The following is a 72,089-nucleotide window of genomic DNA, read 5'->3' on the forward strand; positions in this document are numbered from 1 at the left end:
GTCTTCTTTACTGGAAGCATGAAAGGGAGTGGGAGGGAAAGGGGTTAATTAGGTTTATGTTCTTCATCAAGTCCAAGGTCTCCTTGTCACTTCTTTGCTTCTCCTGGCTTGTACTTGGTCACCACCTCACCCCACTTGCTTGTAATTTCTCTGATCTGTGCCTTTCTTCAGTGGTTTGTCCTCCATGCCTCATACTCAGTAAATTCTCCTTGAAGCTTAGGCTATGGTCATTCGATACTACTTAGCAACCTACTTAACTGATCTCAGATGAAGTCCCAGCTAAGATTTTCACCAGACCCCCAGCCTTTCCAACATGATTGCTATTCCTTCATCAGCTTTCTTCTGACTTCTAGCAAATTGGTTCAAGGTCAAGAACTAAACCACAAGAACCTTGTTGACTCTGTGGTCTGCCTAGTCCAGAGGCAGGAAGATAACTGGCTCCCCAAGTTTTCAAGGTAAGGGCTCTGAGTAATGAGTTACGGTAAGTCCAGGTTACAGTCCTACCTGAAATCATAAATAAATGTTTTCTGTCTCTTATAAAATCAGTGAGGTGTATTCAATAAACATTAAAATAATTTTGTGGTTGCTCAGTCGTTTCAGTCATGCCCAACTCTTTGTGAGACCATTTGGGTTTTTCTTACTCAAATTGTTTCTTCCTGACTGCTTGCAGTATTTTCTCCTTGACCTGGAAACTCTGGAATTTGGCTATAATATTCCTAGGAGTTTTGTTTTGGGGATCTTTTTCAAGAGGTTATTGATGAATTCTTTCAATTTCTATTTTTCCCTCTGGTTCTAGAATATCAGGGGAATTTTCCTTGATAATTTCTTGAATGATGATTTCTTTATTTTCTTTTTTTTTTTTTTTAAAGCAATCAGGGTTAAGTAACTTGCTCAAGGTTACACAGCCAATTATTTCTGGGTGTGGTGCTGAGTATCTATCTGAGCCCAGATTTGATCCAGGTCATCCTGACACTGGAGCCGGTACTCTTACTCTCTGTGCTACTTGGCCACCCCTAAATGATGATTTCTAGGCTCTTTTTTTGATCATGACTTTCAAGTAGCCCAATAATTTTTAAATTATCTCTTTTGGATCTATTTTCCAGGTCAGTGGTCTTTCCAATGAGATATTTCACATTGCCTTCTATTTTTACATTTGTTTGGAATCTGTTTTATAGTATCTTAACTTCTCATAAAGTCATTAGCTCTAATCATTTGATCATCATCTGCTGTAATCTAATGTTGAAGGAATTATTCTCTTCTGTAAGTTTTAAAAATTCCTTTTCTATCTGGGCAATTTGGCTTTTTAAGGCATTCTCCTCATTGACTTTTGGGGCCTCTTTTGCCATTTGATTTAGTCTATTTTTAAGGTGTTATTTTTTTCAGTCAGGCTATTGACTCTCTTTTCATGATTTTCTTGCATCATTCTCATTTCTCTTCCCAATTTTCCCTGTACTTCTCTTACTTGATTTTCAAAATCCTTCTTGAGCTCTCCATGGCCCGTGACCAATTCATATTTTTCTTGGAAGTTTTTGATGCAGGAGTTTTGACTTTGTTGTCTTCTTCTGGTTCCATGTTTTGATCCTTTTTGTCCCCCCCAAAAAAAGTTTCTGTGGTCTGATTGTACTTCCTCTGTTTGCTCATCTTGCTAATCAATTACTTGATTTTTGAGCTCTTTGCCATGGTAGAACTATGCTTCTAGAGTAAAGACAGCTGTGTCCCAAATTGCTGGGGCTTTCAAAGTTGTTGTCAGAGCTGTCAGAGCTATGAGGTGGGTGCCCTCTCTACAGCCACCACATGCTCTGGCACACTGACATTCCTCATCCCAGAACCACCACTCAAGACTGTAACCCATATACAAGCAAGAGCTATTACCCTCTGAATGGTCCCTTGGTCCCCCTATGATCTGTAGTCCAGAAGCTCAGGAGACAGTCCAAGGCAACAGCTCTTGCCCTGGGGGGGGGAAGGGGCCAGACTGCTCTTATTTTACCCAGTTCCAAAAGGGTTCCCTACTGATCTTTGACTTTCTCTTTGGTGGTTATGGGTTGAGAAGTCTGTAAACCACCACAGCTGCCAGTGATTCACTTTCCTGAAGTCTCTTCAGCTCATTTTATAGATGAGAAACTGAGGCAAACAGGATTAAGTGACTTGCCCAGGGTCACACAGCTAGTGTCTGAGGCCATATTTGAACTCATGAAGAAGAATCTTCCTGACTCCAGGCTCAGCACCCTATCCACTGCACCACCTAGCTGCCCCCAAACTTATAATCCAATGGAATTATTTATACATATCCTTACTAGCATTTTATGCAATAGACAACTTAGTATGTTTCAAAGGCTGCTTCAGGGACCAGGTTTCTAAATGACATGCAGCACTTATTATATATGCATACCATGATTACAGAAGTATCACCATAATATACCAACATATAAAAATAATGGCAAAAAAAGCCAAAGTAGTAATAATAATATCAATAGGCCTACATAAAAACTAATAAGCATTCATTATAAGCATTACTTTATCTATGGAAAAGTTCATGTTTATTGCTATACATATAAACAATAAAACAAGACATACCTAACAGAAGGCTGTTGTTTTGCTATATGCCTAATATTATCATATACATCATAATAAACAGCAAAGTAAAAAAGTATAATCATAACTCTAAAACACATAGTATTTAACATGTACATAAATATAGCATATTTCTTGCCCTCTCAATGGGAAAAGGAGGGATTGGAGGGAGAGAATTTAGAAGTCAAAATTTTTAAAAATGAATGTAAAAAATAAATAAAACTTTAAAAATATATGCATCAATAAAGATATGTAGTTAAATGCAAGGTATACATTACAGAGGTAAACATTAGCATTGTCCTCTGACTACATGCATAACCACTTTTCTCATTTTCCCTGTAAGTTAGTTGGGTCACTAGTTAAATGGTTCTAGCTCTCTTGTGACCTGCTTTCCTTTCTGCCTCTTTTCTGTGTCAGTTGGTTAATGTTATGGCTTCCTCCTCATTATCATATACAGCTATCATAAATGGTGTAGCAGCAAGCACCCCAAGCACGTCCTCAGGGTTTGCTGCTACCACAGGTTCTTGGATCTGCTTTGTTAAAGGAAAGCAACTCAAAATGGGTTAACAAGCTTACTTTAATCAGTCAGACATATATCGTTTACCTTGTTCAGGAGAAAAGGTCAGCACCCTGAACCTCAAAGTATACAGGCATAATTATCAAGACAGAAACATCAAGTAGACAGATTTCCAAACTGTCCAACCATTACATCCATACCCAGTCAACATCTGGGTTTCCACATTCTGGGTTTTTCAAAGCCGGGGGACTCTCAACAACGGCCTCCCAGAATTCAGATCAAATCACAGAACACTTCTCAAAGTGAGTCCCAAAACAAAGCTACACATCAGGGCTTATATAGCCTTCTCCTGGCTCAGAGAATGTAACAACCTTATTGACCCACTGGCCAATCAAAAAGTATCTACTGAAAAACAAGCCTCCCTCCCCAGGCTTCTGGTGCACTTTAGCCTAGGGGCAGGGAAGATCTTTAAAATTTACATTTGCATTACAAATGGCCAAGGTAGTACCTAGGCAAAAAAGGACAGGCATGCCTCCTTTTGTTAGGCTTCACTTGATTACACTTCACAGATATTGCATTTTTAAGAAATTGAAGGTTTTTGGCAACCCTGCATCAAGCAAGCCTATTGGTTCCATTATTCCAACTGCATGTCTCTATGTCACATTTTGATTGTTCTTGCCATATTTCAAACTTTTTCATTATTATTATATCTATTATGGTTATCTGTTATCAGTGATCTTTGATGTTACTATTGTAATTATTTTGGGGTGTCATGAACTGTACCCATATAAGATAGGGAACTTAATTGATAAATGTTGTATGTGTTCTGACTATTTCACTGACCAGCCATCACAGTCTCTCCTTCCCTTTGGATCTCCCTATTCCCTGTGACACAGTGATAATGAAATTAGGCCAATTAATAAGCCTACTATGGCGTGTAAGTGTTCAAGTGAAAGGAAGTCAATCAATGCTGCAAACTTCATTGTTGTCTTTTTTTAAGACAATCCCAACCTTCAGCACCCACCACCCTGATCAGTCAGTAGCCATCAACATTGATACAAGACTCTCCACCAGCAAAAGATTGACTCTCTGAAGGCTTAGGTGATGGTTAGCATTTTTTAGCAATAAAAGATTCTTAATTAAGGTATATACTTTTAAAAGATATAATATTATTGTACATCTAATAGACTACAATATAGTGTAAACATAACTTTTATACGCATTGAGAAACCAAAAAAATTGCTTTATTGCAATATTTACTTTATTGCAGTGATCTGAAACCAAAACGTCAATATCTTCAAGGTATACCTGTACCTGAGAATGTGTGTCAAGGCACCTGTAATAGGTATGATAGACAACATTGGGTTGGAGCCTGTCACAGAATGATACAGAACCAATTCCAGGTTCAGGATTTCAGGATTGTTCAAGCAGGAGACAGAGAAGGGACCAGGGCCAAAACTTACTTTCAAGGGGTGGCTAGGTGGCGAAGTAATTAGAGCACCAGCCCTGGAGTCAGGAGGACCTGAGGCACCTGCCTCAGACACTTAACTAGATGTGTGACCTTGGACAAGTCACTTCACCCCAATTGCCCTACCTTCCCCCCTCCAAAAAGCAAATAAATAAATAAAAATTAAAAATGTATCTTAAAAGAAAAAACTTACATTCAAACTATTTTGTGAAAGTCAGAAACTGAGGCTGAGATATAAGTAAACAAAAGAAAATGTTGCTTATAATGAAGAAATACAATGGATTAAAAAGAGCACAAGAGACAAGTACATCCAGAAGAAGACAGTTAATTCCATAGCAACCTCAAGGAGAACTTCAGAGAAAAGAATGACCTAGCCATATGGGTTACAAAAATATCTTGGCAAAATGAAACAAGAGATACAAAACATAATGGAAGCTTAGAGAGATGCAGGATTCCTGGCTCAGTAAGAAGGCAGATGAAATTCAGTTTTACACTAATAATAACAACCCAAAGCATTTTTATGGTGCCCTGAAGGCTATCTATGGGCCAAAGACCTATTCTGTATCTGAACTACTCAGTACTGATGGAACCACATTGAATAGTGAGAAGGACATGATCCTGGAGGGATGGGCTGACCTCCTGTATAGCGCTCTTAATAGACCATCATCAACCAATGCTGAAGCCATTGACCGTTTACCTCAGGTTGAAGTCAAGGCCTCTTGAGCTGAATTTCCAGCTCAAAAGGTTTTGAACCAGAATTTGGCTCCCCTCCTGAGGTAAAGCCCCTGGTGCTGGTTCTCTTCCAGCAGGGATTTAGAAGGCAAGGGGTCCACTGCTCAAACAAAAACTAACTGAAATCTTCCAAATTATATGGCAAGAGGAGGTTATCAAGGAAACCTTCATTGTCCGTCTCTATAAAGGAAAAGGAAATAGGTCATTCTGTGACAATCATGAGAAGGTCTCTGTCTTAGTCATTGTTGGAAAGATTCTTGCCAGAGTCCTCCTTAATATGCTGATCTTCACCTGGAAGATGACTACTTACCCGAGAGCCAGTGTGCTTTCAGAAGGGGCTGAGGAACAGCTAGGTGTTTGCTGCCTAACAACTGCAGAGGAAATGTCAGAAACAGAAGAGGTCTGTATACAATGATCGTCAGTCTGACAAAGGCCTTTGATACAGTTGTGAAAACTTGTGGAAGATCATGGCAAAATGTTATTGCCTGGAGAAGTTCATCAGCATTGCACACTAGCTTCATGATAGTGTGCTTGCTCAGGTTTTGAATGACGGACGATGCTCTTGTATTTTCCCAATCACCAGTGGAGTGAAGCTGTGTGCTTGCTCCCATGCATTTTAGCATGATTTTTCCAGCAGTGTTATTGGATGCCTTCAACAAGGGTGAAAATCATATCAAGGTCAGCTACTGCACTAATGGTAAATTATTTAACTTGAAAATGCTATAAGCCAAGACTAAAGTGGAGGGTGAGCTGGTGCATGACAGTTTGTTCACAGGTGACTGTGCACTCGATGCAGCTTCTGAGGCTGAGATGCAACAGAGTATGGATCAATTCTTTGCCACTCGTGCTAATTTTGACCTGATAACTAGGACCAAGAAAAAAGAGGTTTAAGGGGCAGCCAGGTGGCTCAGCAAGTAAGAGCACCGGCTCCAGCATCGGGATGACCTGGATCAAATCTGGGCTCAGATACTCAGCACCACACCCAGAAATAACTGGCCGTGTAACCTTGAGCAAGTTACTTAACCCCGATTGCTTAAAAAAAAAAAGAAGAAGAAGAAGAAGAAGAAAAAAAAGAGGTTTTTCATCAGCCATCACCACACCATCCATATGTGGAACCATCAGTTAGAACGCATGGAGAAATTTTAAATGCTGTAGACAAGTTCACTTATTTTGGCAGTATACTTTCCAGGGATGTACACATAGATGATGAGGTTGACAAATGCATTGCCAGAGCTAACTTAGTGTTTGGGAGGCTGTAAAGCAAAGTATGGAAGAGAAAAGATATTAGGCTTTCTACCAGCCTGAAGGTCTACAGAGTCAAAGCCTATGAAACCTGGCCAGTGTACTAGCACCATGCTAGGAAACTGAATTGCTTCCATTGAATTGTTTTAGGAAGACTCTGAAGATTGTGTGGCAAAGTAAGGTACCAGACACTGAGGTCCTATCTCGAGGACAACTCTGTTGGGCTAGTCATGTTGTTTGAATGCCAAATGCATGTTTGCCTAAAAGGCTATTTCATGGAGAACTCACACAAGGCAAACACTCACATGGAGATCAGAAGAAAGGATGCAAAGACATTCTCAAGGTTTCTCTGAAGAATTTTGGAATCAGTTGTGAGATATGGGAGACACTGCACAGGGCTACCTAGTACAATGTGCCCACATCAAAAAGGTGCTACACTCCATGAGCAAAGCAGAATTGTGATAGCTCAAAAGAAACGTTAGATGCACAAATTGAGACCTCTCCACTCCAAATATTCACGTGGACTATCTGTGCCCAACCTGTGGTAGAGCCTTTCAAGCTCATCGTGGTCTGATCAGTCATAGTTAGACACATTGTACTTTGACATAATGATGTCATTTTGGTTCTCTTTGAGCATGAAGAACAACCTATCTGTCTCTCTATCTTTCTATCTGAGAAAGGCTAGAGGTTAGATTATTATAGGGCTAAAACAAATATGTCCATTAACACCATTTTTATTTGTAACAATTGTAGAAATGCTAACTATAGTCATAGGATAAAAAAAGAAGCTGAGTAAGTCAACAAACATTTAGTAAGCCTTTGCTATGGGCTAGGCCCTGAGCTAAGCACTGGGGATATAAATGTGGGCAGAAAGGAAGATAATCCCTGCCTTCAAGGAGGAAGGAAGGTGGAGATGAGTTAGCAGTGCAGCCTTGGGAGCAATGAAGAAATGATTGGTCTAGGGGTGGCTAGGTGGCGCAGTGAATAGGGCACTGGCCCTGGAGTCAGAAGGACCTGAGTTCAAATCCGACCTCAGACACTTAACACAAAAAACTTAGCCATGTGACCTTGGGCAAGTCACTTAGCCCCAATTGCCCTCCAAAAAGAAAAAAAAAAGAAATGATTGGCCTGGGTCTCCTCCTTAGATTGGAGGTTCTGGGAGGAGCTTATCAGAGAGAGAAACTGCAGGTACTAAAAACTGGCAAAGAAGGAACCAAAAGAAATACTTTTTTCAGATGATATATGATCATTTATCTAAAGAGTCAACTGCAAAATTAACTGAAGCAACAACGTCAGCAAAGTTGCAAGATATAAAATGAGCCCATGTAAAACATTAGCACTCCTATAGATTACCAACCAGACCCAGCAGGAAGAGATAGAAAGATAAATTCCATTTGAAATAACTAGTGTATGAAATACTGTCAGTCTACTTACCAGGACACACATAGGGACTTTATGAATATAAATAAAAAGACTTTTTATAAAAATAAAGACAGATGTAAACAGTTGGAGAAAAGTATTAATTGCTTGTGAGTACATTTTAGGAATATAATAGAAATGTTAATATGACTTAAATTACTTATTAAGTATCATGCCAATCAAACTAACAAAGGATTGTTTTATAGAGCAAGAAAGATGACAAAATTCATGTGGAGGAACAAAAAAATCAACAATCTCCAAAACAAAATTTTTTAAAAGTGTAAAGTGGCCTAGTTCCAGATCTCAAACTATACTTTTGTTGCTGTTTTTCAGTTATTTTCAGTCATGTCTGTGACCCCATTTTCTTTTTTGTTGTTGTTGGGTTTTTTTGCTTTTTGGAGGGGGGAGGGTAATTGGGGTTAAGTTACTTGACCAAGGTCACACAGCTAGTTTTGTGTTAAGTGTCTGAGGCCAGATTTGAACTCAGGTCCTCCTGACTACAGAGCCAGTGCTCTATTCACTGTGCCACCTAGCTGCCTCAACCCCATTTTCTTGGCAAAGAAATTGTAGGGGTTTATTTCCTTTTCCAGTTTATTTTACACATGAGGAAACAGAGGCAAACAGGATTAAGTGACTTGCCCAGGGTCACACAGCTAGTACATGTGAGGTTAGATATGAACTCATGAAAATGAGTCTTTCTGATTTCAAGCCCAGTGCTCTATCTACTATGCCACCCATCTGTCTTTCAAAATAGTAGGTGCTTAAAAATATTGAGTTGAATTGAATTCTATATTTTAGGATAAATGTATTAAGAGAGGTATAAAGCAAAAATGAAAGGGGTTAGACTAGGTAACCTCTGATGTCCCTTCCTGGTATGTTATTGTATAAAAGTATTTTGTTCTCTAAAGGGAAAAATGATTATGCCTAGGTGATCACTGTCTTTTTTTTTTTTTGAGTTGGACTTTAAAGAATGCCTATACATTAAACATTAGTGTGTGTGTGTGTGGGGGGGGGGAGGTTCTTTCTCATGGTTTCTCCTATTCATTATAATTCATCTATACAACACAACTAATGTGAAAATAGGAATGTATATAATATGAGAGCCTATATCAGATTGCATGCTGTCTTTAGGAGGGAGAAGTGGAGGGAGGGGGAGAAAGTTTAAAAATTATGGAAGTGAATATTGAAAACTAAAAATAAATTAATTTAATAAAAATAAATTAATTAAACATTAGGAAATAAGATTCCAGACTTAGGGAACAATATGAACAAAGACAAGGAATATGTAGAGAGAGATATAGAGTGTAGTCCAATTTGGATGGACCTTAAGAATGTTGTCTGTCCAGTTAAAGACAACTAGGTATCTCAGTGGATAGAGAGCTGGGTCTGAAGTCAATAAGAGCTGATTTCAAATCTGGCCTCAGACACTTACTGGCTGTGTGACCCTGGGTAAGTCATTTATTCTTTGTCTAAATCCACTAGAGAAAGAAATGGAAAACCACTCCAGTATATTTGTCAAGAAAATGCTATGAGGGCGACTAGGTGGCACAGTGAATAGAGCACTGGCCCTGGAGTCAGGAGGACCTGAGTTCAAATATGACCTCAGATACTTATCACTTACTAGCCGTGTGACTTTGGGCAAGTCACTTAACCCCAATTGCCCTGCCTTCCCCCCTTCAAAAAGAAAAAACCAAAACAAAACAAAAAAAAAACCATGCTATGGACAGTATGGTCCATAAAAATACCACAACTGAATGACAGAAGGAAAGTCTAGTTAAATGCTAGATTAGGCTAGAAAGACAGGGCAGTACCATAAAGCAGAGGTTCTTCAATGCCAATCAAAGAAGTCTGAAGCTTATCCAGTGGATAAGAGGAAACTACTGATGATTTTTGAGCAGAGGAGAGATACAACCAGATTCATTTATAAGATTATGGCACTCTCTCCTCAAAAAAGTAGATGCCTTGAAAAAAAAAAAGCATTCTAGTACCTCTTAGGGCTCATAAATTCTGGAAATATAAATGATACTCCTATTCTTTTTCAGATTTTTGTATTTACTTTCTGGTTATTTTGAGTTATAACCACTGCAATATTTTTCACATAGCTTCTGTATAGTAATTTCTTTTGTCCTTTGTAAAAGCAATTCTTACTTCTCCAATATCATATTAAATAGCCACATAAAGGCATATCCTAAAATATTTCTTTTATTTTAAATGACAGAAAATGCTGCTATTGAGTTTGATTCTCTCCAAACTTTTAAGCAAAAACTAAACAGTTTGGTTCTTTTGTTGAGTCTGCTCTGTACCTGAGATTTCATAGGTACAAGAAAACTCTTGTTATAGAAACACCTCATAGTGATACAGATCAGCAATTCATTTGTAATTTATAGTCTTTGAGAGTTGCCTGGGTCATTGGGAAGTTAAGTGACTTGCTTCATCCCTCTAATCTTCTCTAGCAGATTGCCCCCCACTATCTAATCTTCAATTCTCCCTATCTGACTCCTTCCCTTTTGCCTAGAAGCTTGCTTGTATCTTCCCTGTCCTTAAAAACCTTAGCTTGATCCTTGATCTGACCAAATCCAATAGTTGCTGTTGGACATTTCTCTTCTTGTTAAATTCTTCAGAAAACTGTTTATAAACTAGGTGCTTCCATTTCCTCTCTTCTAATTTTTAAACTTTCTGAAATCTGGCTTCTGATATGTTCCAAGTGAAACGGTGCTTTCCAAGGTTATTTATGATCTTTTAAACTGCTTTCCAACTCTACTGCCCAATCTCATCTTTCTTGGCATCTCTATAGCTTTTGATACTATTGATCACCATCTGCTCCTGGCTATCTACTCTAAGAATACTGTTCTCTTACAGTTTTCCTCCTATCTGTCTGATCAACTCTTTTTATTTTATTTTTTTAAAAGCAGTTGGGGTGGGGCGGCCAGGTAGCTCAGTGAGTAAGAGCACTGGCCCCAGAGTCGGGATAACCTGGAATCGAATCTGGGCTCAGACACTTAGCACCCACCCAGAAACACCTGCTTTAAAAAAAAAAAAGCAATTGGGGTTAAGTAACTTGCCCAAGGTTACACTGCCAGTTTTTTTGTGTGGGTGTTAAGTATCTGAAGCCAGAACTGATTCAGGTCCTCCCGACTCCGGGGCCGGGGCTCTTACTGTGCCACCTAGCCACCCCTGATCAATTCTTTTTAATCACCTGATCATACCCACAAACTATGCATCCCCCAAAGCCAAGTCCTGCCTTCTTCCTTACTGTCTATGTACTATTTTGATAATTCCATCAGATTGCATCAGTTCAATTATCCCCTCTATACAGCTCAGATCTATTTATCCAGCTCTAATCTCTCTTCTAAACTCCAGTACCAAATCACCAATGTCTTCTAGACCTCATGAACTGGGTGTCCCAGTGGTATATTGCAAATCCATCATGGCTATAACAGAAAATACCTTCCCCACACAAAATCTTCTGGTTTGAACTGTCCCATTGCTGTCTAGGGCATTACCATCCTCCCAGTCACCCAGGCTGATAATCTCAGAGTCATCCTCAACTCCTTAGTCTCATGCCACATATCCATTCTGTTGTCAGATCTTGCCATTTCTATCATCATAGCATCTATTCTATATATCTCATCCTCCATTCATATGGGCATCCTACTACTCCAGGTCTTCATCACCTTTCTCCCAGGCTATTTCAGTAGCCTTCTACATGGCCTCCTTCCTCAGGTTTCTCCCAACTCTAATCCATCTTCCACTGAGCTAACAAACAGATCAGATTATGTCAACCCCCCATCCCCACCCCACCCTAGTAAACTTCAGTGGTTCCCGATTACCTTCCAGGATCAAATAGAAAATCTCATTTAAAGTTCTGCATAGGGGTGGGTAGGTGGCACAGTGAATAGTGTACCGGCCCTGGAGTCAGGAGGACCTGAGTTCAAATCCGACCTCAGATACTTAACACAAAAGCTAGCTGCGTGGCCTTGGGCAAGTTGCTTAACCTCAATTGCCCTCCAAAAAAGCTAAATAAATAAATAAAGTTCTGCATAACCTTGTCCCTTCCTATATTCCCAATGTTTTTACAGATTATTCTGTATACACAGGCCTACTTGACTATTCCTCATACACAACACTCTTGTTTCCTGCAGTTTCAGTTGGGCTCTGGAATCTGCAAGTTAAGCTAATTACTCCCTCGTACCCATCCACTAAAAGTCAGGTAGGTGGTGCAGTGGATAGAATGCCCAACCTAGAGTTGCTAAGTGTCTGAGATCAGATTTAACTTTAACTTGTAACTGTAACCCTGGGAAAGTCACTTAACCTTTATTTGTCTCAGTCTCATCTGTAAAATGAGGATAATTATGGCACATACCTCCCAGGGTTATTGTGAGGATCAAATGAGATATTCGTAAAGCACTTAGCACAGTGCCCAGCACAAAGTAGGTGTTATATAAATAGTTAGCTATTATTATTATTCTATTGGTCTGATACAAGAAAGTTTATTAGTTCTCCCTCACTAGCTCCAAGGAAAAAGACCCTAGTTTGGGTGCTCATGGCCACAATCACGTTAAATCCTGAATTCCTCTCTGTCTTCTTCCCAGTGTTTCTACTCTGTTATCCTCTGTTATCTTTCTTTCAAATGTCATTTTCTGCACTTTCCAATAGGCCTTTGATTCTGTGTTCTATTGCCTTTTTTTTTTGTCTTTTTGGAGGGGAAAGGGCAGGGCATTTGGAGTTAAGTGACTTGCCCAAGGTCACATAGCTAGTGAGTGTTAAGTGTCGGAGGCCGCATTTGACCTTAGGTCCTCCTGACTCCAGGGCTGGTGCTCTAGTCACTGCGCCACTTAGCTGCCCCTGTGTTCTACTATTTTATTCTAACTCCATGCTAGGCTTTTGTCCTATGTGTACAGATAATCCTTAGACTCAGAGTGTCTTTTTCTGGACAGATGGATACATAAATCACTAGCTAGTATAAAATAAGGCAAAATTGAGTACTAACTACATGCAAAGCAGCTAGCTAACCATATGCATATACACACACTACCTATCTGTCTATCTATCAACACATATGGGGGGAGGAGAGAGAGGGAGAGAGAGAAAGCAAGTGCTAATCTGGATATAGAAACTAATTGAAGGGGACACATATATACACAGGCAAACATAAACACCTAAGATTTGTTGACTAAGAGAGTATAACTTTAAAGTGAGTGGTTTCGAGTGGATGAATAGGTCAGAGAACAAATTGCTGAGGTAAATGAACAGAATGAGAGGTAAGAAAATGGAAGCATATTATGTAGATAAATTTTTCAAGTAGTATGGCTAAAAAACAGAAGAGAAATGTAAGACAATATTCAGTAGAGTTGGTAGGATCTTATCAAGTGAGGTTTTTCTAAGGATGGGGAGACTTTAATGTGTTTGTAAACAGCAAGGACAGTACTAGTTCACTGGGAGAGACTAGAGATTGAAAAGAGGTGATAATAGTGAAAGCAATCTACTAAAAAATGAAGAGTGATGGGGATCAAGGATGTATATGGAAGGGATGACCTTGGTAAGAAGGACCTCTTCTTTGTCTAACCTTTGTATTGTATTTCTTTTTTTTGTAGTTTATTTTTTTAATTTTTTAGTTAAATCATTAATTTCCACAAGATTGAGTTACAAATTTTCTCCCCGTTTTTCCCCTACCCACCACCCCAAAACAGTGATCTCACTGAATATCCTCTCCCCTCTGCTCTCTCCTGTATCTTTCCCCATCCCCCTTCCAACTTTCCAGTTGGGCATGGTGGATCTCTATGCCCCAGTGCCTGTATATCTTATTTACCAGTTACATGTAAAATAATAATAATATATATGTATATATATATATATATATATATATATTAAACATTTGATTTTAAACCTTTGAATTCCAGATTCTTTCCCTACCTCCCATGTCACCTACCCTTACTGGGAAGATAAGCAATACAATATAAGTTGTACATGTGTAGCTATGCAAAACATTTCCATTGTGGATATATTGTGAAAGACTGACTATATTTCCCTCTATCCCATCCTCCCACACTTGTTCTATTCTCTACTTTGATCCCGTCCCTTTTCAAAAGTGGATGCTTCCAACTTCCCTCCCCCCAGCCTGCCCTCCCTTCCATCATCCCCCCTCTCTCATTCCTTCCCCCCCTACTCTCCTGTAGGGTGAGATGCCCTATTTAGTGTGTATGTCATTCCCTCCCTAAGCCAAATTCATTGAGAATAAGGTTGACTCATTCCCTTTTGCCTTCCCGTTCTTCCCTTCCGTTGTAACTGTTTTCCCTTGCCTCTTCTATCTGAGATAATTTACCCCATTTTGTTTCTCCCCATCTCCTCTCATTATATTCCTCTCTCACCTCTTAATTTCACCTTTTCAGTATCATCCCTTTTGTATTCAACTGGTTCTGCACCCTCTGTTTATGTATACCTGTACACATATATACACACATTCACATATGTATTCATACATCATATAACCTCCTATATAGACATATATATGTATATATATATATATATATATACATATATATATATATATTTCTATTCCCTTCAACTATTCTCATGCTGAAAAAAGTTTCATCAGTTACAATTATTGTTTTTCCATGTAGGAATGTTAATAGTTCAACTTTGATAAGTTCCTTATGATTTCTTTTCCCTGTTTACCTTCTCATGCTTCTCTTGCTTCTTGTATCTAAATGTCAAATTTTCTATTCAACTATGGTTTTTTCATCAAGAATGTCCTTGATTGAAAAGTCCTCTATTTCAATGAATGACCATATTTTCCCCTGAAACATGATACTCAGTTTTGCTGGGTAGGTGATTCTTGGTTTTAATCCCAGCTCCTTTGCCCTCCAGAATATCATATTCCAAGCCCTTCAATCCCTCAGTGTAGAAGCTGCCAGATCCTGGGTTATCCTGATTGTGTTTCCACAATATTCAAATTGTTTCTTCCTGCCTGCTTGTAATATTTTCTCCTTGATCTGGGAACTCCGGAACCTGGCTATAACATTCCTAGTTTTCTTTTTGGGATCTTTTTCAGGAGGTGATTGGTGGATTCTTTCAACCTCTATTTTGCCCTCTGGTTCTAAAACATCAGGGCAATTTTCCTTGAGAATTTCTTGGAGGATGATTTCTAGGTTCTTTTTTTGATCATAGTTTTCAGGTAATCCAATAATTTTTAAATTATCCTGGATCTATTTTCCAGGTCAGTGGTTTTTCCAATGAGATATTTCACATTGCCTTCTATATTTTCATTTGTTTGGATCCATTTAAGTTAGTCTATTTTTTAAGGTGTTATTTTCTGCAGTCAGGTTGTTGACTCTCTTTTCATTATTTTCTTGCTTCATTCTCATTTCTCTTCCCAATTTTTCCTTCACTTCTCTTATTTGGTTTTCACAATCCTTCTTGAGCTCCTCCATGGCCTGTAAGCAGCTTATTCTTTTCTTGGAAGCTTGTGGTGCAGGAGTTCTAACTTTGCTGTCTTCCTCCTGTTCCATGCCCCGATCCTTTTTGTCCCCAAAAAAGGAATCCAGAGTTGGACCACTGTGCTTTCCTTGCTTCCTTTGCTTGCTCATGTTGCCACTCAATTACTTGACTTTTGAGCTTTTTGCCACAGTAGAACTCTGCTACCAGAAAGGGGAGCTTTGTCCCAGATTGCTGGGGTTTTCTCAGCTGCTGGAGCTATTTGTTGGGTGCCCTCTCTGAAGCCTCCACAAGCTCTGGCACACTGGTCACACACTCCAGAACCTCCACCCCAGACAGTGATCCAGATCCAAGCAGGTTAAAGTAAGAGAAATTACCCCTCAGACTGGTTACTTGGCCCCCTACAATCTGCAGGCCAGGTGCTCTGAAGCAGCCATGGAATGGTGGCCACCATGCCTCAGCCGCTTCTCCCTCTGGGGGGTAAAGTCTGGACTGCTCTCCCAAACTCCAGGATCCCAAAGTCCACACTGCACTGATTTCTCACTTTGTCCTTAGCATCTATGGGTTGATAATTCTGGAAACCGCCACAGATGCTGGTGATCTGAAGTCCCTCCAGCTGGTGGCTGGCTGTGGCTTCCCTGAGGCTAAAACCTCTGCCTCATGCAGGGCTGGGCTCAGCTCCCAACACACTGCACTGGCCTCTTCCTGCCAGCCTGCCAGGCTGTCCTCAGAGGGATGTTAGCTTCTCTGTGTCATTTTGTGGGTTCTGTAGCTCCTTAAAGTTTTTACATGAATTAGAGTAGGTGGAAACAGTACCCCTGCGGAAGTCCTGTTTCTACTCTGCCATCTTGACTCCACCCCCTGACTCTGTATTGTATTTCTTGGAAACCATTTTCATTTAGCTCCTAGCACCACCCACTCCTGAGATAAGGGAGTGTACAACTTGCCCCCAATTCTCTTAGTAGACCTTTGAAATCCAGCATGTGACCTCTTCATCCAACCGAAATCACTCACTTTGAAGTTACCAACAATCTCTCAATTGCCAAATCTAATATTTTCTTTCCAGTCCTCATTCTTATTTTTGTTTCCTTTCTAAGATGACTACTTTCTCTTCTCTGGGTTCTTTTTCTCCTGGTTCTCCTGACTGCTCAGTCTCCTTTGTTGATTTTTCATCCATGCCATGTCATTAATAGTGGGTGCCCCCAAGCCTTGGTCCTGGGGCCTTCTTTTCTCTCTTTGATCTCCCACATGGTAGCCTTATCACCTTCCGTGATTCACTTACCATCTCTATGCAGATGACTGCCAAATCTAAATACACTTCCCTTGTTTCTCTTCTCAGCTATAGGTCCAGATCACAAACAGCCTGATGGATGTTTTCAGTTGGATGAACTCTAGCTATTTCAAACTCAGCATACCCAAGTAGAACTTGTCATCTTCTCCAGCAAACATACCTATCTTTTGAATTTCTTTATTACTGACAGGGGAAGGGGAAGGGAGGGGACACAGCATCCTTTGGGTCATCCAGATTCCTAAGAATAGTATCATCCTAACCTCATAACTCTCACTCACCTCATATATCCAAACAGTTGCTAAATGTTGTTTCTCTCCACAATCTCTTGTATACATCCCTTCCTCTCCATTCTCATAGCCACTAACCTAGTTCAAATCTTCATCACCTCTTGCCTTTTTAAAATTCATTTTCTCTGAAGAGAAAAAAAAATTAGCAAAATTGATTAAGACATCAAAAATATATGCAATGTACCACACTCATCGACCTCTCACCTTTGCAGAGGGGTAGAGTAGAAGCAGTTTGGTTTTTCTCTGGAAGCATGTTTTGTTTTGTTTTGTTTTTGTAATTTTACAATAATCACTTTTGATTGTTGTCATTCTGTTTCCATACTTGAAGTCATTGTGTATGGCTACATATTTATATTTTCAGTGGAAGTATAGTTTATTGCACTCTGCATCAGTGCATCTTTCCACACTTCTTTGTATTCATCATTTTTTCCAACACTGGTACTATCCCATTAAATTCATGGACTACAGTTTCTTTAGCCATTCCCTAATTAATGGGCATTGGCTTTATTTTTAATTCTTTGCAATCACAAAAAGTGCTTCTGAAAATATATTGGTGTATGTGATGATTTCCCTTTTATTAATGGTTTCCTTGGGGTCTGCCTAGTAGTGGAACCTCTGGGTCAAAAGGCACAGACATTTTAGACTATTTGTATAATTGCTTTACAACATAGCTGAACTGATTCCCAGCTCCCCCAGCAGTATGCTAGTGTGCCAATCTTTCCACAACCCCTCCAGTCTTATTTCCATCTCCTGTTATCTTTGCCAGTTTGTAGGGTGTAAGATGGAACTTGAAGGTAGTTTTAGTTTGCATTTACCTTATCATTAGTGACTTGGCAGATTCTTTGGAGGACTCTTTTATAGTTTGCAATTCTTTTAAGAATTCTTAGTCCATATCCTTTGATCATTTATCCACTGAGAAAACCACTTCAGTTTATTAAATATTATTTAATAATTGAAGAAACTTCTTCCCATAAGCTTTTACTCATGTCTCTCTATGTCAAACCCCCAAACTGCCTAGGTTTGAATAAACATCAAGTTAAAGGCTCTATTTATTAATAGTGTCACAAACAATAAAACATGATGCAAATAATTATTTACAATGCACCAAATGTAAGAACAATTACACTCAAAGTTACTTTTAGTTGCTACTTCAACTGTTGACTTCTCAGTTCTGCAAACACAGTTGCACCAACCAGTTTGTTTTTGTTTATGTTTTTTTTTTTGCTTTTTGGAGGGCAATTGGGGTTGTGACTTGCCCAAGGTCACATGGCTATTTTTTGTGTTAAGTGTCTGAGGTCGGATCCAAACCCAGGTCCTTCTGACTCCAGGGCCGGTGCTCTATTCACTGTGCCACCTAGCCACTCTGCACCACCAGTTTGGCAAGAATTTTCTTTGAAAGGTTTCTTTGCAAGGGAAGATAGTTTTCTCAGGAAAGAAGTCCTCTTCATCTTTTTTCTTTCTGTAACCCCTTCAGTCTCTCTTCTACCATGTCAGGTTAAGTTTCTCCAGAATGACAGTTAAATTGTCTATTGACAATCTTTCAAGATCCTATTTCCATACAAAGATACTTTAATAGTCTTTGTGTGAAAGGCTCTATGAAGCTGGTTTTATACACACACATACACATACCCCTACACCTAATAGATATAAGCCCTTGGGGTATAAAATGAGGTGTATCAGGGAAAGAAGTGATTGGGTACCCATTAGGACACCTGTCACTTGTCAGTCTGGTACCATCAGGAGCCCAGAATTGTGATCTTTGGTTGGAAGAGATCCTGTAAACCTCTGGGCTGCAGCAATCTATGCCTTGACTTGTAAAGACCACACAATCCCTAGCTCTTCCTTCTATGTGGGTGCCCTGTCTATGGTAATTCATTTTTGAGTGATTACTTTTCTTTTTGCTGTTATTTCTATATTATTGAAATTTATTCTTTTATTTTTGAAAGGTCATTTTAATCCTCTTTTATGTTTGGGATTGTTAGTGATGGCTTTAAGTTTGAGTTGGTAATATGGGTGAGATTTTGTTGATGCTGGCTAGACTGAATTCTTCCTCATTCACTTTTCTCATACTTTTATGATTCAGTTGTTTAATTTTAAATAGGTTTATGATTATTCATTTTTTAAAGTACAGTACTTAAAAACCTATTAAGGTTTTTTTAGTCTTGTTTAATATTTTCTTTAAGTCTAGAGATTTTCACCTTCCCACTCTTTTTTTTAATGTGAGATGATTATTACTCAAGTTCCCTTTTGAATGCATTTTAATTTTTCAGATGTATAGATTTTATGACACTTTCTGGATGTCATAACTTTTATAATTTTATTCCAGAAAAGTCTCGTTTTTTTCCCCAATTTTACTTGGAATTTACATTTTGTTGGATAATACCCCCAGAAAGGAACAAACCTTACTCCCATAATCTTGGTTGCTAACATAAAAATGCTGTTATGCAAAATGTTTTGATGTGGTTATTTAATTCACTGTTAAATGGACATTAAATTCACCTCGCTATGAGGCTTTGATTGGCTTCCTGTTATCTGCATTACGATTTTCAATGTTTGTAGATTAAAATTTTTTTCTCATCATCTTAGCAGTCTTCTTTCTTGTGCAGTCCTGGATAGAGGTGCTTATAAGTCTTTCTCTAGTTTTATCATTGTTCTTTCTAGTGCATTTTATTTTTAAATCTCTCCTGGGGTATTTGTGGGAGATTTAGGATCCTCTGGGTCCCTAACCTGCCACCTCTCAGCCAGAAATCTCTTTATCCATTGGTTTCTTTCTGATTACTAACATGCCAAAGTAACCCATTTTTAAAAAAAACCTTCACTTGATGCTACCATACCTTCAAACTATTATCCTATATCTCTCCTTGCTTTCATAAATTCTTTAAAAAAAAAAAAAGTTGTCTTCTGTTTTGACTCCTGTTTCTTCATCTCACACTCTCCGAGTATCTTGCAATCTGCCTTTGGCACTCATAATTCAACTGAAGCTGCTCTTTCCAAGGAGTCTTACTTAGTTCAGTTTGGTCCAGATAACAGCTAGTAGAATGTTGGAGCTGGAAACACTCCCTCCCCCAATGGCATTCCAGAATCCTGAATTTCCTTACAAATTAGGCAGTTCCCCCTCCAGGGAATTGTGTGTATGTGTATATTAAAGAGGACTTGTTTTTTAAATATTAATAATCACTCAGTTTTATGGTATTTTACAGTTTAGAAAGTACTTTCCTCAGAAAAGTAGTGTGAAATATTAGCCAAGCATTATCTCCATTTGACAGATGAGGTAACAGAACACTAGAAGGGTCAAATACTTGTCTAACGGGTCAAGCAGTGTAGTTTAGTGGCCTGAACACTTAATCCCAAATCAGAATTTAGACTCTATTTGTGGTTACACGATTACTACCTGTGTAATACCCGACATCACAAATTGTGTAAGCCTCAATTTCCTCATGTTAAATGACCGAATTGTATTAGATGCCAACTTAGGCCCTTTCTAGCTAGGCTTACCAAAATAAAAACCGTAAGAAGCGATTTTAACAAATATGTCAGGGGGTGTCCAGGTGGCTCAGCGAGTAAGCATACCGGCTCCAGTGTCAGGATGACCTGGGGATTGAATCCGGGCTCAGATACTTAGCACCACACCCAGAAATAACTGGCCGTGTAACCTTGAGCGAGTTACTTAACCCCAACTGCTTAAAAAAAAAAACAAGTATGTCAGTAAGAGATAACTGGTTTCCATGATAAAAAAAAAAAAAGAAAAAAAGCTAATTCACACCAACTGGTTGGCAACCCTAGTTAATTTTAATTCTCTCATTTCATTATTCTAATCATTTTTGAGTTTCTATGAGCGTGGCTTCAGGCACTGGCAGCCAGCACACCCTTTCCCTGGTTTTGGTCATTCAGCATAGCACTGTTCTGAGTGGAACTGGGCCAGTGGAACCTCAGTATTCCCCTCTGTGGCTCCTCTGGATGCCACTTCTGGAAGCTTCTGCCTTTAGGTCTGAGGCTCTTAATCTTTTGTCACGAACCCCCTTCTTGAAGTCTAGTGAAACCTATAGATCCCTTCTTAGAATGTTCCAAAATGCATTAAATGAAATACACTATATTTTTAAAAAGACAATTTTATTAAAATAGCTATAAAACTTATTTTTAAAGTTCCATTTCCAGGTTAAAAATTGCTGCTCTTAGCTCTCAGTAGATAAGCATCACTAGTTGCTACTCCTGATTCCAGGCCTCCACAGCTCTGCTTCCTGAAGTTCTTATCAGCCTCTAGAAGGTGGTGCTGGTTCATCCAAGGACTCCGTTCGCTTTTTCATTGCTTTCCAATTTTCCTTTTAACAAATGACATTCTCTTTCCTAGGGGACCAGCTCTGTGACACAGTCCCTCTGGGATGAACATTCACTCTAGACTCTCTTCACAATGCAAGAGGGTTTGGAGGACAGTCCATTTTATGAAGACTTCAGAGAAAGGGTCAGTTTCACAACCTCAGATCTCTTTCATAAGAGGGCTCCTACAGAACTAGAGGAAGATCCTCTCCTTACTTCTTACCTAGGTTTCTCCAGTTTCATGTAGGCTCATAATGAATTCATTGTTAACAATTTTTTCTTCCTCAGCTCCCTTTCATGAGTTTACTTCACTCTATCCAAATGTCCTACCATCCTCCAGACTACCCTTTGGGCAAAGTTATTCAAAGAACGAGGTGGTTGTTTCCTGAAACACTGGAAAGAGAAGAAAGTAGCTACATTGTCCCTATAAAGAATTGTCATTCCCAGTACATACAAAATTCACAATCAAATTATGTTAAAATTGACCTCGCCTAGCACAAATTATAAAAAATTTATCAGGAATCTGTCTAATGACAATGACTTACATTTAGTCCTTTAAGGTTTACAAAGCACTTTACATACATACACACATATACACCCATATATGCATACATATGCCTTATTTGACCTTCATAACAACCCTTTACAAATAAAGGGAGACTCAGAGAAATAAGTGATTTGCTCAAAATCACACAATTATAAATTATAAGTGTATGAGGCAACATTTGAACTGAGGGCTTTCTGATGCCAGGTTCGGCACACTATCTACTGTGCCATGCTGCCTCTAACACTGTGTAGCATAAAGTACACATACAGAAATGCCATTATTAAAAACCTTTACTGCTCTCTATTAGAGGCATTTCTTCTACTTATAACTGTTGGTTGTTTAAAACACCAAAATTTTCAGGGTCTTTCACTTACCATCATCTGGGCTTGTAAAAATTAAAACTAGGACATTTAATGTTTATCGAACTAAAATCATAAATACTAGCATATAGTCCATACTAAATATCACAAGCCCAAAGACCATGACTCTGCAATTTCAATTTTTTTTTCATTTTAGGTTTTAGCAAAAAAATTAAGCTGCCACTGTTTAAATAACTTCAAAAGGAAAACTGTCACCAAGGTGAATGAGGGATATCTATTTATTATGCTCTTAAAAATTAGGTATTGAGTTTTGATAGAATTATGCAGATTAATACTACCAATCCACAGTAAGTGTTTAAGTAGACCAGGTAACCCATTCTTTTTTTTTTTTTTTAAGCAATCAGGTTAAGTAACTTACTCAAGGTTACACGGCCAGTTATTTCTGGGTGTGGTGCTGAGTGTCTGAGCCCAGATTTGATCTCCAGGTCGTCCCAACACTGGAGCCGGTGCTCTTACTCGCTGAGCCACCTGGCCGCCCCTAAGCAATTGGGGTTAAGTAACTTGCTCAAGGTTACACGGCCAGGTGTTTCTGGGAGGGTGCTAAGTGTCGGAGCCCGGGATTCGATCTCCAACACTGGAGCCGGTGCTCTTACTCGCTGTGCTACCTGGCCGCCCCCAGGTAACCCATTCTAGCAAAGCATGATTTCCTCATATGCCATTTGAACAAGAAAGTACAGTTGGATTAAAAAAACAAACAAAAAACTGCTCAAAGCACAAGCCATGTTTGGAGTCTGTATCATCTTCCTATGTGAAAAGTAGCACCCAACCATATATAGATTACAAGAGCAAACATTTGCGAAGTCAACATTTGATATTAATTACATCCATTTGCCAAACTTTGATTATTAATTCACCAAATTTGTTGACTGGAAAATGAAGGTCAAGGGGAAAGAGATAGGCTTTTCCTGACAACTTCCTTGTAGCATAGTATTTTCTATCTCAAGTAAGATGATGGGTATAAAGGCACTCTAGGGGTGGCTAGGTGGTGCAGTGAATAGAGCACTGGCCTTGCAGTCAGGAGGACCTGAGTTCAAATCCGACCTCAGACACTTAATACTTACTAGCTATGTGACCTTGGACAAGTCACTTAACCCCAATTGCCCCTCCAAAAAGCAATAAATACATAAATAAAAGCACTCAAGAAACTTTCAAGTGCTATATAATTGGCAGTTTTTATAATATTGGGAGTTTAGTCTAAATCCTTACTTACTAAGTAAACTGAGACCCCCAAGGAGCCAGGTCGAGCCCAAAGTCACACACTAAGGCAATGGCAGAGCCAAGCCTAGACAGAAGCGAGATCCAGACTGGGCTGGTGCCATATTACCAGTGTGCTGTTCAAGCTAAAGGTAGGCTGGTTCTCTGCCTTTTACATACAGGCTTTACCCAATAAAGAATGGGCAACATTCTCTATTCTGGCAATTACCCAGTGTTCCTGGGAAGGTTAGGAGTAGGAAAAGACCTGCTCCTGAGAAGCAGGCATAAAAAGGAATATCTGAAAGGGTTAGATTTTTTAAGCTACTAGTATTGAGAATATCTGATAAATCCTAGTCTGCTAGAAAGGCTTCAGAAGAGAAACTGCCTTAAATCAAGTTTAAAATGTTGGTGTTTTATTTTACTTTCTATGGCAACAAAAGTATATATCGTGAATAGCATGTCATTATAAAGGCCTTAATGGGTCCCTCTGGTTTTATTATATTTCTTTCTAAGAACTAAAATGTAGCTAAAGACCAAATCATAGGGAGAGGACCACGTGTTTCTGGATAGTCTGTGCAGCATTTTCACATGAATGGTCAAACAAAGTTTTATTCGTGCAAATTTGTTTCTAAGGGTTTATTAATGCCTGCATGACAACACATATCTTCCACTAGAGTCTACAACGCCTATACAATGTCACAGAAACTGTTCTAGGCTGCTGAAAATAATTCCACCAGTCTATGATCTGATAGGTCCTACCAAGCTGGAAAGGCTTTGCCTTTAGTCATGTACATGTGTCATTCACAGACCAGCCAAGCTAAGTTCAGAGAAGGTTAACATCAAGAGGCTGGACACCTGCTGATGAATTTTTCTGTCACAACAAAAGAAAACAAAAACCCTAATGAAGAATCCAAGGCAGGCAGAGTTTGCCATCTTATCTGGAAGGAGTGCTCACACTGACGAAATTATGAATCATTTGAAGTCTAGTATCATGTTCAATTCTATTCTAGCTGCAACCTTTTTAAAAAAAACTGAAAGAAACCTAGGAAGTTAATTTAACTTTTAAAAATATTACTCCTAATGCTACTTCCCTATATAAAAACAGTAATTTTAGTATTCTAGTGGCCTGAGAGTACATTTACTCTTCTCACCTGGCATCAATCAGAAGACAATTATTACCATCATCATCATCATCATTTTACCTAGCACTTTCTGAATTTCTAAACAAACCACTAACTCCTCAATTTCAGAATCAAACTTCAATGCAAAAAAAAAATGAGAACAATGTTGAGTAATAGTCAGTTATATCTACTTTATGCTGAAATCCCAACAATTCCCCAAAATAAATAGATATGTTGGTCAGGGTACAGAAAAGGGTAGTTTAACATACTGAACCTTACTTCAACAGAAAACTATACAGTCTTCCTGATCAAACAAGAATGTTCTCAAGTCTACCTGCAATAGTTCATGTCTTATATGCAAATTTTCACACAAATAATGACCAAAAAACACTTGGTTTGCTCTTTAATTAGATTATAAAAATTATGCTATGTCGATTCTTGAGATTTTTTAGCTCCTTCTCTTGCTAATCTATCAGCTTCTTCATTGCCTGCAAACCCTGAATGACCAGGAACATGAATCTGTTAAAAGAGAAGTTTAAATAAGTTACTTAGTCTTTGGTCAATAACATGACTTCTACTAATGAAAAGAACCTTAAAAAATAGTATGAATTAACACTAAAATTAGGTCTATATGAAAATTGTCTCAATTATTCTGGCTGATTTCAAGTGCAAGCAAGTAAACAGCACACAAAGAGATAAAAGAAATGTCTTTTCCACAAAAACTGTGATATCAGTCTTTTTCAAACTACTCTTTTAATTTTTCAGATGATTAAATTATTTAGAAAGACTATAAATATGTCAGTAAGCTGAACACAATGTCAAAAGAAAAATAACTACATTTTGTCTGTGTGTGTATATGTGTATGTGTGTGTGTGAAACATTAAATAGTTGAAATAAGTAAAGTGAGAAAATAAGAGAACTTATGCGTATAACAGGAATCTACTTATAAGTAAGTTGCAAATTTTCTTCTTTGCTCCATTTGCACCTATGGAGAATCCAAAAGCAAGATTTTTTTCTTCACGATGATCTGATCTATTTACCAAAATTCACAAAGTGAGTATTCTAAGGCTCTGAATCCATGTTAAAATTTGGATAAGATGTTCCCTACGTACAGTACTGGACAAAATTCAGTGTTTTATCCTATTCTTTTTCTTATTTGAGAATTGCCTTGTGGAGAGTAGACTCTGGATAAATATATATACTTATTGTTTGATTCATCAAGTTCCTCAACAGACACATAAGCCTGAGGAGTGACATGATAATAGTAAAAACAATAAATTTTTATACCACTTTTCAAAGAAAAAAAAAAAGAAACTACTCACCCATTTAATGTCTATGTCTTGAATAAGTGTATCAAGCTTAACAAAGTCTTCTTTGTTAATGACATCTTTTCCTGTGCTTGTTTTCCAGCCATTTTTCTTCCAATCTTTAACCCAACTTGTTATACCTACGTAGTTAAAATGTAACTAGTCATTACACCATTTCACAACCAAGTTCATTGCATTTTACCCTCAACTTTCTTGAATGATCAGCTCTTCCAGGAATTTTCAGTTATGCACTCTGTAGACATAGCTACATAAGGACCATTTGTGCTTCCTTTTAATTTGCCAAAACTAATAGAAATTAATTTTAGATTCTACTGAGAGACAATCTAGCTGTCTTAAAGTAAACTTTTCTGGAAGATACCTTACTCTAGACATACTGCCCATACACTGTGACTAGCCTTGCAAAAAATGTCCTGATGAACATCCAAAGGAATTCCCCAGAACACTTGAGAGGTGGGGTTCATTCTGTTCAATATGAAGGATCTTTGGATGATCCAACTGTTCAAAAGGTGGATTTAACTCACAAGAAACCTCTTGACCAGGAAAAGATTCTTAACCTTTTTTTGCATAATGGACATCTTTAGCAGTCTGGTGAAGTCTGTGGACCCCTTTCTCAGAATGTTTCCAAATGCACATAATAAAATGAAAAGAATTACAAAGGAAACCAATCATATTAAAATATATTTTTTAAAGTTCACATGCTGCTGGTCAAGAATTCTTGCTCTAGACCAACCCTTATACCCTGTCTGCCATTTTGAGCTGAACCTGACCCCTTGGAAGTACAGTAGGTAGCCAACCATCATCTGAAACTCTCTCTTCCAGGTAAGCATCGTCTTAGTCTTTCTATATATATGAGCCACTATAAGAAACAAAACAATAACTTACCATTTATAGTAAACATACTATCTGTGTAGAGAACCAGTTTACTGATGTTCTGATTCTTGGCTTGTTCGATTGCTTTGCAGGCAGCCTTGAAGAGATATTTTGACAGTTATAAAACAGAAAAGTGGTTAACTTACAACTTCATATTTATAATGACTATTAAGTTTATCCATTTGCTCTAATATTGCACTAGATTCACAGAACTGATGTCTCCTAGATCTAGAAGACACTTTAGTCTGTATCTAATCCAGGGGTTCTTGATCTTTGTGTCATATACCCCCTCTAGCAGTCTGGTGAAGCCTATTGGCAGAATGGTAAAGTTGTTCTCAGAAAATGTCATTTAATGCATACAATAAAATACACAAGGTAACAAAGGAAATCAGTTACATTGAAATAAAGATGTTAAGAAACCCTAATCTAACCCAACCTCCTTATTTTACAAGTGAGGAAATGGAAAGGTTTAAGTGACTCATAGTCATTATATTCCTTATCTGATACACGGCCACCAATCTAAGTGGAAAGTTAGATGAAAAAAGTTTACAACATTTTTATAAAAATTCCTTTTCCAAAATTTGTTACTGTACCCTAAACTAATCTTAAAGTATTCCACCTTTTCCTGCCTAAAACACCTAATCCTGTTCTTTGGCCTCCCTGACACCTCCATTCTTTCCACAACTCTTTTTGGGCCCTTACCCATGCACTGGTTACAATCTCCTCCCTTCCTTAGCTCAACTGCTTTGCAAACCAATTAACCTCTAAATTGATCCTGTACTCTTCTGTCCCTTGCTCCTTTATCCTATTGCTGATCACACCTTGTCAAGCCCCAACCCTGGATTACTCCAATGATCCATCTCCATCACTCCTATTTACGCACTGTTGTATAGAGCTGGAGGAAATCACAACTGAGCTGACTGGGTCTACTCCAAATTCAGTTATCTCAAATGAGCTCCCACCATAGCAAGACAATCATTTTACTCCCCTTATCTGAACTATTATTATCAAGAACACCATCATCCTCCCAGGCCACTGGGCCACCCAGGCTCAGAACCTCACAACCTCAGTGTCATCTTCCACTTTTCATTCTCACCATGCATATCCAATCCATGGCCAAATCTTGTTGTCATTAATCCCCTTCTCTCAGCTTCCACAGCTAGCACCCTCATTACCTCTTGCTTACTGCAACAATCTCCTAACATCTCCTGCCTTAAATCTCTCCTTTCTGTAATCTATCCACTCTCCTGCTGCCAAAGTGGTTTTCTTAAAGCACAGGCCTGACTACATTACCCGTCTACTCAGTAAATTCTAGTTGCTTACCATTACCCCAAGAACGAAATATAAAGTCCTCTATTTGGCATTTAAAGCCCCTTACAACCGGGCTCCTTCATATCTTTCCAGTCTTTTTGTTTCACTGTCCTCTACGAACTCTGTAAGTCAGCTATATGAGCTAGCCTACTTAGGGCTCCTCACATATAGCACCCCTTACTTTTATACGGGCTACCTTCTGTGCCTGGAATGCTCTTCCTTCCTACCTCTTGACTGTTTTCCTGGCTTCCTACAAATTTAGCTCAAAGCCTACCCTATGCAGTAGATCTTTCCTGATCTGCCCCAGCTAATACACCTTCTATTCTGAGATCATGTTTCATTTATTCTGGAATATATCTACTATGTACATGTTACTTACATGTTTTCTCTCCCATTAGAATGTGAACTATTAAAAGGCAGGGACTGTTCTGTTAGTGCCTTTTTTCATATCACAAGTGCTTAGCAGAGAACAGTGCCTAACACATAGTAATAAATATTTAATAAAATGTTTTTTGACTAAGGTTTTTCTATACCCAGAATATTTTAGATATTCCAGGTAATACAACACTAGATTTCATTTCATAATTAGTCAAAGAAAAATTATACTATTAAGCAGAGATCTACTAATTTTTAATAATTATTATTTTAAAAGCATACAAAATTTTGGTACTTCCTAACTTACATGTATTTCTGCTCTTTGGTTTGTCTGTCGCCCAGGAAGTCTATCACCCACATTTCTGTGAGAGTGGAGAAAGAAAAGGAAGAAAGAAAAGGAAAGAAAGAAGGAGAGGAAAGGGGAGGTGGGGAGAATGAAAAGAGAAAGATTTATAATTTAACAAATTATTCTAGATAAAAATCTAGCATGTTTAAATATACATACACATATGTGTGAAACAAGATTGCAGACATATACATTTGAAAAGCAGCATGCTAAAGAGCTGGCCTTGGAGTCAGGAAGACCTTTGATCCTGGGCAAGTCACTTAACATTGAGGAAGTGCTGACAGGTAGAGAAGATTCCTTAGCAAGAGCTCCCTATTAATTTATAGGGAGGCCAATTAATTTATAGATCACATCCAAAATCATATGTATTTACTAACATCATATTAAATATTTTACATTAAACATACCCTATGCTTTCAGATATGGGTTTGTGTGACTCAATTTTATGATATTACTATGATTTCACATATACTTGCACCAAAAGATTCTTAAGAGCAATTCAATATACCAAGGATGGTTAAAAGTTACTGCCAGAGCTACAAGACTAGTACTCTAACTTCATATCCAGTGATCATTCTATTGGGTAAGGGTTCTTAATTTTTTGTGTCACAGACTTATTTGGTAGTGTGGTAAAGTCAACAAACCTTTCTCAGAAAAATACTATTTTTTAAATTCATAATTGAAAGAAATAATAAATGTCAGTTAGAAGTTAATATAAACGAAGACATAATTTTCCCCTATCTAAATTAATGTATGTACCCTCAGAAATCTATCTGTGAACCCCCCAAACCTCAGCCTTAATGAAAGATGTTTCAGAAAAACCTGGGAAGACTTGTATGAACTGATGTAAAGTGGTGAGTAGAACCAAGAGAACATCTTATACAATAAGAACAATATTGTAAAGATAAACAACTTTGAAAGGCTTAGGAACTCTGATGAACACGATGGAAGCAATCACATATCCAAAGGACTCATGATGAAACATGCTATCCACCCTCAGATAAAGAGCTGAAGGAGTGCTGAAAGAGTATATTTTCTTTTCTTTCTTTTTGGACGTGGCTAATAAGGAAATTTGTTTTGCTTGAATACATATCTGTAATGGGCTTAGTTTTCTTTACCTTCTCAGTGGGTGAGAAAAGAGAGAATTTGAAAGTAAAAATAAAAGTAATTTTTAGATTACTAATTTTGGCACAAAATATTTTGAAAAGAAACAGAGACTTGCTATGAGAGATTTGGAAAAAGAAAAGTAAAAGTCTCAATCATATACCTAAAGCCTTTATGAAGGGTAAATCTAAATAATGCTGAACTAGACCAAAGCTTTGTTTCTAACATTTCTAGGCCTTTTAAACAATAGATGATCTTTTAGCTATATTGGGAGAAAGAGGAAGACTAAAGAGGGATTTACCTTTGCTTGGGGCAGTAGGGACTATCATAAGTGCCAATAGGGGAAGACAGAGGTGCTCAATTCTAATTTTTTGTTTTCTCTAACAAAAAGAAAGCTCTTTGTACTAGAAATGCCCCCCTCCCCAAAAGACTGATGGAGAGCTGATACCCAGGAAGTGAGGCCATTGTCAGAAAGGATCTAACTGACCTTGATGAGTTAAAGTCACCTGGCTCGGATGAACTGCTTCCTTGGGTACTGAAAGAAATAGGAGCTGTGACTTCAGAACCATTATCAGTGATATCTGAGATACAGAAAAGAGAAGATCTCTAATATAGTAAATGAGAAAAATATTGTGGATATGGTGTATCTAGATTTTAATGAAGCTGATAAATATCTGATACTGTTCTTCTTGTGGAAAAGGTGAAGATGACAATGCAATTAGATGGATTCACCACTAGCTATATGGCCAGTTTCAAAGAGAAGTTATTAACAGTCCATGTCAGTTCTGATAAGTTTCCAGTTGGGTCCTTCAGGGGTCTCTGCTTGGCCTTGTGCTGGTTTATCTCTGCCTGGCATAAAGGCAGATGGCTTGCTTATAAAATCTGTAGAAAACACAAAACTGGATCTTTTACAGAGTATTAGGCTAAATCTAACAAGGTGAAATTCAATAGGGAGAAATGTGGTGTTACACCTGCTTACAAAAAAAAAAAAATCAACTTTACAAGTGAAAGATGGGGGAGGCACGGTTAGTGCGCAGTTCTGAAAAAGACCAGGGAGTTTAGTGGCCTGAAAGCTCAATAAGTCAGTAATGGTCTGTGGCAGCCAGAAAAGCTAATGTCGTCTTGGGTTGCACCGAGAAGGAGTAAGGAGGTGATAAGGCCACTGTACTCTGCCTTCATCAGATCTTATCTGGAGCTGTGTTCATTGCTATGTTCAGTCCTGAGTGCCAAGATTTAAGGATAATGATAAGCTGGAGCATATACAGACGATGGCTACCAGGACGGTGAAGGGCCTTGATTTATGTTACATGAGAATCATTTGAAAGAATTGTGCGTATTTAACTGGAGAAAACAAGGCTCAGAGGGACATGACAGTTGTTTCCAAGTATCAGAAGATCTGTCTTATGGGGTAGGGATTGGACTTGTTCTGACTGGCCCCAGAAAGCAGAACCAAGAGCAGTGGGCAGAAGCTGAAGAAATCAATTTCGACTTGATGTCAGGGAAGACTTCCTAAAAATTAGAGCTGCCCCAGGTGGAATGGGATGCCTCCAGAGGTGGAAATTTCCCCCTTCTTAGAGATCTTCAAGCAGATGGTGGATGACCACTTGTCAAGTAAGTTATAATGGGGATTCTTTTTTGTGTATAGGTTGAACTAGATGACTGCTAAGATCTATTCCAGCTCTCAAATTCTGTTATTCTGTGATATTTATATAGTCCTTCAAGGTTGCAGCCCTTGTATCCCATCTGATCTTCCTAATAACCTAGGCCAGTAGAAATTATGGGACATATTTGCCCTGGGTTCCACAACAACTAAGTGCTGAAGGTGGGATCTGAGCTAAGATCTCTCCAGACACCCAGTTCAGTGCTCTTACCATAGCAAAGTTGTGCTTCTCAAAAAAATTATAGCAGATTCTCCTACAAATCCTGATAAGTTTTAAAATATGTGAAAGCAACTGGGTTAAATGTGAATCTCAGAAGCTTTGAATAAGGTTTAAAATAGTCACATGTTACTTACAGGGGATGGCTTGGCCCCCAATAAACACCAATGCCTGCTCGAGCTTTCCTCCTCCCGTTACTGGAGCAGCAGCCATCTGTGTAAACCACAGCTGCATCTCCTGTGAAACAAAAAATTTGATCAGTGTTACACAAGGGAAATTACTAATAACACCAATTACTTTTCATAAGTTTACTATCATATCTAATGAGGAATTTTTATGATGGTTGAATTCAACTTAAGGCCAAGGAGAATAACCTCATTTTTCCTTCTGGGGTTTTACTTTTAGGTTCCACCTTTTCCTTGGAATCCAGCATTCATGTGCAAATCAATGGGTAATGAAACTACTTTGTGCAATTGGGTCACACATGAGTGATCAAGCACCATCTGTCTGGGTTCTAAATTAGAAGGAAAGATCATCAGAGAACAGCAAAACTGTCTCTTTGTGTACCATAAGCCATGATTCTTTTTACACATGAAGCATCTCTGCACCAAAATGATGCCCACAGCCTGAGTACAATAATGATCAAAATTCCAGCAGATCAGGCCTCCTGCCTAATGTTAAATCGACCTCAAAAAGATTGTTAAGCATCTATGCCACCAATTCTTCAGTGAAGTGTTCCTCTGATGACTCACAGTAGAATGAGGATGACTTAGGTTATCAAAATCTATATAAGCTCTTGTAGGTCCTACTAAATTGGAAAGGATTTCCGTACACATTCAAAAAGGATGGAAAGGAAGTATGATGGTTATCTGATGATCAGCCTGGGTAAGATTGTAAAGTTTCATGACTAGATGGGTCACAGGGCAATGAACCTCTTGCCCAAAGTAACCCTTGAAATCCATTTACTAAATCAGAGAATGGATGCAATATGTCAGTGGAGGGAGTATCTGTTCTGACAAAAATCGAATCCTTGGTCCTTATCCCAGAATCTTCAGTCAGAAAGTGGACAAGAGTACGTATGCCTAAATAAGGCAGGGAACAAGAAAATCTTTTGTTATACTTCCAAAGTGGACAGCTGTTAAAATGTGAAACCTGTCCAGATGGTTGTTGGAAGCAATGGAGACACCATTAAAAAATTCTGTCAAAAGTAAATTTAAGGGGAGGCTAGGTGGCACAGTGAATAGAGCACCGGTCCTGGAGACAGGAGGATCTGAGTTCAAATCTGGCCTAAAGACACAACACAAAACTAGCCATGTGACCTTGGGCAAGTCACTTAACTGCAATTGCCCTCCAAAAAAAAAGAGGCAAAAAAAAAAAGTAAATTTAACTTTTTGAAGCCCTCACAACCATCACCTGGGGAAACAATTACTATGGAGAAAGGGCCATCCCCACCAACTGCCAGCCACAGGGCAGGCCAGCCAGCTGAGGTAAAACATCAAGACATCCTGAGGGAGAGGCAGGAGGCAGCATGTGATAAGCAAGTCAAACCACCACTTCCATTTTGACCACCATCTTCCCTCAGACCCCAGTACCCTAAACTCAAGAATCTTAGGAACAGCACTGCTTCTAGCCCAGGGCCCTCACCCATCATCCTAGGGAACAAGCTCTGTGGAGATATAGCATGACAAGCACCCCTGAAAAGTGCTTCAGTCATAGCTTCTGAAGTCCCAGAAAGCAAAGTTCTTGTCACTAAAGCCCTTGGTACTGTCAAATAATTCAATCAGAAATGACATGATTTGTCAGTGGAAGGGACATTAAAGAACTATGAGCATGCCACTACACCTTAACGACCCCAGGACCCTTCCATCCAACAAACAGCTAAAACCTTCCCTATGTGTTGTCTCCTCCCGAAGAACCCAAGCTCTTCGGGAGCAGCGGCTGCTTGCTTTTCTATTTGTATCCCTAATGCTTCATGCAGCGTTCTGCACATAGTAAATGCTTAATAAATGCTTCATTCATTCACACTATAAAACCCAAATGACTAAAAACAGCCAGAAATCTGGCGTAAACAGAACCATAGTGCTGAGCATTCTTGTGACTTCTGCATTCCTTCTTTAGCTGCCAGTTAAGACATCACCCTTTTCTAGTTCTCTCACCTCTTTGATCAATCCCTTGCTATCTTACTTGCCTGTTCTTTCTTTTCTGCCTTCTCCAAAGCTCCATTCTCAGCCTTCTGCTTCTCTTTTCCTATACTTTAAGATTTCATTTGCTCACTGCCTTTTCTGAGGATGACACTCAAATTCATAAGTCCAGTCCTCATCTCTCATTCAGAGATTTGAGTACTGGGTATATGCAAAATCCAACTCTGATAACCTTATCACAGCATGGAGTTGCTATTAAGTTCCTAAGAGCTATCTAAGCCAGAAACGTGCACAAGCTGGCAAAATCTGCCATGCTAGAAAAGCTCTGACATAGTCCTGATAACAAGTTTTTAGTCTGAAATGTTTGCTTTCTTAGGACCAGCAAAGCTAAGTACCAAGAGGCAAAGGTAATGTAAACTTGTAAATCTTACTAGCAGGCTGGCCACTTGGGGAATGAATCCTTTGGATACTTTGTTTTATGAGTTACCATGGTGCCAAAGGAAAATACAAAACGGTCCCCAGTCCTACATGGCTTCTTCTGTTTGTGCAGTGATGGTGGCAGAATAGCAGGAATGGGTGTTAGGACTCCCACGGCTTTTCAGACCCTCTAAACTTTAACTTAGCTGTTGGCCTTCTCACTGTAAGATCTTTTGTCTAGTGACCAACAAGAGGTCATTATAGTGGAGGTACTGAATTGTGTTAATCCTGACATTCTTGGTTTCTTTTAAAGCAATTGGGGTTAAGTAACTTGCTCAAGGTTACACGGCCAGTTATTTCTGGGTGTGGTGCCAAGTATCAGAGCCCGGGTTTGATCCCAGGTCATCCCAACTCTGGGGCTGGTGTTCTTACTCACTGCGCCACCTGGCCGCCCCAAACATTTTCTTTTTTTTTTCGCAGGGCAATTGGAGTTAAGTGACTTGCCCAAGGTCATATGGCTAGTTTTCGTGTCAAATGTCTGAGGCCGGATTTGAACTCAGGTCCTCCTGACTCCAGGGCTGGTGATCTATTCACTATCCCGACATTCTTAAGGAAAACAAAACCAGTTAAATGGAGGATGGCCCATGGGTTAAACTTGGAGAAGTAAAAGTTTGTCTTTTTTCAGTGATCAAGAGACAACAATAAACAGCATTTACTGATTTACTGACCTATTGAGTCATTTTGTATTGAAAAGATCACCATGAATGATCAGCATCACCATCATGCAAATAGTTTAAGCTTATTCACCAACATCTGTTGCAGAGGATGAAAAGGAACAAATTCTAGAACATGTTAAGCCCATCCATTCTTTAATAGCCATCAATAATTTATTAATGCTGTCAGGCACTGTGCTAAGCACTGAAGATGCAAAGAAAGGCAAAAAAGCCCTGCAGGAGACAAAAAGCAAACAGCTGTCCAGACAAAGTGTATACAGAGCAAACTGGACATAATCTCAGAGGGAAAGCACTAAGATTAAGGAGAACTGGGGGAAAAGGTTCTTGTAGAAGGTGGGACTTTAGCTGAGACTTCAGGAAAGCCAGGAGGCAGGGATGAGGAAAACATGAGAATTCTAGGCATGGGAGATGGCAAGTAAAAATCATTTGACTTGCCCAGGGTCACATAGTTCGTTAATATCTAAGGTCAGGTTTGAACTCAGGTCTTTCTGACTACAGGCCCAGCAATCTATCCACTGCAACATCTAGCTGCCTACAGAACAAGGGACAGACATTATCATAAAACAAAATACATAATTTCAATTATTTGAAACTGAAAAGCTTTTGCATAAATAAAATCAATGCATTATAGAATAAAAAGGGAAGGGGTCAAATGGGGAAAATTCTTTGCATCAAATACCTTTTATAAGGGCCTGACAGCCAAGATATATACAGTATTAATATGAACATAAAGACCAAGCAATAGCCATTCATTCATGGTTAAGTGGCCAACCATATGAACAGAAAATTCTCAAAAGAATTGCAAACTATTAATAACTGGCTCTGTAACCTTGAGCAAGTTACTTAACCCCAATTGCTTTAAAAAAAATTGCAAACTATTAATAACCACATAAAAGATTGCTCCAAGTCACTAATAGGAGAAATGTAAATCAAAATAATGCTAAGACACGTAAATCAAAATAATACCCAGCAAATTGGCAAAGATGACAAATGATGGAAATACTGTGTTGGAGGGACTGGGAAAATAAGCACACTAATACACTGTTGGTCAACCTGCAAATAGGTCCAACTTTTCCTGAAAACAATTTAGAATTACAATAAAAAAGTGACTAAATTGTTCACATACTTTGACCCCCAAATTCCATTACTCGGTATATATCCCAATGAGGTCAACACAGAAAAAAGGCTCCTTGTAGACCAAAATATTCATAGCACCACTTTTTGTGGTAGTAAAAACAGAGAAACAAAGTACATGCCCATGTACTGGGTAATGGCTAAATAAACTGTAGCACAGGAATAGAACAGAATATTACTATGGCATAAGATGCAGCTCAAGTACCACCTTCTAAATGATGCCTTTCCCTATCCCCCAAGTGCGAAGTGTCCTTCTTCTCAAATGACCTTGTAGTTAACTAGTTTGTATTTATTCTATCTGTACTTATTTATGTACTTGTTGGCTCCCTCATTGGAATGTAAACTGCTGAGCAAGGATTTTTCATTCATTGTATTTGTGTGCCTAGCATGTACAGCAGTACCTGGTATATAGTAGGCTCTTAATAAATGTTCATTGATTCGTGATTCAAAGAAGCATAGGAAGACTTATATGAACTGATGTAAAAATCGAGAAAGCAATAAACCCAATGACAACAATGTAAACAGAGAGCTGAACACTTTGTAAATAAGCTTGGCTTCCTTTCTTTACAATGGTGAAGGTATGGGTATGGAAGACTACATAAACTATTAGCCTGGACTGATATGTTGATTTGTTTGCTGGACTGTTTTTCTTTTTTCTCTTTTTAAAACTTCTTTGCTATAAATTGATGGCTCACTGAGTAGGGTAGGGGAAAAGGATATACTTGAAAACAAGCATTTTATACAAATATATAGCAGATATAAATAAAAATATAGATTTTTTTTTAAAGAGCAGAAAAGAAAATAACTATTATTTAGAAACGAAACAAAAACAATTTCAAAACTTCCATACGATAGGATCTGCATAACTAGTGAATATAGCAGTTTTCTACTTACTTTTGTATGAAGTTCTATAAAAGTTTTTACTAAGTTTTTCAGTTAAATTAGCCACCCAAAAGTAAACAAGTTATATACATATAAATGTTCACATAATATAAAACAAGTTCTACATTTACCCATGTAAGAAAATGTTTCTTTGCTAAGTAAAGGTACTGAGTCTGTATTTTGTTTTGTAAGCTTTGCACAAGGCTCTTCCTCTTCATCTGATGACTCACAGGGTCTCTTGCGTGGTTTCACTTCAGGGTCTTGTGTGTCACTTTTCTTTTTCTGCTCTACAAGAAAAAGTCCATGCATAGGTGAGCAGCAAGAAATTAAACACAAGATTTCACCAAATTTCTACTTCTACTGCAATAACTGTAGTCCAACATCCTCATTTCAGTTTAGAAAGCAGAGGTCTAAAGAGGTTAAATGACTTGCTTAAGGCCATACAGATAATCTGAACACAGAAATTCCAAATCAGAAAGCATTTATTAAGTGCCTTTTATGTGAACACTATGTACAAGAAGAAAAATGAATCTCTGCCCTCAAGGAGGGTTTTTTTTGGGGGGGGGTGGGTAGGAAGGTGGGCGAGGCAGGAATAATCTAGACTCTGTTTTATTATACAACATGGCCTCAAGGTGTCCTCAGTATCACCTTCTTTACTTAAGGACTATCTTCAAGAACCCAATTGTACAAAGAATCATACAAATTGTTCTGCCTTCATTATCTTAAATTTTTGTAGTCTATGATTTCTACTTGCAGTTTTTTCATTCTAGGCTGAGGGTACAGGAGAAGATTTGGAGCACATATTCTTGTGGAACAAAATCTGGGTAAGGATAAAGTTTTTCTGTTAAGATTTCAAAACCAGATAGCGACCTCTCAAGGGCATCTATTTAATTAATTATGGTTCATGAAGAAAATGGAAAGAAGTCTAGAAAAGGAAAAAGGTCTGAAGAGATAGTAACTCCCTTTCCCCAAATAAAAACATTAGCCCAATAATAAAGTAATTCTAAATTCTAATCCCCAATGCAAAATCTTCAAGAAAAATTTGATAATTTATAAGTCCTCATCCTACTTTGAGTCTCCTCACTCCAATTCAATTTCTACATCTTTTCTTCCCACTAACCCTGCCCTCCTTAATCTCATTTAATTTCCATAAAAGAAAACCAGACTATTATATTTGTTTAGTACAGTGCTTGGCACATAGTAGGTGCTTAATGTGTACTGACTGATGACATTTAAAAAGATTCAAGGATGTAAAGAACAAATATGAAACTTTATGAGCAGAATTCACCAAAATGAGGAAATTCTGCAGAATGGAAAACAAACAAATTTGAGTGACGACACATGCTCTAGGATTAAAAAGGTTAATCCTAGTCCTATCTGACTATACCTCCCATTTCACTATCCCACTCTCCACAGCTTTCTACTCCTCCTCAAATTTCCCACAGCTCCTTGTCCCCCCCACCTTCTCATCTGAGAAGTTTGCCTCATATTTTATATAAAAAATTGAAGTCATTTGCTGTGAGTGCCCTCTTTTCCTCTCTTCCTCATCTTATCACTCAGATGCCTTCTGCCACTATCTCCTTCACACGAGGAAGTGGCCTCCTCCTGACCAACCACTCTACCTGCACAAGTGATCCCATTCCATCTCATTTCCTCTAACAGACTATACACACACACACACACACACACACACACACACACACATATAAAACCCTATATAATTATACAATATATAATAATATAATATATCTATAATATAAGACTATATATAACCCCCTCTATAACTACAAGTCAATCACTTATTTTCAATTTCTCCCTGTCTATTGGCTGCTTCCCCATAGCCTACAAACACCCATGTCTCCCCCATTCACAAGAAACCCTCGCTTGATCCTTCCATTCCAGCTAATTATCACCCTTTATTTCTTCTGCTTTTGGGGGCTAAACTCCTCAATGGCTGTCTTCAATGAGTGCTGCCACTTTTTTCACCACTCACTCTTTTCTCATCCCCTTACCATCTGGCTTCTCACCAAAACTTCTCTCTCCAAAGTTACTAATGATCCCTTAACAAATCAAATGGCCTTTTCTTTCTTTCTTTCTTTTGACAAAGAGTATTTTTATTTTGACAACTGAATAAGCATTGACTCCTCAGGACGTGGCCTTTGGCATCTTTTCCAACTTATTCATCAGTTTGTTGCACTGTGCCTTTCTCAGAAACATAGATGCCATCCAAAAATTTTCTGATATCCTTGTTTTTGACTGTGGTGGCCTGTTGGATCAGGGCAGCTGAGTTTGAAACAAGTTCAATATCATTTCCTTCAAGAATTAACTCATCTTTTGGGGCTTGAGAAACAGCACAAGCAATACCTGGTCTCATGCGCATTCTTCGGATATATTTTTCACCTGTAGTGGCAAACACCCCAGCATCTCCAGGGTGGCTGCCAACACAGGTTCTTAGATCTGCTTTTCTAAAGGAAAGCAACTCAAAATGGGTTAACAAGCTTACTTTAATCAATGAAACATATATCGTTTACCTAGTTCAGGAGGAAAAGGTTAGCACCCCAAACTTCAGAGTATACAGACAGAAGTTACAAGAAAACAGAAAAACATATCAAACAGACAGGCCTCCAAACTGTCCAACCATTACATCCATACCAAATCACAGTTACCAGAGAGGGAAACATCAACATTTGGGTTTTCAAAGCCAGAGGGGCTCTCAACAACGGCTGCCCAGAGTCTCACCTGGTCAAATCATACAACACTTCTCAAAGTGAGCCCCAAAGCAAAGCCTCACATCAACGTTTTATATAGCCTTCTCCTGGCTCAGAGAATGTAACAACCCTCTTGACCCACTGGCCAATCACAAAGTATCTGCTGAAAAACAAGCCTCCCACCCCAAGCTCCAGGTGCACTTAACCTAGGGGTAGGGAAGATCTTTAAAAATTTACATTCCCATAACATCACCCAAGAAATTTCTGATTTCAACAAGTGAATCATTCTCTTGATTAACAATACTGATGGGAGGGGGCAGCCAGGTGGCTCAGCGAGTAAGAGCACTGGCTCCAGTGTTGGGAAGACCTGGAGATCGAATCCCAGGCTCAGACACTCAGCACCACACCCAGAAATAACTGGCCGTGTAACCTTGAGCAAATTACTTAATCCCGAATGCTTAAAAAAAAAAATACTGATGGGGAAGTGAGCATACACAGACCTCATCTTGTAATGAAGACCCAGGGTAACGCCTCTGATCATGTTTTATACATGGCTACGAATTGTGTGCACGGTTGCAAGTTCTTTTCGATTTCCCCACCACTTGTCTACCCAGAGCCTTTTTTTCTTCTTTCCAAGGAGACTGAGCTCAACATTGATATGGTTGAAATCCCTATGGAGGATTCCTCTTGGCCCCTTCACAATAACTGTCCAACCCTTAAGAGAGCTGTCAACATTTTCTGGGATGTGGACGGTCTGGTTGTTTAGAGTGGTCTTCATTCTGGTAGCGAATGGGCCAAGAGAGAAATGGCCTTTTCTTAATCCTCATTCTCCTTGATCTCTCTGTCGCCTCTGACACTTGATCACTCTCTCCTTCTAGATACTCTATTATCTCTAGGTTTACAGTACACTACTCTTTCCTGGTTTTCTTCCTACCTATCTGACTGCTCCTTCTCTGTCTCCTTTTTCTGCATTTTTCTCCAGACCATATCCTCTAATCCTAAATGTCCTTCAAGAGTTCTGTCCTAGGCCCTCTTCTCTTTTCCATCTATACTACTTCACCTGGTGATCTCATTATCTCCCATGGATTTAATTACCATCTCTAAACTGATGATTCTCAACTCTACCTATCTTGCCCCAACTCTCTGGTGACCTCCAATTTCATATCCCCAAATGCTTTTTAGACATCTTGAACTGGATTCCAATAGACATCTTAAACTGAACACGTCCAAATTGAATTCATCAGCTTTCCAAACTCTGGATGGACCCTTCTCACTTCTTTATAATTGTCCAAGGCAGCCCCATCCTCCCAATTCCTCAGGCTTGACACCTAGGAGTTATCTTTAACTCCTCACTATATCTCAATCTAATCTGTTGCCAAGGTCTGTCAATTCACCTTTGCATCATCTCTGAAATATGTCTCATTCTCTTCTCTGACACTGCCACCACTCTAATACAGTCTCTCATCACCTCATGCCAGGACTACTGCAATAGCCTGCTGGTGAGTCAGCCTGCTTCAAATCTCCCCACTCCAATTCATCCTCCATTCAGTCACCAAACTGATCATCCTAAAATGGAGGTCTGTCATCCCCCTACTCAATAAACTCCAGTGACACCCTATTACATCCAGGATCAAATACAAGATGCTGTTTGGCACTCAAAACCCTTTATAACCCAGGCTCTCTGCTATCTTCCCAGTCTTCTCACATTTTACTCTCTATCACATACACTGTAACCCAGCCTCCTCGCTGTTCCACAAACAATACAATCCATCTCTAAGTCCTGGGCATTTTCTCTGGCTGTCCCCCATGCCTAGGATGCTCTCCCTCCTCCTCCATGACTACCTGCTTCCTTTGCTTCTTCTGAGTCCCAACTAAAGTCCTATCTTCTACAGAAGTCCTTCCCAACCCCTCTTACTTCTAGTATCTTCCCTCTATTAATTATTTCCCATTTATCCTGTATATAGCTTGTTTGTACATATATGCTTGTTGTCTCCCCCATTAGATTGTGAATTCCTTAAGGAGGGTGACTGTCAATTGTTTCTTTCTGTATCCCTAGCTTACTTAGCCCAGTGACTGTTACATAGTAGGAACTTAATAAATGTTTACTGCTAGTATATATAGAACTCCATGTAACATATAAATTCTTTACTACCTATTTTCCTTTTTATTCCTGAAAAACAGAATAGCAATTAGGAATTCAGTATGTTTGACAAATATTTATTAACTGTCTACTAAGTGCAAAGAACTGAGTAAGGTGTTAGTGATAGAATATAAACATAGACAATACCAATTACAGAGAGTAATACAAAGCAATTTTTAGAGGTAATATACACTAACAACTCAGTAAATAAGGAAAGACCTTATAAAGGAGATGGCATCTAACATGTGCTCTAAAAAATGATGAAGGGGATAGTTTCATAGAAATCTGGGAAGGCTTGTATGAACTGATACAGAATGAAATGAACAGAACCAGGGAAACAATTTATATAATGCCACAATATGGTAAAGACAAACAACTATGAAAGAATCGGTGTCATGACTAACCATGGTTCTGGTGGACTAATGATGAAATATGCTACCCACCTCCTAATAGAAAGACGAAGGATTCAGAGTCCAGAAGAAGATACACATTTTTTTTTCTGGACATGGCCAATGCAGAAATTTATTTTGCTTGACTACGTGTTTGTAATAGTTTTTTTTCTTTCATTCTCAATTGGGGTTAGACTCTCCAGAGAAACCTAGAGAGCAATTGGAAGAAGTTGTATGATGATGCAGTGCTAATATTCTAATACAGTGAGAAACAACAAATGTCTCTTCAGAACCTCAGTGTCTCTAAGGGGCACTGAGGAAGCTAAATAAGAAAAACAGAAGACCTAGGCCTGGGCTGGTTCGGTTCTGAAGTTCTTAAGTGGGGAAAGAAAATCAAAGGTAACAGGAATACTCTAGTGTAGAAAGGCAGGAGAGGGTGAAACTTGCTGTTCTCATACTTGGGGTTTGTGAGAAGGGTGTGGAGGAAGGGGTGAAAGAAGAGGGCATCAGACAAACCTAACTTTTACCTGAAATGACAAAGAATGGTTGAAAACATACATAGACACATACATACATACATATACATACTTCTCTTTAGTTAAAGAAACCCTACTTATTTCTTTAGAACTGGAATCTAGCAGAAACCCTGGCAAGCTTAAATAACAAAGGGACCTATGCTTTAGCCCCATTTCTCACTGCTGATGCTGTGATGGTGAAGAAATCACTAATCCCTCTGACTCTCAGTATCCTTACCCATGAAAAAGAAATAATACTATCCAGTTGCCTCATAGAATTATTTTCAGGATCCAATGAGACATAATAAATGTGAAAATGCTTTGTAGGGGTGGGAGGGTTAAAGCATGAGGTACCTTACCTGTTGAACAATCAGGGCTTGCAGTATTTCGGACAAAGGCCCAAGCCTCATCCTCGGTAGCAAACTTCTTGAACCTGGCACCAGGAAATCGGTTCACTTGAGCTTGACATTCACTCCTGAAAGAGAGTGACATAGATCACTTATAAAGGGTACAATAACAACAATAAGAGAACTGATAGAGCACTTTAAAGTTTGCAAAGCCTTGCACATATGTTATCTCACTTGGACTGTATTTGCAATAACCCTGTGAGGTAGGTACTATTATTATTCCCATTTTACAGATGAGGAAATTAGTATATAGTGAGATAACTGACTTGTCTAGGGTCACAAAGCTGATACATTTCCGAGGCAGGATTTGAACTTCAAGTTTTCCATACCCTAAATCCAACACACTATCCATTGTACAAACTAGCTGCTGTTAAATACTTAAAGAAGTGCTTCATAAGAAGTGCTCATACGATGCTACCTGCCTTTCAATAAAGTGTTAAGAACCTGTTTGGCTTGGTTTTTCAAACCTAGCTTTAAAATGAAATATTTTATTCTGAACTACCTAATAGGTATAAATATATACCTAAAATAGTATATTCTTTATTCTCAATATACCTAGCATACCTGCTCTATTATCCACTCTATATGCTAACTAGATTAAGAGACTACATGGCTTCCTCCTAATCCAAGAATTTTTAATCTGTGGTCTGTGAACCTGTTTTATTTGTTTTTAAAGTATTTTGAAAGCTGTATTTCCATATAATCAGTTTCATTTGTAATCCTATGCATTTTACTTATGTATCTGGAAACATTTTTCTGAGGACTCCATAGGTCTCACCAGAATGCCAAAAGGATCCATGAAAAGGTTTAAAACCACTGTTCTAATACAGAGTATTCTAAACTTGTTTGGATTTTCATTCATTAACTTAACAAACTTTTTTCCCAACTACTATGTTCAAGGCACTATGTTGGGTGCTATCCAGTTGCTTTCTAATGTATGGGATTTGGGCTTGAATGCTGGAAAGATTTCATGATCTGATTGATGTGAGAACACGTCTCAAAAGTACACACATCACAAACCATTTATAAACTTCTCATCTTATGTGGCTCTTACCATATCCTCCCATAAACTCTTCATAAATGATCCAGGCCCAGCCCAACGTCCCTCTAAAGTTGCATTCAAGATATACACACATATATACAATGCATATCTATTTTCGCACATGCATACATACACACATACTACCTGCATATCACAGTCTTAATACGTTCTTGTATGTATTTGACACACATTCATCATACATTTGGATTTTCCTGTGTTACTTGCTAGGCAAGTTGAATTCTTGAGTAGTCGTACGTCTTATAATTGAAATTTTGGAAGGTTCTGGGGCTTGTTTCCATCAGTACAAAGTCATCCAGAAAAAGGAACTGTTAGAATAATTTGGTCAGTAAGAGCTGGGGTTTGAATCCCATCTCAAACACTTGCAGTGCAACCAACCACTTCACCACTCTTAAGTTTTAGTTTCTTCACCTGTAAGATGAGGGATTTGAACTTGAAGACCTCTGGGGCCTCTTCTAACTCTAAATCTATGATCCAAAGAACTTGCCTATTATTATCATCTGCTATAAGGAAGTTCTTTTCATCTGAATTCTAAACTCATCCTTCAGACAGCAGTGAACATAATCTTTCATGCCTTGTTTGATATTGATAAGCCAGAGGATCTTTAAACAAAGTTCTCTGTATTACAATTATCAAGGAATCTTATGTGATCATAATATGCAAAGGAGATACCTTTAAAGTTTGTCTTTCTCTACTAAGTCAAATGTTTTAAAAATAATCAAACTGTGGGATACTATATTTTCTGCACCTTTCAATCAAGTCAATTAAAACGTGGTCAGCTGTAAAGAATTTTGTGAAATTCTTCTGCCTTCTCATCTTTTCAAGTAAACTTCTCTGTGCATGCGTGCTCACGTCACTCATTTTCATAAAATGAAATAGTAGTAGGAACTGGTAGAGTTTTTGCTTTATTTCTGATAGCAAAACCATCTTTTTAAAAAAATTGTTTAGTAACTTCGCCTTTTTCATGTATCTTGAGAAATTATTTTTTATGCTTTCAAAAGTGTCACTTCCAGCAGATTTCTTCTAATTATATGTAAGCAATAATAATAAACAGCTCTAATTTATGTAGAGTTTTAAGGTTTACAAAACACTATGCTTACATTTAGAATATCAGTCTGTTATATTATCAACCTTTCTGAGGCTCCTTTTTACATTCTTCAAGAGAGGATGATTCTCAATTACTGCTATTCTGGTGTGTTAATTTTACTGTTTCCCAAATAAGATGATAAACTTCTTGAGGGTAGCTGCCATGTCTAATACAAATTCTGTGTTTTTTTACAGCACCTAGCATAATACTGATCACATAGCAACTGCTCATCAAAATCTTTTTATAGATTGATTAGTCCAATCTTAGACATAAAAAAGGAGCACTAGATAGTGAAGTAGATAGAGTACGGGCCTTGAGTCAGGAAGACCTGAGTTCAAATTTGGCCTCAGACACTGTGTGCCCCTGAAAAGTCATTCCACCTAGTTTGCCTCAGTTCTTCATCTGCAAAAATGAGCTAGAGAAGGAAATGGCTAACCACTTTAATATCTTTGCCAAGAAAAGCTCAAATGGACTCAAGAAGAGTTACATAGGCCTGAAATGAATCAACAAGAAGAAATAAAAACAAAAATGATCCTCAACTTAACGACTAGCTTATTAGAAGCAGTTTATTATACCCTTTCCTAAAAAGGATGAGCAAAAATTATTTCTACCAGCTTCTACTACATTGTAAACACTCTTAAGGCTTGAGACTGAAAATCGGCCAGACAGTGTATCACTCCAAACATCTATCTCAAGTGCTCTTTCTGAACATACAACAGGTACCACATGTTTAATGTTGATTCTGCAATATCTCATTGGCTCTCTGAGCCCTGCAGTAGGTAGTTTAGTCAGTAGAGGCAAAAAAAAAAAATTAACTGAGTGTCAGGTTATAGTGGAAAATATTCTGCCCTGGAAAGCTGGGGACCTAAGTGCTGGTCCCCAAGATCTCTTCACTTTTCTCATTTGTAAATTGTTAGGATCCAAGTGGATGAACTTTAAAAGTTGTTTCCAGTTTTAAATTGTTATTCCAGGAGTCTGTTGCCCTCTAAAACCTCTTCCACCTCTTCCATGTCTGGTTTCAGGGCCATCTAAGCTATCCCCCACTTTGGGGGCCAAAAGACCAAGATCTTCTTCAGGGTTTGTTTGGTAAGGAGGGGAATTAATTGACAGAACACAGGGCCGGCACAATGACAGGGTTTTCTCTGAGTAATTCCCTGGTCAGTCACAAAGTGCAGTAGATCACAGACTGTCATCTCAACATCTCCCCAAGGGACGGACCTTGCTGGAGGTCAGGACCCTGGGGTCAGAAGGCTCAAGCGGGCACCCTCGGACCCCTGGGGAAGTCAGAAAGTGGTACCAACATCCTGTGCGCCGGCACAGAGATGCGCAAAGGTGTGTCTGATTGCAATGGACTTTGAGCATGGGGGAGAGGTGGAAGGAGGAAGCCAACAGACCGGGAGGCTGGAGGACACACTCACCCACCCACCAGGTGGGCACACTCACTACCAGGAGGGCACCCTCCCACTCACCAGGTGGGGAACACGCCGGTCTTGCGGCCCCTCCTCACGGCGTAGAACATGCCGGCGCTCAGACTACGCGCGCCACAGCGGCTGAAGGCACCCGAGACAACTCTGGAGACGGCGGCCCAGAGCCTCAGCATGGCCCGCTCTGGGGCACAGGGGACATAGCGGCCGCGGGGAGGGCGCTTCCCGCACCCGGGGCAGGAGAGGATGCGGGGACAGAGCTTCCGCCCAGGCGGCCGCCGTGACGTTCTCCGCGCCGAGATTCAGACCGCCCAGTCCCAGCGAGCAGCTGCCCGAGAGCGGCTTCCGGGATTGGGAGGAGCCACGCGGCTCCTCCCCCGGGGCGGGGCCGGGGCGCGGTATTTGAATGGCAAAGGGAGGGGGGCTGGACTGGGGGGCGGGAGGAGACTTAATGGCGGGTAATACTGAGAAAGGCCGCACATGGTCATTACATTCTAATGAGGAGACTGCAGAGGGGGTGAGGGAAGGGGCGTGGGGAAGGCTAAATACCTAAACTGTACTGGGGTAGCCCCCTAACTTCTTAACGTTTTCCTTTCTATTCTGAACTTAACTACAAAGAACACTAACATTCCTAGATACGAAGACCAGAAAAATAATTGTTTAAGAAACTGAACTGGACGTTGTTGTAAGGTTGTAAAGAGTGGAAGCAATGGGCCTCCCTCTGTGGTGTCTCCCCTTCCTAGGGATGGAGAAAGTGCTTCGTCAACCTTGGATCACCGAATACACGGAATTCTCTGTGAAATGAAGGGGTTCTAGGGCTGTCAGACATTCGACTTTGGCACTTCTGAGCGCAACTGACCCAGATACAAATGTAATTGGGGGATACTTAGCAAAATAAGGAAAATATAATAGAACATAGATAATGTTAATATGTGGTCTTCTAAGTGAACAAGCTGCCTGTAGGGATCCCTCCGTACCCGTTTAGTGGTGCCCTTCCCGCCCTATTTTTATTTGATGCAACAGGTGATGTCTAAGGTCCTTATTTGTCTCAGGTGCTTTAACATATTCCTTCAAGGTAAGGCCCATACTTCCTATTTTGCTTGTAGTTCTCCCCTCTCCCCCCACCTTCCTTCCCAGCTGAATTTTGTAAATAATAATACATAATACAAATATATAATATGTAATAATAAAAAATGTTTGCTGCCTTTACTAATAATGGTATTCTGGCAATCTTCCGGCAATTTGGTGCTTCATTGAGAAAGTCCTTGATTAAATTAAGGGACAGAGAGGTCTCTTTCGATCAACATAGAAAATTTAGGCACATGCTTAGAACAATGACAAATGATGATACTTCAAGTTATCTATGATTTCATAGCTGTAAGTCCTCCATCACCTGTGATGAAGATCTCAATCCCATTATGCCTCAATAGCCTATATATCTTTATAAACATAGCCAGAAAAATTTATCATCTGGTGAATGGACCTCTGTGGTTAAGATAGGCTGGTCTTTAGGAAACAGACACTATTCATTTCACTCAAAGTGTGATAGGAGCTGAGACAACTTTGCTGGTACAAATTTGAGGAATCCATGTGCACCTCTAAGTTATGATGGTATCAAAAGAGGATTTTAGGAAAGGAAAGCAACATAAGTAATGAAAAAACAATATGTATTAGAAACCTATATTTAAGTTTCTTTAACTATTTCTGCAATTCACACCTTTTATCTTACTGTCAAATAACCAATGTTACCTGTAAGGGGAAGAGAGGTGTGATTCTTTCCAGTCCTTTCCCTTCAGTTGATTTAATCACATAAGATAAAGTTTTAATATGTTAACAAGGATTAACCACCCTATTTTTTTAAGGTACAAAAGCCTTATCAGGTTGAGTCTAGAAGGAACCAAGCTATTAACTGGGCAAACTAGCCATACCCCTCCCCACTCAAAAAGATAAACTCTGGATGAATTTCAGTAGTTCTAGAGTGGGAGTTAGTCAAGGGTGTGGGGTCCTCTGTGGAAGATACCTCTCATAGGCTGTAGTGTCTCTAGCAGCAGCAGCAGAGAAGTGCCCCATCTGGTAGTTCAAGAGTGGGTGAGATTATAAGATTTAAGATGCTTGTGGAAGAGATCCTATGGGGGAAAAGTGTGAATTTCTTCCCTTCTCCAACATCAGCCATGTAGCTTTTAAATGGAGACATTCAACCAGTAGCAAACATTGAATTCTGTAAAGGAGCTTAGACATACTAAAGACAGATAAGGGTCAGAGACAGAGACAGAGTCAGTTACCCAAGGGAGGAAGTGCTGGGGTGCTTGGGTGCCTGTACTTGAACCCCAGTTTATAAAATCACATTTCTCCCTAGCCTCAAATCTCCCTAGCCTCAGAGCATTGTCTCTGCCCACTTCTCCCTGTGCCAGTACTCTGCCTAGCAATCATTTGTGATCAAGCCCCAGACAAATGTTTATCTCCCCTTGGTACAATAACAAGCTGTACCTATGAATCCTTCACTAGATTATCTATAAGTAACTCCCTAGCTCCAGATATACATCCTGAATTCCTCATTATAGATATGCCTTAGGCTTGGGATATATGTACACTCCCAACATCCATCTTGTCAAACATGACATTGATGGGTAGCAGCTTGGCCAGCCCTGACCACTAACTGACTTAGTGACATTTCAGGTCTAAAACCACACCACCAAGCAGTGCCCCCTGGGGCTATTTCCCAGTGAATTCTGGGTAATATGCCTGCATAGTAGATATTAAAAGTGCATGTTCCTTTAAGAACTGACCACTCCATAATTCCTCCCTAATCCTGCCCTGACTCACCTAGTTAGCATATTTGGCACAGGTTTTACTATAGTTATCCTATATAAACTTTTAACTGTTCTCCTCTAAGGTTGCAGGTTCCCTAAGAATTCTTGCCCACTGTAAAGTGTGATAATAAATCTTTGCCACCTTTACTTAAAGAATGCTTGAGTCCATGAATTCATTCCAGACTGCTTTCCAGGGACTCTGGTTATTGGGGTTCCAGGACTCCCTGAACTCCCTCAACCCTGTTAGAAGCAGCCTCAAGAATCCTGACCCCTGGCAGCAGAGAAAAGAGTTATACTATAGAGAAGAGCAGACTGGACCCTGGGAACCTAGCCGAGCAACTAGTTTAGTAGAGGCACTGTATCCAAGGGAACTGCCTAAGAACCCCATAAAAAGAGAAAGAACTTCTAGGGCCTACAGAATTGGGAGTTGTAAGTTACCTTTGTTATGTGTATGCTTCATGAATGCCTCACTGTTGTTGTTCAGTTGCTTTTCAGTGGCATCCAACTCTTCATGATCTTATTTGGGTTTTCTTGACAAAGATATTGGGAGTATGTTTCACAGATAAAACACAGGAGGCATTGGAGTTCTTGGTCTCCAGCCTCTAACAGGTTCACTCTTGATCTGGTCAGATAGGCAGACAGCTTCTAAGGGGTTAATTATCAGCTTTATTTTAGTCTAGTCTTCTCAGGGGGTTGCTTGGAGAACCAGCTCCTACAGCATTCCTTGCCAGGGCCAGGAAAAAGGGAGGGGAACTACCCCTAAATCTGGGGTCAGTCAAGCCAGGCACAGCTTATACACTTCTCTAAATCCCCTCAAGGCTCAATGGGGGCCAGTTGAGGCACACACAGATTCCCCTATGGCTTCCCCATGGTTTTTCCCCACTCACTGTCCACTGTCCACCTGCTTTATAGGGCAACAAAGAAGGCATCTTGCCAGCATTAAGCTCACAAGTTAACTTTAGCAGTATCATGTAGTAAATATTACGTTCTGTCACTGCTTATCTCAAAGTGGTGCAGCCTCAGAAGGAGTCTGTCACTATGATTCTGGGAACTACTATCGAGAATTCTTGGGGCTATTCAGGGAGTTATCAACCACCTGGAAACTAGACATTCCCATGGCCATGGATCCTGAGAAACTAACTCTAAAGGATAACAAAATCCTCCTCACACACAGAGTAGTTTGCCATTTCCTTCTCTATCTCATTTTACATATGAGGAAACTGAGGCAAACAGGGTTAAGTGACTTGCCCAGGGTCAAATAACAAGTAAGTGTTTGAGTTGGTATTTGAACTCAGGAAAAGAAGTCTTCCTGACTCTAGACCTGTCATTCTATCCAATGTGCCATCTAGTCACCAGAAAGAATTATTATTATACTAGTATATTCATAATTATTAATTTGCAATCAAGGATTTTCTCCTTCTAGTTTCTGTTTAGAATCCCAACTGGTTGGGTCAGTCCTCTGAAGGATGTGACTGATTGAAGAGATTACTCCTAGAACTCAAGGAACATTCTCTTCAATTCTGGGCCAAACTAGGAGACCTAATTTCTGTTTAGAGTATAAAAAAAAATCTACTCTGGGCGAGCCCTTTTCCAGGGGGAGGGAACCACTGTCCTTGATCTCCCTCTTTAGAGTTTAAGGTGACCCAGCTCATGGAGGAGAAAACTGTCCAGGGAGGTTGGATGGAGATGGCTTCCTCCTGCCCAGATTGTTGGAGATTGCTAAATCTCAAGACAAGCCATGTTCTCAGCAGGAAAGCTGAAGACTTTTAGCCCACCTCGTCATTAAATGTCTACCAATCAAGGTTGATTTTCACTTGTCAGGAAAATTTCCTTTCAGAGGTATTTAAGGCTCAGAGTCTCCTTTGGAATCTTTGGTTACAAGAGAAACCACTGACCATCAATTTATTGATTGCTGGCTAGCCTAATTAATAAATTGATTATTAATTACCCCAAACTCTGTCTTTTAGGGTTTTCCCTCTTCCCTGAAGGAGTTCTGGTCATAGGAACATAAATTTTGATGACAGAAAGCTACCTGGTTAACTTGTAGTTTACTGGCTAGATTTCTTTCTCAAAGACCAACCCTTAAACCCCACTCACTCCAAATCTCACTATTTGGACCAAAATAGGTCCATGCCCAAGCACCACTTAATGGTTGTTTTTTGGAGACAGAGGGCTCAGAGTAAATGTAAATAGTAATTGTTTCTCTTTAGGCCAGTTATGCTGAAGGTCTTCCCCTCCCAGTTTGAATTTTTTTTTTTTAATTAAAAGGACCATTCCTTGACTCTCTTCTTAAAGAGGCCTATTCACTGAATGGGGATTGCCTCACTCAAAGTGAGAACCTGCAAAGACCTTAGTTTAATGGAGACAAAGTCTCCCACTGCATCCTGGACCTTCTCCAGTTGTCCTGATCATTATCAAGCCATTGGACCCTGATGGCTCTGGAGGAGAAAGGGAGTCTGGTGACTTTGAATAGCCCTCTCTCACTCAAATCAAAGTCAATTCCAAGGCATGTCTTCATCTCCCTGATGTCACAGTCTTCTTTGAGAAGGATTGTAGCGGCTAGGTGGAGCAGTGAATAGAGCACTGGCCCTGGAGTCAGGAGGACCTGAGTTCAAATCTGGCTTCAGACACTTAACACAAAAATTAGCCGTGTCACCTTGGGCAAGTCACTTAACCCTAATTGCCCTCTGAAAAGCAAAAATAAAAAAGGACTGTAATGGCAAGCACAGAAGTAGTTCACACCTTGTTTCAACTATTGAATTAACACCTTGTAAGGGTCGGCCAGGTAGCACAGTGAGTAAGAGCACTGGCCCCATAGTTGGGATGACCTGGGATCAATCCAGGCTCAGACACTTAGCACCCACCCAGAAACACCTGGCCTTGTAACCTTGAGCAAGTTACTTAACCCCAATTGCTTAAAAAGAATTAACACCTTGTTTCAGTTCAAGTTTCTTTTGAGTCTTGGATCAAGTCTGTTAAGAAACAGAACATGTGAACCCCACAACTTGTTAACCCTAGAACTCATGAACTCCTGCAACAGGAAGGGGAGGAGATAATGCCCATATATAAGGAGAGGCACAGGCTAGAGACAGCAGAACTGAGAAGAGGACTATTCTGGTGGCAGAGTCAAGAAAAAGAAAACTTGTGGTATCCCAGCACTGTTTGTCTGCTCTGTCTGTGTTGATATTTGTGATACTTTGTACAGGAGCCCTGAAAGAAGATTTTCTGGTTGTATGTTTACAGAAGTCCTGGAGGAGGGTTTTGGATGTACTGGGACTTTACTGATTATTTGTGCTGACCTCTTGGACCTTGTTTGTGGGTCTGTGCTGATTTCTATGTTGATGATTTGTGTTGAGTTCTCAGACCTTGTGGGTGGGTCTGAGTTGATTTCCTAGGCAGATAATGAATTGATGATGGTGCCGAAATGTGTATGTATACTATTGTGGCTCTGTCAAGCTTTGTCTTCCCAGAAACAGGAACTGTGAAGGACTTGAGGTGGACTGGACACTGTGAACTTCAATATGGAATGGAAACTGGATGAAGAACTGGACAAGGAGCTGGACAAGGAACTGGGAGCTGCCTGCCTTTGAACCCAGGTGACAGTTTGGAGCTGGGACCATGGAAGAGGATCCATGGAAGCTGAGAGTCAGCCTTGAGTCAAGCTGAAAGAAGACTTTACTTGGATACTGTGTACTGACTGAGAAGATTATGATTTACTGTGACCTAGGGGTGGAGAACTTTGACTTTTGTACTTTGTGATTGAATTAAGGATTTTGTGATTGACTAAACGAATGTACTTTGTTTAAAACTATGTAACCACTTTGGTGAAAACTATGTGGCCATTTTAGTGATGAGTTGTTGAGTTGTGACATGGTGAATGCTGTATTTTGATTTTCTATAAATGTTTTGCTCTGATTTGTTATTGAATAGAGAGCTCACTATACTATGTAATCAGAACTTTGAAAGCTGTTCACAGGAGCAGTCCTCTGGAAAGCTGCTCATGCATGGCTTTACAAGGACAAACTACACAATCCTAGTTATTCTGTTATTCTAGGTCTATTCTTCATTGGTTAGCAAAAGTCTTTAATCTCTTCCCTGGAAGAGCTTGTAGTATTTCAGCTCATAGTCCAGTTAAATTTTAATTGTAATCCTCTAAAGATAATGATTTCTACTTTCATTGTTTATCTATTTAATAATATTGAAGATGAATTTTTCACCAAAGCAAATCTTTTTAGCAGCGCTTCTCCAAAGTATCTCCCCTCTCCCCCTTTTAATCCTTCTCCTCAGGACAAAAAATATTAGGCAATTCACTTTGTGGGGGTGGGGGAGGACTCAGTTTCCTCATCCAGCAAACACTACATCTTCTTGCCAAATGGGGAAATGAAACAACTATGGACAACATCTGTTACAAGTATAAGATTACTTTCAAAACATTATATAGGACAAAAGTTCTTAACCTGGGGTCTGGAATCTTTTAAAAACATATATTTTGATAATTGTATTTCAATATAATGGTTTCTTTGTAATCTTATGCATTTCATTTTATACATATAAAACATTATTCTGAGAAGGGGACTAGAGATTTCACCAGACTGCCAGAAAGGCCCAAATAGAACCAAGCTAGGTACACAATATAAAGAAACAAATGAATATGTGACAAAAATTGTTGGGAAGTACTGGAAAGTAGTCTAGGAGAAACCTAGACCTACTTCTCACAACATATGTCAAAATGGGTGCAAGATTTAGAAATAAATGGTAATGTCATAAGCAAATTAGTAGAGCAGAGAAGAAATGACCTGTTAAGCCTAAAGATAGGGAAAAAAATCGTGACCAAACAAGAGATAGAGAAGTGAATAGGAGGTAAAATGGTTAATTTTGATTATATAAAATTAAAAAGGTTTTTTACTAATAAAACCAAAGCGGCTAAAATTAGAAGAAAAGCAGGAAATTGAAGAGAAAAATCTTTGCACCAAGTTTCTCTGATAAAGGTCTCATTTCTACCTGAATGACATTTACAAGAATAAGTGCCATTCCCCAATTGATAAGTGACCCAAGGATGTGAATAGGCAGTTTTCAGAGAAAGAAATCAAAGCTATTAATAGCCATGTGAAAAAAATTCTTTAAATTACTAATAATTAGACATAGTCAAATTCAATAACTCTGAAGTGGCAATTCACACCCATCAGATTGACTAAAATGACAACAAAGGAAAATGACAAATTCTGGAAGGAAGGTGGGAATATAAACACACTAATGCACTGTTGGTAATTGTGAACTAGTTCAACCATTCTAGAAAGCAATTTGGAACTATGCCCAAATGGCTATTAACTTGTACATACTATTTGACCCAGCAATACTGCTACCAGGGCTATATCCCAGAAGATCAAAGAAAGAAAAAAAGAATGCATATGTACAAAAATGTTTATAGCAGCACTTTTTGCGGTGGCAAAAATTGAAAACTGAGGGAATATCCACGAATTGTGGAGTGGCTGAACAAGCTGTGGTATTATGAATGTGATAGAATACTATTGTGCTATAAGAAATGATAAAGGGGTGAGGTGGCTAGGTGGTACAGTGAATAGAGCACCAGCCCTGGAGTCAGGAGGACCTGAGTTCAAATCCAGCCTCAGACACAACACACACACACACACACAAAAACTAGCTGTGTGACCTTGGGCAAGTCACTTAACCCCAATTGCCCTCCAAAAAGAAAAAAAAAAGAAAGAAATTATAAAGGGGATGGTTTTGGAAAAACTTGTATAAACTAATACAAGGTTGAAGGGAGCAGAACCAAGAGAACAATCTACACAGTAACAGCAATATTATAGAGATAATTATCTTTAAACCCACATGTACAAAAAATATTTATAGCAGTTCTTTTTTTAGTGGTAAAGAACTGGAAATTTAGGGGAAGCCCATCAATTAGAGAATAGCTGAACAAGTTGTGGTATATAGGAGACGGCTAGGGGGTGGCTAGGTGGTGCAGTGAATAGAGCACCAGCCCTGGAGTCAGGAGGACCTGAGTTCAAATCCGGCCTCAGACACTTAACACAAAATCTAGCCTGTGACCTTGGGCAAGTCACTCAACACCAACTGCCCTCCCCCCCCCCAAAAAAAGGCAAAAAAAAAGTTGTGGTATATAAATGGAATGGAATACTACTGTGCTATAAGAAACAACAAGCAAGCAGATTTCAAAAAAACCTGGAAAGACTTATATGAACCAATGCTCAGTGAAGTAAACAAAATCAGGAGAACATTATACACAGCAACAGCAACATTGTGTTATAATTAACTATGATAGACTTAACTCTTCTCAGCAATACAGTGATACAAGACAATTCCAAAAGACTAGTGATGGAAAATACTAAGCACATCCAGAGAAAGAACTATGAAATCTGAATAGAAATCAAAGCATACTATTTTCACCTTTTTTGTTTTTTTCTTTCTTGTAACTTTTTCCTTTTGTTCTAATTCTTCCTTCACAATATGATTAATGTGGGAATGTTTAACATGATTGTGTATATATATATCAGACTTCTTTCTGTCTTGGGGAGAAGAAGGGAAGAAAGAAAGAGGGGAAGAAGGGAGGAGAGAAGGGAGGGAGAAAAATTTGGAACTCAAAATTTTACAGAAATGAATGTTGAAAACTATCTTTACATATAATTGGAAAAAAATAAAATATTATTAAGGGGGAAAAAAGATAATTAACCTTAAGGACTTAGTAACTCCAATCAACCCAATGACCCCCCCCCCCTTCCAAAGGACTCATGATGAAACATACTATCCACCTCCAGATAGGGAATTGATAGACTTGATGTACAGATTGAAACATATTTATTCCTCTTTCTTTCTTTTCCTTTTTTTTGAACAAAGTTAATTCAGAATTTTTTTTTTGCATGACTATACATATTTGGAATAGGTCATGTTTTTCTTGCCTTCTTATTGGGTAGGGGAGGGAGTAAAGAAAGGAAGGAATTTGGAACTAAAAAAAAGAATAAAATAGTCTTTGTGCTTAAAAGAAGAAATAAAAAAAATTAAAAATCAGTTAACAGAAAAAGAGAGCTTGATATGGAACCCAATTAAATCAGAATATCTGGAAAATATTTAGATGTAAAAGAAGGAGGTCAATAAATATAGACGTGGAATAGCAGGTCTGTGCTCTTATGGCCAAAAGCAGAATTGCTGCACTGGGACTATACTACCTCAGAATACAATGTAGTATGTGAAAAAGCAGGGATGGTGCTTAACAATATGAAGTCCCAAGTTGCACCTTAGACCTAAGTAAACATGTTCTGGCCCTGGAATCAAGAAGACTCAAGTTCATGTTCAGACACTTGCTAACCTGTGACCCTGGGCCTCAGTTTCCTCAACTATAAAATGGGGCTCATAAGAGCACCTACTGCTAGGGTTGTTGTAAGGGGCAAATGAACTAATATTTGTAAAATGCTTAGTACAGTACCTGGCACATGGTAAGAACTACATAAATATTAGCTATAATAGTGATAATAATAATTTGACAATAATATATTAATATATATTGTATGTTATATGAAATACATTATATAATTATATACTACATTAACAAATAAAGAATAATAAATTATTGATATAAAAAGTCCTTGATAAATGCTTCTTTCCTTCCTTTCTCAATTATAGCTAATGACAATACCAGGTAGCACTGATATAGCAATTTAAAGACTGCAAAACGCTTTTCATATGTCATCTCATTTGATCCTCACAACAACCTTATGAGGTAAGGTGCTATTATCCTCATTTTGCAAATGAGGAAACCAAGGCTGAAATAGGTTTAAATTATTTGACTAGGTAGGGGGAAGGGAAAGGAATAGACATTTATATAGTTCCTACTATGTGTCAGGCACTGTGCTAAGCACTTTAACAAATATCTCATTTGATCCTACGACAACCTTGGGAGATAGGTACTATTATTATTTCTATTTTACAATGGAGGAAACTGAGCCGGAGGTTAATGAACTTGCCCAGGGAAACACAACTACTAAGTACCTGAGGAAGTATTTTAACTCAAATCTTCCTGACTCCAAGTTTAGCACTCTATCCATTGTTCCAACTAACTGTAATTTCATTGGTGTGGCCACCAACAAGGTAAAGCAAAACTCATCTACATATGAGTAGGCTTTTCATGAGCTGCTATGACTGGAAAAAAATTATTACAAAAAATAATAGCACATATTTATTGGGATGAATGGAAAGATTAGGATGTTGACAAGACACCAGTGAGGTGGAATTATGCAGAAATTATCCATCCATTGTAGAAACAAAAGTATGGCATCTGTCATGTTACAAATATTAATAATATTAGAGAATAGCCTTTGAACTACCATGAGGATTACTACTGTATTAAGATCCTTCTTTGTAAATCCTGCTTTACTGAGAGTAGGACTTTAAAAATTCCAAGACATGCTCATGACCTTGTTTTAATTAAATGTATGCTAGCTCAGACTTTTCACATTCATTACAGGCTTGCACATTCATTTTACTTACATCCTCCTTTGGCCTATAGATAATAATAAATTTTTTTCCTAAAAAAAAAGTAGCTGTAAGTGGAGGGGAGAGAAAAGACCTTCTGTTAAATTCAACCCATTAATTTTTGGTTGAACAGACAGGTCCATAAATTCAATTTACATGCAAGGACTGATCAGTAACTCTCCTTCTGTCACTATAGCACCAACATTGAGAGCCAGGATTTGGAGACAGAAGAAAATGACTTTGAGGTCTGTTAACTGCCATTTCCCCCACCCCCTTTTCCATTTGTCTGACCTTTAGACAATCTCTCTGCCTCAAATGCTTAGATTACACATTCCCAAAACATGATGCAATTTACAGGTAATTTAGAGACTTCTTCACCTTTTTTTTTTGGCAGGAAATGTACATGTTGAAGGCCAGGAGCAAGGGGAGATGGAGTTTGCTAGTACTGCTAGATGTAATTTTACTGGTAGACAGGAGTCTCAAGAATTGTTCTGGTCCAACTCTCCTAGAATTTCTTTGTTTAACATGATTCAGAGCTAAGTAGAATCATTAGAGATCATTAGATCTTAAAGATTATTGAATTATAGAATGGTAACACTAGAAGGTTCCTTAGAGATCATTTAGTTTTAGGATCACTGAATGTTAGAGTTGAAAGAGACTTTTGTAAAGCCAAGCACAAGCAGCTTTCCAGAGGACTCCTGCTGTGAATAGCTTCAAGATTTTGATTATATAGTATAGTGAACTCTCTATTTATTCAGCAGTAAATTAAGGCAAAACATTCACAGAAATCAAAATACAGCATTTACAATGTTATGACATAACAACTTATCACTAAAATGGCCACATAGTTTTCACCAAAGTGGCCACATAGTTTTAAACAAAGTACATTAATTTAGTAACTCAATCATTTAGTAAGTCCTTAATTCAATCATCCTTAAGAAGGCTTGTCTCCTTAATGGACACAAAGTACAAAGGTCAAAGTTCTCCACCCCAGGTCACTTTGTCTTAATCTCTCAGTCAAAAAGTCTTCTTTCTTCTTAATTGGAGATTGGTTTCCAATCATCCTGAAAAGGTACAGGATACAGAGTACACAGTTCTCCATCCCTAGGCCACAGAAAATCATGATCTTCTCAGTTTGCATTAAATACCCAAGGAGAGGTCTCTTCATCTTGACTTGAGGCTGGCTTTCAGTTTCCATGGTTATAATACCATATATATATATATATATATATGGTATTAGCTCCTCCCTGTTCCACCCCTTCCTGTTACATTAGCAACTTCCTCCCACTATAGGATTTACAAGTTCTGGATCTTAATACTTGATGCAATCATGAACTTGAAACAAGGTGCTAAGTACCTGTTTGATTGCCAATACAAGGGGCAGGGAAGATCTTCAAATCCCCATTACCATTACAACTTTAGAGATTGATTATCTAATAATAAACTCACATTTATACCTAAAGGGTCATGGTTTTTCCCATGTATGCCCCTTTTTCTGTATCAAAGTGTAGACCATAACTTTTCCAAAGTTTAGTGTCACCGACATTATTTATAATCATTGATGTTGTTATTAAGATGTGTGATTTAAAGGGTGTACCCAGTTCCCATGGAGGATTACTTTAATTCCCAATACAATTACTTCAGCAACAGTAGTGCTAATCTGAGAGTCACCTTGGGCACTAAAAAGTTAAAGTACTTTCCCACAGTCAAGCCAGTTTATCTCAGAGTCTGGAATTGAAGGTCTCTATTTTCACATGCTAATAAAACTCATTAGCTGGTGGCCAACTTTGTGATGTCTTTTCAAATTTATTTAGATTAGTCCTTATAAGTGCAGTCTCTACTGTCAACAGACAATCACAACATCATTAGACTTAAGTGAAAACCAGGTTTATTACAAGAGAAATGAACATTCATGTGGAACCCAAAGAGTTTGTAGTCCTTACAGAAGTTTGCATATTTATGACAGCACAACAAAAAGAGGAGGAGAGAACAAGAAGGGGCATGACATGGGCGAGGAAAGGTACAGTAACCTCACCTGAAAGGGAGGAGCATGATCTTGGCAAAAGTCGAATTCTTTTCCCTTGGGGACCACTAGATTATGAAGATAAAAGGATGTGTTTATCTTCAAAGGACCCAGCTGCACAAGCCATTTTTCCCATCCTGGCACAGATTGGCTGGTACCTGTCTTGCCTTCTAAGGACACACAGGGAATCCAGCTCAGGGTACAAACAACAAATTATATCAGGTGGGGTGGGCTTTGTCCTTGACACATTCAGGGCTTCTTGCATGCTCTGGGTCCAGTGTCTCTGAAAAATATGGCAACTCAAAAAGACAAATTTTGGGGACTCCTTAATAGACCTTAACACTATTCAAGGTCCTTCTAGCTTGGTAGGTAAACTCACATTTATATAGTGCTTTATAGTTTATAAATCACATCACAAAAACCCCAAGAAGAATTACAGAATGCTGTAATACACATATTACAGATTAGGAAATGGTAGCTCAAATTTGGAACTATGCCCAAAGGGATATAAAACTGTGCATACCCTTGGTTCCAATAATACCACTACTAGGTCTATATCCCAAAGAGATCATAAAAAAGGGAAAAGGACCCACATGTACAAAAATATTTATAGCAGCTTTTTTTGTGGTAGCAAAGAATTGGAAGTTGAGGGGATGCCCATCTGTTGGGGAATGACTGAACACATTGTGGTATATGAATGTAATGGAATACTATTGTCCTATAAGAAATGATGAAGAGACAGATTTCAGAAAAACCTGGTAAGTACATGAACTGATGCTTTGTGAATTGAATAGAACCAGGGGAATGTTGTACACAGAAACAGCAACATTGTAGGATGATCAACTTTGATAGACTTAGCTCCTCAGTAATACAATGATCTAAGACAATTCCAAAAGATTCATGATGGAAAATGCTATCCACATCCAGAGAAAGAACTATGGAGTCTGAATGCAGATCGAAGTATGTTATTTTCTCTTTTCTTTCTTTCTTGTGTTTTTTCCCTTTTGTTCTGATTCTTCTTTCACAACACGACTAATGTGGAAATATGTTTAATATGATTGGACATGTATACCCTATATCAAATTGCTTGCTATCTTGGGAGGGGGAAAGGGAAGGAGGAAGAGGAAAAAAATTTGGAACGCAAAAATCTTTAAAAGTGTACATTGAAAAAAAAAAGGAAATGATAGCTCAGAGCTAGTAAATGGCAGACATTCATAGGATCATAGGATTTAGAACCAAAATGGACCTCTGAAATCACCTCATTTTATAAATAACTGAGGGCCTATGAGGGGAAGTATCTTGTTCAAAGTTACAAAGAGAATAGATAGCAGAGCCAGGATTCCAATCAATTTGGTCTAATAATTTAAATTCAAATGCCCTTTCCACTATGCCATCCTATCATATTAAATACATATCTCTTAAATTTCATGTTCAATGTTCTTTCTACTATATACACTGCAACTATCTTATTTTATAGATAAAGAAACTGAGGCCCAGAGAAGTGTCCTATATAATATACAGATGTTAATATATGGTAACATGTTAATATAAAAAGCCTCAAAGTAACTAATTGATGATTTAAAAAAGGCATCATTAGTTTTAAAAAATAAATCATTGGTAACCTTTGAATAGTTTTGTTGAAGTGATTGGGTTATAAATCAGATTATAAGGAGTTGAAAACGTGAGTGGATGGTAAGGAAGTAGAGGCAGCTAGTATAGATCACTCTTTCTAGAAGTTTGGCAGTGGAAGGAAAAAAAATATAAAAGGTTAACTTGGGGGTATCTGGGGATGAAGTGGTGTTTTTTTCTTTTTTAAGGATAGGGTAACCAAGTATATTTGTAGGCAGTGAAGAAAGAACCTATAGAATGACTGAAGTTGGGGAGGGGGCAGGGGAAGAATGGTCAATGTTGAAGAGGAAAGAAGATGGGATCAAGGACACAGAGGGTTTAGCTTTGCCAAGAAAAAGGACCACCTCAACCTAACAGGATGAATTTAAGATGTAAAGAGATACTGAGATGTAGAATAGTGTAAAATGGGGGATTCTATAATATAAAGTATCATTTTTCTCAATTAAGTAGGAGGTAAGGTAATATGCTGAGAGAAAAGAGTCTGGGAAAGGTCAATCAAAGATGAATGAGGGCTGGTTGAAGGCAGATAATATGAATTTGTAGTAGACACAATCAGCTTAGTTATGTGACTTCCTCCAGCAGCTTTCAGAATTCAGGAGTAGAAACAAAGAAATAGTCCTTACGTCAAGAAAAATAATACAATAAAACAAACATTTATTAAACACCTATGTACAGAGGACTGTGTAAGTTTCGGGGAACAATGCAAAGTTTAGATAAAGTGTGATGATCCTTTCATGAAACCTCAATTATCATCTCTCCTCAGATGACTCCTAAATCTATTTATCCCTCCCCAGTCTCTCCCTCCAACTCCAGTTCTGCATTGAGCTGCCTGATGTACATATTCATCTATACGTCCCAGTAGCATCTCTTTAACTGTATCATTCAATATGGTCTAAATGGATGAACCTTACCTTCCCCCAAATCTACCTCTCCACAAATCTCTATTTTTGCTGTTCCTGTGCTCAAAGTCCTCCCTAATTCTTCCTCCCTCACTCTTTATATCCAATCAGCTGTCAAGTAACTGATTCTACTCCTACAGTACCTATAGTAATTATACCTTTCTCTCCAATCATATGACCACTAATCTAGTTCAAACCCTCATGCCTCTTAACTGATTAGTCTCCCCGATTCTGATTCTAATCTCTCCCTTCTCTAATCTGTCTTCCATAGGTGCCAAAATAATCCTTCTGTAGCAAAATTCTGACCATATCATTCCCTACTCCAGAACCTTCATCAGCTCCCTATTGTCCCTAGGATAAAATTAAACTACAGTACTCCTCCTTGGCAAGTAAAATCCTTCACAATTTGACTCCAAACTATTTTTCTAGTCTTATTTAATAAGATTCCCTTCAAAAATTTTATTCCAGCCAAACTGAATTACTACATATTTTCTGAAATTAACATTCCCTTTCTTTTTTAAAATTAAGAATTAAAAAAAAAAATTTCTCAAAACCTTTCTTCTTAGGGAAAGTTTGCTTCCTAATAAGGAAATACAGAAATCTTTTTTTTTTCAGTCTCTCCTCCCAAGGAGAAAAAACAACAACAAAAATCTCTCATAAGAAATAAGCAGAGTCAAACATCACAGATCCCCATATTGGCCATTGATCATTTCTTTTCCACCTTTGTGAGTCTGAATAATACATCTCCATATCTGGAATTTACTTTTTTTTCAACTTCTTTCGATGCTTATTGGTTTTCAAAGCTCAGCTCAAGTGCCATCACCTATGTGAAGCTTTTCCTGGTCCCTCCAATTGTTAGTACTCTTGACTCCTCTTGTGTGCCTTGGACACTCTTCACTTAAGGGAACAAGCAGTATTTTGCCTCCACATCCCCATTAGCTTTGCACAGTGTCTTTTATTTAATTAGGAGCTTAAACAAATTAACTTGTTCTAACAACTTTAAATAGCAATAAAACCAAATTATAAGCATTTAAATTTAAATGAACAGAATTTTGATGTAGCTAAAAGAAAACTGACTTGTTAGAAACCTGACTCTGGAGTTAGAGAATCCAAGACTTGTTGTGGATACAAAGGTGCCCTAAAGTTTGAGTTGCACTTTCCCTGGTTTATCCTCTAAAGGCACCCTAAAGTACAGAAGTGCCCTAAGTGTTGAGTTGCTCATTCCCTGGTGCCCTAAAGTCTTCTCTTATCTTGAAATACCATAAAACTTCCCCTTTGTCCTGGACCATGGAATTCTTTTTCTCCCCCCATCCTGGGTCATAAAATTTCCCCTTTCTCCCTTATCTTGTGTCATCCACCTTCCTCATCCTGTTCCTAAATCTCTAACCCCCTTTAGCAACTCTAAAAATTACATCACCATCATCCTACGGGCTGTATAGCTTTCTGTTTATATAAGTCTAGTCCTTGTCCTATATCAATGCCTTTGTTTAGCTCCTTGATAAATCTCAGGCCTCTATGCTTTTGCATCAATAAAGCTCCCATTGGCTGAAGAGAAGATCTAAGTGAATTCTTTCAAAAACCTGAACCAGCTCTTCTAACCCTGACCTCAAAGGACTCATCTCTACACTTTGCTACTTATTACCTAAGAATTTGGGGCAGCTGGGCCAGGAGTCAGGAAGACCTGAGTTCAAATGTGACCTCAGATATTTCCTAGCTCTGTGACCCTGGGCAAGTCACTGTTTGTCTCAGCTTCCTCAACTATAAAAATGAACTGGACAAGGAAATGGCAAACCACTCCAATATCTATGCCAAGAAAACCCCCAATGTGGTCATGAAGATTCAGACATGGCTGAACAACAACAATCAATCAGTTGCCAAATCCTGTTGTTTCTTCTTCTTTTTTTCCATTTGGAGGGCAATTGGGCTTAAGTAACTTGCTCAAGGTTACAAGGCTAGATTTTTTGAGTGGGTGTTAAGTGTCTGAGGGCAGAACTGAACTCGGTCCTCCTGACTCCAGGCCGGCGATTTACTCACTGTGCCACCCAGGCACCCTTGTTTCTACCTTCTTAACATCTCTCCTGTATGTTCTCTTCTCTCAACTCCTGCAGCCATAACAGGACCTTATTACTTCTAACTCAGACTATTTCAATAGGCTTCAAATTGGTCTTGTGTCATCCACCTTTATATCTCTTTCTACTACAATTCCTCCTTCACTCAGCTAGTTATTTTCCTAAAGCATCAGTCTGACTACATCATCCCCCCTACTCAATAAACTCTAGTAATTTTCTATTACTTCCAAAAATAAATATAAATTCCTCTGTTTTAACACTTAAATCTCATCATAATCTGGCCTCTTCCTACTCTCACACTTTAATCCTCCCCACAAGACTATAAGTATGGATATACTGGCATACTTTCTAGTAATGTTGCTGTCTTGATGTGGCTTCCTCAGGGAGGCAAGAGTAGAAATCTCTAGATTCTCCTCCATCCACCTTTCTCCAAGGGAGATTTTAATTCCTTCCAGGAGAGGAAGCAGGAGAGGGGCCAGAGACTGGTCACTGATTTCCCCAGAGAGAGCAGGTAGTGGATTAGAATTATATCTATCTTCTCCCTTGAATATTGTTAGTCTAGAGGAAGGAAGTTTTAAGGCTCAAGCTAAACTCCTGATTGCTATTCATTAACAGGAAATGGGGTGGCAAACTTTATATTGAAGGCTTGGCTCCCTTCTCACCAAATACCAGATCTACAATGAATACACATAGTAAATAGGAAAGAAATCCATTCATCTAAGTTGATAACAAAACAGAAGTCAGAGAAAGTATACATATGAGACTGTATACAGATAATACAGAATAAATGAGCTTTCCCTCTGAAAGTGAAAAAACAGCTCAACTAAGAGTCCCATAGCTCACCCAAAGGGGAAATTCCCCCAAAGTCTTCCATGATAGAGACTGTCAGCTCTTTTCATGTCAGCTTCTTCCCAGGGTCTTTCTACCTTCAGAGGGGCTGAAGAGAGGTTGGCATCACATATCTTCTCTCTTGAAACTAAAATCCCTAAGAACCTGAAGAGACTGGATTTCTCTTCTCTTTTAATCTATGTCCTGCCCCTCATGCTATTTGGGGGGCATTAATCTCCACCAATGACAAAGTCCCATACCAATGAGTTTTTGGGCTCCATGCTCTCCCTTCTCATCTCTGTCTCTTAGTTTTCCTGGCTTCCTTCAACACTCATCTCAAATTCCACCTTCTGAAGGTCTTTTTCATTCTAATTGCTAATGCCATCTCCTGTGAGAATACCTTCCTTCTATCTACTTCTGTAGCATAAATCTCATGTGTCTATTAACACACTGTCTCCTCCATTACAATGAAAGCCCCTTGAGGGCCAAGACTGTTTTTTGACACTTCTTTGTATCATCCGTGCTTAACACAATGCCTGCCATTTATTAAAAGCTTAATAAATGCTTTTTGACTAAGGAGATGGTTAATTGTCCTGTTATACTCTGCCTTGATGAGACCACATCTGGTGTACTATGCTAAATTCTGTGAGTTACATTTTAGGATGGATATTGACAAGGTGGAGGAGATCCGGGGGCTCCTAGGATGGTGAAGACAATGCCATATGAAGGCATGTTGGAGGAACTCAGTATGTTTCACCCATATTGGGTTCTTACTTAGGGAGAATATGATAGCAATCTTCAAGAAATTGAAGGCTTGGTACATGGAAGGGGGACTAGATTTTTTCTGCTTAGCCCCAAAACAGAGGGTAGGGTACAAAAAGGCAGATTTAAAATAGATGTAATTGAAAAAAAAAACAACCCTGATAATTAAAGTTATCCCAAAGTTGAAAGAGGTTATCTCAGAAGCTAGTGGAATACTCTTGTGAATTCTTCAAACCAATGGATGGATGAATGCAATACTAATAAGTAAGATATAGTTTTTTCCCTTAGTCTGCAAAGCACTTTAAATACATTGCCTCACAATAACTTTGTTAGATAGGTAATACAGGTATAGTTATCCTGATTTTATAAAACAAATAAACTAAGGTTTAGAGAGGTTAGTTGTCTATGTTACACAGAGAGAAAGTGCCAGAGGTTGGATTGCCACACAATTCTTGACTCCAAGGCTGGTGTCTTAACCCCTATTCCACCCTGTTTCTTGTCTAGGTTATTTAGAAGAGGTTCTTTTTCAGGTATGGATTGGACTAGATGATCATATTTTGATCAATGACTTGGATAAAAGTACAGAAGGTAGGCAACAAGCATTTATTAATGCTTATTCCATGTATCAAGGAGCTATCTGACACAATGGATAGGACTTGGGCCTAAAGGCAGAAAGATCCACGTTCAAATCTCATTCTGAGACACCTACTAGCTATGTAATCCTGGGCAGGTCACAACCTCTGTCTGCCTCAGTTTCCTTATCTCTAAAATGGAGATAATAATAGCATCTACCACCTAGGATTGTAGTGAGTATCAAATGAGGTAAATGGATAACTGGATATCAGATAATCTGGAACATGGTAAGTGCTATATGATTGTTAGCTATTATGATTATTTGTAAAGAACTTGCATAGTGCCTAGCACATAGTGGGCCCTTTAATAAATATTTGTTTCCTTCCTCCCCTTCTTAGAATCTCTAATTTCCTTCAACGCTCAGCTCAAGCATCACCTTCTACTTGAGGTGGTGACCTCAAGGGCCCTTCTTGGTCCTGCTTCTTCCCATGTGACCCTCTCCTCCCACCACTCCCAAGCTTCTTCCTCCCACCTTTCTATCAATTACCTTGTTTACTTAGAGCGGCCATCTGTTATAGCATGGAGTTACCATTCAAGCTTCAACCCTGCCTCTGACTCATTGGCTGCATTACCCGGGTCAGTTAAGCTCTGTGTTCTAGGTAACTCCTCAAGAGTTTAAGTTGCACATAAAGTGTCAACAGGCATTCCTAGAAGGGTTTCCTGTAACAGTGAAATAATAGGTCTCGTACCTATCCCTACAGTTTCTGTAAATTGTTTCCTTTCTAGTTTTCATATCCCCAGGGTTTAGCATGGTGCCTGGCACACAGTAAGCACTTAATACATGCTTGTTTACTAAATGGATTCAAATCCCCTATGTGGAAGTCACTGCCCTTCTTCGTAAACAGAAAATTTTAGATTCCATCTGAAGGTCTCTTTCTAGTCTAAGGTCCTATGATCTCTAGGTCTCACTTGCGAGTAACAATCTTACACTATTTTCCTCACAGGATTATGTTAAGTGATTTTTATGACCTTAAAGTCCTATACAAATGCGAGTTGCTATTATGGTTTTTTCCATTATCTTATCCAGTTAGCTGGGGGTCCAGAATCACCTGGCAGGTGCGGGAAGAGTGGCCTAAGGAAGCGGCAGAACCAGAGGTCCTGAGGCTGGAAGGAAAGACGAGGAAAAAAAAAAAGGGAGAACACAGAAAGAAATACGCAAAGAATGGAGGTTGCATGGGCTCCAACCCTTAGTGGGTGCCCTGGGGGCTCCAGCTCAAGGGGTCAGCATTTACAAGCACCAAGAGAAAAACCTTTCCGTCACACTAGTGTGGAGGCCAGAAGAATGACGCCTCGATAGATCTATTACTAAGTTAGCATTCCCCTCCCACCCTCACTACTTCCTGTGCCCATCTAGGCATCCTAGACAATTTCACTGGTTTTCTTCCGGTTTAATGCTCCAGTTCCCGTACGCCCCGCCCCTCGCCCCGGTCCTTCTTCCTGTAGCCGAGATTTGTGTTGCTCTCGCGAGAATTCTCCCTCTTCCTAGGCCGGCGCTCATCGAGGTGGGTGAGCTATCTTCTACTTCCCCAGGCCTAGGTCTTCTCTCCCGGCTCTTACTTACTTGAATACCGCTCCGAAGTCGGCGTTAAAGCGGCGGGGCCGTCAGCTGGGATGGGGATACAACGGATTGCCCTGTTCAGGGCTGCGGATGGCCTCGCCGGGAGACTTTGCAGGCTGGTGGCTGTCCCAGCGGAGGATGAAGGAGGGGGAGGGGTTGGGCGCTCGCGCTCTGAGGAGCTGCGCGCCGCCCGCCTGGTGTCCCGCGTGGCGGCGTGGTGGGGGAAGGGACCCGGGTCCGTTCCGACACCGGGAGGGAGAGGGCCGCGCTCACGTCTTAAAGGCGTTCTATGTTGTGCTTTACAGGCGGTGCCATGTTCAGCTCCAGCGCCAAGATCGTGAAGCCCAATGGCGAGAAGCCAGACGAGTTCGAGTCTGGTATTTCACAGGTGGGTTCATTTGGGATCCCTGACAGGTGACCCCCTCACCCCATAACTGAGGGTCCCTCTCCCCTTAGGGCATAGGATCATAGGCTATAGAGCTGGAGATTTAGTCCCAATCACAGAAAAAGAAACTCAGAAATAAGGGGTAAGCAGAGATCTGAACAGGCCCAGTGTTTTTCAATATCTGGAACCCTGTAATTAATAGTAAGCACTTAATTAGTACTTGGTTCGACTGAGGCTCAGATAAGGGGAAAAAGTTAGGATCATAAGATTTAGAATTAGAAGCTAATGTCAAGTCTGCAAGTATTTAAGTACTTCTATGTGCCAGTTCACTACACGGATTGCTGCACTTAGGGAGTCACAGAGAAAGTCCGTGCTTTCAAGGAATCCACAATTTAATGGTGGACACAAGGTATAAACAAAATATATAGAGGGTAGATTGGAGATAAGTTACAGAGGGACTTACTAGCTTTAAGGGGAAGTGGGTAAGACTTCTTGTAGAATATTTGATTTGAGCTGAAACTTGAAGGAAAGGCCTTTGCAGATACAAAGCTCCTTTTTTTGCAGGTAGGGGAAATAAGGCTTGTGTAGGGGAAGGAACTCTTACACAGGTAGTGGGTAACCTGGGTTGCTTGAGCCATCTAGTTCTATTTCCAAACCCAGCAGGTGGAGCTGGTTTCAGTGGGGAGGGAGAGGGAAAAGAAAACTCTGAAGGCTAATGACGACCCAAATTCTGCCTGTATTAAATAATAAGTATTCAATAATTTCCCATTTTTTTTCAGGCTCTATTGGAGTTGGAGATGAACTCTGACCTAAAGGCTCAATTAAGAGAGCTGAATATCACAGCAGCTAAGGTAAAAAAGAAACTTTAATTTTGGTCTTTGTTGTTTGGGGATGTATGGATGATGATGAATATATACTTATAAGTTTTCTCCAAGTAGTAACTGGAGCTCTTTTACTACTAATTTAATCACTTGCTAGGGTATAACTTAAAATTTTTGTCAGCATATTTCATGAGATAGAGCCATAGAGCTGTATCAGAAAGTAGGATGAAATATATCCACATTCTGGGAAATAGAGGGTTGGTGTTAAAAAGTCATACATGTTCTAGGCAAGAAAATGTAAAATTCATTTTAATTGTCCATTTTGGACTAGTGTAAATCTCATAACTTTTGTTTGGTTAGTTTTTCTAGGGCTTGTGGGGTTAGCTTATGTTGTTGTTACATGGAAGTGAATTCTACACTGGTTGGGTAGAATGGTAATAAGGAACTGGAAGAGAAGAGGGTTTGGGGGCCAATCAGAATGCAAACCCTGCCCTTTTCCAGTTTTTACCATCTTCCCAGTCACCCAGGCTGGAAAACCTAAGGGTCATCCTTGATTTCTCACCACTATATCCAATCTCTTGCCAAGGCATGTTGTTTGTACCTTTGTAACATCTTATATTACCTTTTTTTCCTCTTCACACTGCCACTACCCTGATGCAGATTCTCATCACCTTACCCTTTGATTACTGTAGTGTCCTGCTGGTTGGTCTCCCTGTCAAATTCTTTCCCCGGCCAAATCCACCCATATCACTGCCCTGCTCAGTAAACTCCAGTGGTTTCCAGTCATCTTCAGGATCAAACATAAAATCCTATTTGTTCAGAATCCTTTGTAACTTGACTCCTCCCCCCCCCCCTTTGCATTCTTCTTACACCTTACACCCCTTCCTACCAGATACTCTACAGTCCAGTGACAATAGCCTACTCACTATTCACCCAAATAAGGTAGTCATTTCCCAACTCCCAGGCATCTCCCATCCTTGGATTGCTCTTCCTCCTATCCTCTCTGGCCTCCCTACAGTTTTTACAAGAAGCCTTTCTTGATCCCTCAATTCTTGTTCCTTCCCTCTTGATTATTTCACATTTGTCCCGGACACAGTTGTTTGCATATGTTACTTCACTTGATCAGACTAAGGTAGTTGAGAACAGGGGTGTCTTTTGCCTTTCTTTATATCCCAGCTCAGTTCTTGGCACATCATAGGCACTTGCTAATAAATCTTTAGAAGTATTTTGGGAAGAGAAGATCCACAGTATATATATAGATTTAGTGTAGCTGTAACTGGTGGGATGTTACTTGCATGTCAAGTAATTGCTTACATAGTTGAGTGTTGGATTGATTCAAAGGTTTTTAGTTGGTTCTACCAGGCTTTGAAAATTTGTCACATGTTAGTGGCAGAGAAAAGGTAGTATGGAAATTTAAGAATGTTGTCATAAAAATGAATGTTAGTGTTAGAAATTAGTTTAGAAATTTTGTAGACCATGGGTTCTTAACAGGAGGCTATGAACTTGAGTATGGGATTGGGGGTGATGAGTACTATAAACAAAAAAGTGAAGTCTGTTCTAGGCTAGTCTGTTTTTTTTTTTTTTTTTAAGATAAAGTGACTAATCACTGTGAACTTAACTACTGTTTTTCGAAATACTAATTCTACAGTCAGTGTTGATGGATGGTAGACATAAACAAAAAGAAAATGGAATTGTGTCTATTGGTTATGGAGGGGACATGACTGTAAATAAAGAGTAATTAATCTATAACCAGAAGATGTTTTCTATTATGTTACAAGTCCGCTTAGGTACAACAAATAGAATATAATTAAAAATAAGAGCTTGGAAAAACTAGTAAATACAACATTAAAAACATAACATCTGAATAGCACTTTGTAACACTATTTTACATTTTATACTCTTTTCCTCATGACAACCCTTTTGGGTAAGTATTGTGGTTAGTACCCACATTTTACTGGTGTGTGGAAAAGGGGGGGGGGTCAGAATTCAAGTGACTTGCTCATCATCAAGTAGCTTAAATGGAGATCTGTCCTGACTCCGTGTCCAGCTCTCTACATCATGCCAATTCTTACAAAAAGTAAAAATAACGTCCCTTTTATAAAGTTAACTTTCATTCTACAAAGGATAAATGGGCAAAAACTGGTTGGAAAAAATTCAATTTTGTTCATAATCAGAGATGCATATTAACATAATTTTGAGATAAGTTCAATTTTTATTCAGTAAGATTATTTTTTAGGGACCATACCCTTAAAGTGTTATCAAGAACTGCTCTTCCCTTCCTCTATCCAATAATATCTCTTAAAAAATTGTCATAGCATTATTAGTTATTTTTTAAAATCTGGAAGCCACCTAATGTCCAATAAGGGAATGGCTAAATACATTGTGCATTGGTGTAAGGGAA

General features: G+C 39.0%; 2 protein-coding genes and 1 long non-coding RNA gene across 3 annotated transcripts in view; 1 reads left to right on the forward strand and 2 right to left on the reverse strand.

The window, feature by feature from the left end:
• Window positions 1-24,683: 24,683 nt before the first annotated feature.
• On the reverse strand, window positions 24,684-47,132 carry RNASEH1 (ribonuclease H1). Its single transcript, XM_069064774.1, has 8 exons — window positions 46,812-47,132; window positions 43,148-43,263; window positions 37,168-37,323; window positions 31,866-31,965; window positions 28,709-28,763; window positions 26,728-26,812; window positions 25,840-25,964; window positions 24,684-25,036 (listed from the first exon to the last, which is right to left on the reverse strand). Exons 1-8 carry the CDS (start codon window positions 46,940-46,942, stop codon window positions 24,944-24,946), a joined length of 861 nt encoding a protein of 286 aa, XP_068920875.1. The 5' UTR covers window positions 46,943-47,132; the 3' UTR covers window positions 24,684-24,943.
• LOC138143524 (uncharacterized) lies at window positions 39,303-40,403 on the reverse strand. The gene is made up of 3 exons (XR_011163708.1): window positions 40,295-40,403; window positions 39,998-40,047; window positions 39,303-39,436 (listed from the first exon to the last, which is right to left on the reverse strand). It is a non-coding gene; the product is annotated as an uncharacterized lncRNA (long non-coding RNA).
• A 21,157-nt stretch (window positions 47,133-68,289) lies between the features above and the next one.
• Window positions 68,290-72,089, forward strand: part of RPS7 (ribosomal protein S7) — a 10,106-nt gene continuing 6,306 nt past the window's right edge. The window contains exons 1-3 of the mRNA XM_069064775.1: window positions 68,290-68,426; window positions 68,788-68,870; window positions 69,647-69,718. Coding sequence (XP_068920876.1) covers window positions 68,796-68,870; window positions 69,647-69,718 — 147 coding nt within the window. The 5' untranslated portion in view covers window positions 68,290-68,426; window positions 68,788-68,795. The remainder of the gene's footprint in view (window positions 68,427-68,787; window positions 68,871-69,646; window positions 69,719-72,089) is intronic.

The sequence above is a fragment of the Petaurus breviceps genome, unplaced genomic scaffold (assembly GCF_028583685.1).
Source record: "Petaurus breviceps papuanus isolate PSGF00001 unplaced genomic scaffold, PetGlider_PUasm1.0 90644, whole genome shotgun sequence".
Classification (NCBI taxonomy): Eukaryota; Metazoa; Chordata; class Mammalia; order Diprotodontia; family Petauridae; genus Petaurus; species Petaurus breviceps.

Bases quoted from the DNA above. Each gene is read 5' to 3' on its own strand.
- RNASEH1 (XM_069064774.1), bottom strand. From the start codon at position 46,942: ATGCTGAGGCTCTGGGCCGCCGTCTCCAGAGTTGTCTCGGGTGCCTTC. The intron at 43,264-46,811 runs GTGAGTGGGAGG...ACTCTCTTTCAG, and splicing joins ACCGGCGTGTTCCCCACCTG to GAGTGAATGTCAAGCTCAAG. The intron at 28,764-31,865 runs GTAAGTAACATG...CCACTCTCACAG, and splicing joins TGGGGGCCAAGCCATCCCCT to AAATGTGGGTGATAGACTTC.